General features: G+C 38.2%; 2 protein-coding genes and 1 long non-coding RNA gene across 7 annotated transcripts; 2 read left to right on the top strand and 1 right to left on the bottom strand.

Moving 5' to 3' along the window:
• Positions 1-80: 80 nt before the first annotated feature.
• Positions 81-9070, bottom strand: LOC128246009 (GATA zinc finger domain-containing protein 14-like). Its single transcript, XM_052964219.1, has 5 exons — positions 8950-9070; positions 7022-7193; positions 5447-5662; positions 4045-4242; positions 81-1753 (listed from the first exon to the last, which is right to left on the bottom strand). Exons 1-5 carry the CDS (start codon positions 9043-9045, stop codon positions 81-83), a joined length of 2355 nt encoding a protein of 784 aa, XP_052820179.1. The 5' UTR covers positions 9046-9070.
• A 14343-nt stretch (positions 9071-23413) lies between these two features.
• Positions 23414-25686, top strand: LOC128203761 (uncharacterized). The gene is made up of 3 exons (XR_008256038.1): positions 23414-23499; positions 24144-24214; positions 24867-25686. It is a non-coding gene; the product is annotated as an uncharacterized LOC128203761 (long non-coding RNA).
• A 2285-nt stretch (positions 25687-27971) lies between these two features.
• On the top strand, positions 27972-64389 carry LOC128246944 (uncharacterized). 5 transcript variants are annotated; one of them, XM_052965522.1, is made up of 5 exons: positions 27972-28000; positions 34633-35218; positions 54328-54486; positions 60778-60835; positions 61490-64389. In XM_052965522.1, exons 2-5 carry the CDS (start codon positions 34661-34663, stop codon positions 63796-63798), a joined length of 3084 nt encoding a protein of 1027 aa, XP_052821482.1. In that variant the 5' UTR covers positions 27972-28000; positions 34633-34660; the 3' UTR covers positions 63799-64389. The 5 variants fall into 5 exon arrangements, with proteins under 5 accessions (XP_052821482.1, XP_052821481.1, XP_052821480.1 ...); XM_052965521.1 differs by lacking the exon at positions 27972-28000 and adding an exon at positions 28004-28101; XM_052965520.1 differs by lacking the exon at positions 27972-28000 and adding an exon at positions 28147-28466.
• Positions 64390-72089: the final 7700 nt, after the last annotated feature.

Here is a 72089-nt window from a genome sequence, read left to right as displayed (position 1 = left end):
ATTTGCGTCAAAGTTGGGAATCCGAGGAATTCTCTTTCTGCCATCTCGTTGCCAACCTCCTGGACATCTTACTGCGGAAGTCACATACGCCCCATCAACATAGCGTACCAGTCATTCACTTGAGGACGTCGTTTCTGGCTAAACCGACGTCCCGTAAATGACTTCATCACCGTTGCCGTCCCTTCGACTGGTTGGCTTTCTTCACTGTTGAACCGGATAGCGAAATTTTCATCTCCATTTCCGTTCTTTGCCCGACCTTGAAAATTGGGTTGTTGACTACTGCCGCCAAGTTGTTGGAAACCACCCAAACCTCTTGATGTAGGATTTTGCGACATAGCAGGATTTGGTCTCATGGGTAGTTGAGTAGCTTGTCCTGTAAAATCGTTACCGTTTTGTTGAGCATTTCCCTGAGGAGTTTGCCAGTTTGTTTGCTGGAAATTACCTTGCATTTGACCTTGAACTTGACCTTGACCTACTTTCTGTGATCCGTATCCAGACTCGGTGTGACCATATCCGGTTTGCGCCACCTGGCGTTTCCACCTCCTAGAGAGAGGCTGGGCGGGATATTGGATGTTAGAGCTACCTCCCGTGTTTAGATTGACGCCATTGTTGTTCCAGACAACAGGATTCGAAACAAACTGATTATTTCCGACTGCGATTGAGTTAACAAAATCCTGCTGACCGGAAGCGATGATTTGGCCATCGATTAGTCCATTGTTATTCAAGCCATTGGTGTTGAAACCGTTGTTATTCCAGTTATTCGATAATTGTGTCTGAGAGTTCAGCGTTCCAGTGTTCCAGTTTCTTTCTGTATTCCAGTTAATGTTGTTATCAAATCCTGAACTCGCGACGCCAATCCCAGGATTGACGCCACCATTTTGCCAAGTCCCTGGATTTACGCCACCATTTTGCCAAGTCCCAGGATTTAAGCCACCATTTTGCCATGTGCCAGAAATTACGCCACCATTTTTCATGGTCCCAGGAATAACGCCACCATTTTGCCAAGTCCCTGTATTTAGGATGCCGTTTTGCAAGGTACCTGAATTAACACCATTGAGATTTCCACCATTGAAGTTATCGTTGATGACAAAACCCGTGTCTCCGCCCCATTTTCCGGCTCTCGCTACGTTGGAGCGTACAGCTTGAGGTATGGGTTCCCCTGGAATGGTTGGTAATGTGTTGTACTTTTTTTGCCCAATTCCGTACTTTCCGAGACCATAGGCCCCATGTGCACTTTTGCCTGCGTATGCTGGCAGCCCAGTTCCACCTACGAAGTTACCGAATCCGTAATTTGTACCAAGGTAGAGGTTCGGTAGCGGCATGTTTTGAACCGATAGTGGGGCCACGGGGGGTGGGACCGGAAACGCAGGCTGATTGTTGTTCCCCTTGAGAGCAACTGCTCCCAAAACCGGAAGAAGACCCAGCAATAACAGCAGCTGACGGCTGCCACCGCTCCCGCTGCCTCCACCGTTGAAGGTAGTCCCGGCCGCGTTTCCGTTCGCATCGAAGACAAGACGATCGTTGGACGGTGGGCTGCCGGTCGTGCCACTTGGAGGGCTTGCAGTTGGAACAGTATTAACATTGTTGTTACTATTAGCTGTTGTGACAACTGGCCTGGAAGTAGTTGTGGCGGCAGTCGTCGGAGCGTTGGTGGGGAAGATGTTAGGAATGGTGAAGATCATCCGCCTGGTGGTGGTTATGGGGGAAGCGGTTGTTGCGCCATTGAGGTTGGAGTTATCTGGGGTAGTGACTCCTGAAAAGTTGTTTTTAAAATTTAAGTTATTGTTGCTGTGAACATTTTAGACTATTTTAACGCCTACGAAAGGTCACGACATTAGGTGTCTGAAGATACGTCTTGGGCCGAATACTCGGAACTTAGATTAAGAAATGTCGTTTACTCTAATGTTACGTTGTTAACTCTACTGTAACATTGTAAACTCTACTTTTACGTTGTCAACTTTAATGTGACGTTGTTAACTCTACAGTAAAGTTGTTAACTATACTGTAACGTTGTTAACTCTACTGTAACATGTTTAACTCTACTGTAACATGTTTAACTCTACTGTAATGTTGCTAACTCTACTGTAGCATGTTTAACTCTACTGTAATGTTGTTAACTCTACTGTAACATGTTTAACTCTACTGTAACATGTTTAACTCTACTGTAACATGTTTAACTCTACTGTAATGTTGTTAACTCTACTGTAATGTTGTTAACTCTACTGTAATGTTGTTAACTCTACTGTAACAGGTTTAACTATACTGTAATGTTGTTAACTCTACTGTAATGTTGTTAACTCTACTGTAACATGTTTAACTCTACTGTAATGTTGTTAACTGTACTGTAATGTTGTTAACTATACTGTAACATGTTTAACTCTACTGTAATGTTGTTAACTCTACTGTAATGTTGTTAACTCTACTGTAACATGTTTAACTATACTGTAATGTTGTTAACTCTACTGTAATGTTGTTAACTCTACTGTAATGTTGTTAACTCTACTGTAATGTTGTTAACTCTACTGTAACATGTTTAACTATACTGTAATGTTGTTAACTCTACTGTAACATGTTTAACTCTACTGTAATGTTGTTAACTCTACTGTAATGTTGTTAACTCTACTGTAATGTTGTTAACTCTACTGTAACATGTTTAACGATACTGTAATGTTGTTAACTCTACTGTTATGTTGTTAACTCTACTGTTTCATTGTTAACTCTTATGTAACGTTGTTAACTTTAATGGAACGTTGTTAACTTTAAACTCGTTACTGCACTGGAAGTTGAATTGAAACACGTGTATTCTTGGTATTCTAATGGTACTGAATTAGAATAATTTTATAGGTTATTAAACACAAAACAATCTGAAGATTGACGAAAATTAGCCAATTATGTACACCATCTCCTTTTGAGAATTAATTGTTAAGAATAAGAGGAAGAAATCAGGATTTGTTATATACACTTTGCTTGTATCGATTAATTACCCTGACACAACTCATGCCTTTCTTGTATGTTATGTATTTTGGGCAAGTGGCCTTTAATTTCTGAATAAACTGTTCACTTGTGTTCACTGAAGTATTTCTAGCAAGACTTGAGACAACTGCTTACGATGTACTACAGGAACTCACAGGGACCGGCGAAAATACCTCAAGCTTCAGAAAGTTCGAGCCAAGCGGGAGTGATAACCTTCAGTATGAAGAAATCGGTTATTTACATCTAGATCGAGCCAACGAGGAATTCGAGCCAAGAGAGTTTGAGCCAATGGGGTTCGACTATAGTTATATGCAAATGTATGAGGATATCGTAAAATGTTTCACCTTTAAGAGTTATCAACGATGCCCTGAACAACGTTGTTACCTTCTACAATATTCTGAACAATCGGCCCAATGATTATTCATATAAAACCCCACTTGGCGTATACACAGAATTGTGTTGAAATGCTGGCGGATCCGTTGTGTACTGGTAACATACTTGATTGTCAATCCGAAACGCTATATCAATCAAAAGGCGCAAACGTTGAGTTAACCTTATTTGATTGCATATCAACAAGTTTGCATATAACACTTTTCGAACACGAATACTATTGCAGGATATATGCACAGGGGTTGGGCCACAAGTTTTGACAACGTTAGAAATTGGCTCTCCAAGTTTAGTCACATAATTATATCAATGGAAGTCTTCGAAAAGTTTTGTTTTTATTATATTATAATAGTTTAAACTCAGTTAAAAAATGACTGAGCTTTCGACGTGTTATCTAAACAAATATATGTTTAAAATTCTGTGAACAGCCTATGATTGTGATAGCAAAACACAATCATGTTTCAAAGCCATTTACAATCGAACCCCGTTGGCTCGAACTCCCAGGGACCGGCGGAAAAACTTCGAGCCTCGGAAAATTCGAGCCAAGCGGGAATGCTTATCCTCAGTGTAAAGGAATCGGTTCTTTACACAGAGTTCGAGCCAACGAGAAATTTCGAGCTTTGCTAGGTCGAGCCAACGGGATACGAGCCAACGGGGTTCGACTGTATATCATAAGCTACCTACCATTGATGTCATTCCTCGTCGTCGCTAGGTCGTAAGCGCTACCGTAGTCGGCGTCGGAGTATGTCGGGTCCTGGATGCTGTCGGGTTTCGGGGTGCCGACGGCGCCAATCATGACGTCGGCACAGTTGTAGAACTCGACCTGTGGGCCGCGGCCTACACCACACCAGTCGCTGTCATCGCAGCCTTCTGCACTGTTCTCTAAAAATGTAGCATTTCGTAAGCCATCCGTCATAAGGATGTAAACATGTGTTATTGCATTTAAGATATTAAAGCTGCACACTCACAGATTAAAAGTTTTGACATTTTTTTTTGTCTAAGAACGAGCCAATTTTTGCAAAAAATGCATGGAAACCAGTTATATAAGACTGCTGACAAAGAAATAGATCGCAGATTTTTATATTTTAATTCCAAAATTGATGGTTTATGCATTTTTCTTTAACAGTTAATAACGGTTTAGGCCATGAATTATTAATTTTCGAACGGAAATATGAAAAATCACCATCTGATTTTCTGTCAACAATCTATCGCAGATATTTACGCAAAAAAATGCTCTTTCAAAGACAAAAAATAAAAAAAAGTTGTCAAAACGATTAATCTGTGAGAGTGCAGCTTTAACATAGAAATTATTTCTATGGTTTATTTATATTGATGAGCTTTTATATTATCTTTGCATGGATTACATTTCTGATACACTATGGCGCTACTTTAATGATAAAATTATGTTATATTTAAATCTGCACTAACACAGAATTACCGTTTTAACAACTTTTTTTTATTTTTTGTCTGGAATGAGCCAATTTTTGTGTAAATATCTGCAACCTAGTGATACATGCATATGACTGCTGACAAAAGATAAGATCGCAGATTTTCATATTTCTGTTCGAAAATTAATGTGTTATGTCTGAAAACATCAATTTTTGAACGTAAATATGAAAATCTGCGATCTGAATTTTTATTAGCAGTCTTATTTCACTGGTTTCAATGCATTTTCGAATAAATTGGCTCGTTCCAAGACAAAAAATAAAAATAAAGTTGTCAAAACGTTAAATCTGTGAGAGTGCAGCTTTAAGGTTGGTATTAAAACAATTTTTTACAAGGATTATAAAACAATTTCATTCATTTGCTTCCAAAGTAACAAAATGACTTTTTTTAAAAAGCTCCCCCTAAAAACTTTAAAAATATTCAATCTTAACATTTTGTAACATGAAAAAAAATGAAACTTTGTTTGTGGCATTTTTTTGTAAAATGCAATTTAAAGAACATCAGTCTACATGTTGCGAATAGGCGGAAAATTGCTGCTAATTTTGAAATAGATAATTTCTTATATTATTTTCCGTAGATAAAAGGATGAAGAATACGCCAGACGACTAAACGTTGTGCTTGCGTTTTGGAAGAAATATACCTTGCCTAAAGCGCCATTGCAGCGTGCAATAATCACACGTGACACCAACCGGAAGTTGCACATGGAACACGTTGAGTCCCTGGGTGGTTGGAACATTGACGCTGGTGCTATCGGAGTCGCCCTCATGACCCACGATCGTGAGCAGGTGGCGGTCGAAGCACGCCTGAGATTCTTTCTGCTCTGCGCATAACCGGAACTCGTAGAAACCGGGACTTCCTGTAAACGAAGTTATAAATGATATTTGTGTAAGTCACGAATTTATTTCCGGTTTTCACAAATTAGTATATGCATTCCAAGTACTTTATGCATGCAACATTTTGAGAAATCTCCCATAACAACTAATTTTCGTACCAAGTACTATTTTTGTCCAAAATCTTGACAAAGTAGTTGGTCTTCCATGTTGTCTTGTCTTCCTTTACCATCTTAGTGAATCAGGGATAGCGCTGTTAAAAGAGAAGGAGGTTCTCTCGGTGCTCTCAGTGCTAAAGTATAAGCGAACAATCCCCGTGTGCGCGGAATACTCCTTAGACGCCCCAATATATACAACATCCAGTCGAGCCCCGTTTGCTCAAAGCCCAGGGACCGGTGAAAATACCTCGAGCCTCGAAAATATCGAGCCAAGCGAGAATTCTTACCTTCAGTTTAAACAAATGGGTCCTTAGAATCAAGTTCGAGCCAGAGAGGAGTTCGAGCCAAACGAGTTCGAGCCAACGGGGTTCGACTGTACATAAATGAGTGTTGGGAAGAGAGAGGCCAATCGGAACACCTCGGACATTTTCAGTCGAAAACAACATCGGAATATATGAGATGTCCAGAATCCTTTACATTTAACTACGTTGCAAGTAGATAGCGTAGTAACTTCAATTTAGCAGTTGAACTTTATGGCTATTCCCTTGGGAATCTTAATTATTACGCAATAAAACACTTCGCTACCAGTCAATTAAATCTTGATATTACGAAACTGTTTAAAGCTGCACTCTCACAGATTAAACGTTTTGACAACTTTTTAATTTTTTGTCTTGGAACGAGCAATATTTTTCGAAAATGCATGGAAACCACTTGTATAAGACTGCTGACAAAAGAATAGATCCCAGATTTTTATATTTAAGTTCAAAAATTGATGTTTTATGCATTTTTCTTTAACCGTTAGTAACGATTAAGCCATAAGACATAAATTTTGGAACGGAAATATGAAAAACTGCGATCTGATCTTTTGTCAGCAATTTTTTATCGTTGGTTTGCAGATATTTACGCGAAAATTTGCTCTTTCCAAGACAAAAATAAAAACAAATGTTAAAATGGTATGTCTGTGAGAGTACAGCTTTAAACACTGCAATAAATTAATACTATTATTTAAAAAAAAATACGAATTACTACTAATGTACAAACAAACATCCGAGGTTGTTTTCGATTGAAACTAACCGAGGTGTTCCGAATGGGGTTGGGGTTGGGAGGGATGGGGGTCGGCGGCCAACCGCAATTATGTCTTTCAGCTAGGATTTTCTTACATGTTGTGTATAGAAATTCCCTCCCGCGTACACACGGAAACTAGGACAAAGTAAATATTAGGCTTACCAGGAAGGTTGTTCCAGATGCTAATGTCTACCTCTTGGCCCGACTCATAGAACCGCGTCCGTATTCGGGGATTGGCGTACTTTCCTCCCACCTCGTTATCACGCGGAATGATGCTGTTATATGGGTCACCGCACAGTCCACAGTTCCGAGATCCGTCTGGGCTTATCACCACCTTGAGAACAAAAGGAATGAATGATATGGATCCGTTTCTGTATTCAATAATAAAATATATCACATCGTTTAAAATGGACTCACTCATACATTGGCACCCAAATCTATTATCCATAAAATCGGCATATAAACACTAACGGTTATTTTATTTAACTGGGTATTGTTTTTCAAGAAAAAATGTCAATATTGACCGAAATATATCAATATTTCAAAAAACCATCATCATCATCATCATCATCATCATCATCATCATCATCATCATCATCATCATCACCACCACAACCACCACCACCACCACCATCATCGTCGTCGTCGTTGTCGTCGTTGTCATCATCATCATCATCATCATCATCATCATCATCATCATCATCATCATCAACATTATCACCACCACCACCACCACTACCACCACCATCATCATCATCATCATCACCACCACCAAATAAGAACTATATGCGGTGTAAGCACGAAATAAAGCTGCACTACAAAGGCAATCGAAGTAAGGATTTCTAAGTACTTCCTTGTACAAACAAAAATATAACTTGGTATTCTTTACACCCATAAAACTTTCTAAATTTCTAATGAAAACAGTAAATAAAGATGTGTGTGTATGCAGAAAACCCCAAAATGTCGTCAATTTTAGCCGAAATGTGACTAAACATATCTTGTCTCAATGGTATAAACCGTTTTGGGTTTAATTCAGTGTTTTTGGAATTCGTAGAATTGTAAATGCAGCCTAAATTTTGAACAGTCAAACAATGACAAATAGAAAACTAAAGCGGGCAGAAATAAAAAAAGGCTTAAATTAACAACACATGTTTTTCATTTCTAGTGTTATAGCAATATTTCTTTTAATTGTCTCGAATATTAACAAAGTCGACGCATTCGCTGAAAATCCGAAAATTCTCACATTACCTGTTGTGAAATACCAAAATACATTGCTACTCCAAATTTCATTGAAAAAAATGAACATCCAGGCCCCAATTTCTCGAAATTTCTTAAGATTAACAGGCTTTAGAAGTTTTTCTCAAAAGGCCGAAATATATACTTTAATTTGATTTTGATTATTGAAAACTGATTAATTGTGATCATCAGAGAGAAAATAGTGAGCTTAACTTAATCCTGTTACAAGAGACTTAAGAAATTTCTAGAAATTTGGGCCACAAGAGCTTTGGAAAAAATGATCAGATTGGGAACTATAATCAAAGTACTGATGGCAATAAAGCTAGGATCAGTGCAGGCTGCCAGTGTTGGAATGTTTCAGAACTCAAGCGATATGCATATTATTATTCATTCATGTATATCAATTATCTAGGATAAAATAACATTGTTTCGTGCATGCATGTATATATACAAGCTCGTGGAAGTAGTAGTAGTAGTGGTAGTAGTAGTAGTAGTAATAGGAGAAGTAGTGGTAGTAGTAGTAGAAGTAGTGATAGTAGAAGTAGTAGTAGTAGTAGTAGAAGTAGTGATAGTAGAAGTAGTAGTAGTAGTAGTAGTAGTAGTAGTAGTAGTAGTAGTAGCGTAGACAGTGGTTGTATTGTAGCGCCAGCAGCATCAACTGCAGCAGCAGTAGTAACAAACAATGTAGTGATAGTAGTTGTTGATATGGTGTTGTTGTTGATGTTGTAGTAGTTGTTGTTGTTGATGTAGTTGTAGTTGCTATTGATGTAGTTGTTGTTGCTGCTGCTGCTGCTGTTGTTGAACAACTTTTGTTCTTGTTGTTTTTTCGTGGTGGTAACGTAAAAAATAATTACCGGACTTCCGCCGCAGTTCAGATTCCGAAAATCATAGTTTATAGGCGCTTTAATCTGGTAGTACCAAGCCGCTGAGCGAGACGGGGGATCTTGCATCCAAACACTTCCGATTACGCGTGGAATGAAAATACCTCCCAAAGTCACAAAAACTAACACTCCAACTCTTAAAATTCCCAACATTTTTGTGCGTTTGTTTTTTCAAGAAAGGTCCGTAAATCCAATTCACAAAAGAGAGTTCTAAAAATTTAATAAGGATTTTGTTGTGTCATCGTTCACGTCCAGTTCAAAATCTGCTGAGAAAATTTCCAAAAAGGCGACTGAAGTTTTTAAAAAAAGTCTTCCGGCTCAATAAAATGTTCAGTGCAGAATAAAAGTTTTCAATTAAAATTAGACAAGAATTCAAAATTCAAGATCAAACCTATCCATCAATACACAAAGTTTGACAGGCCAACAGTAAAATGGTCAAGAAAGTTCAACAACAAATAGTGTATTCGAGTGATTGGAGTCAGTATAAAATAACCGCGGGCAATGACTTGTATTTACGCCATTAAAATATTATTGACTTCCTCTGGTCAGTTATACTAAATTTCATACATATTTCATATAATCGTATACAAACTTAATGATTTATGAATTAATTATATTCAAATGATAACTTATTATGATTGTTTGGAAACTTGAGGGGCATTTGTATGTTTATCTGTACATTAATAATAATACTAATAATAATAATAATAATAATAATAATAATAATAATAATAATAATAATAATAATAAAAATAATAATATAAGAAGAAGAAGAAGAAGAAGAAGAAGAAGAAGAAGAAGAAGAACAAGAAGAAGAAGTAGAAGAAGAAGAAGAAGAAGAAGAAGAAGAAGAAGAAGAAGAAGAACAAGAAGAACAAGAAGAAGAACAAGAAGAAGAAGAAGATTTTTATTATTTTACTACTACTACTAAATATGCTGACCAGAACAGACAGTGCTGCTATAAAACGAATATGCTGACAATAACAGACAGTGCTGCTCTAAAACTAATATACTGACTATAACAGACAGTGCTGCTCTAAAACGAATATACTGACTATAACAGACAGTGCTGCTCTATAACGAATATACTGACTATAACAGACAGTGCTGCTTTAAAACGAATACACTGACTATAACAGACAGTGCTGCTCTAAAACGAATATACTGACTATAACAGACAGTGCTGCTCTAAAACGAATATACTGACTATAACAGACAGTGCTGCTCTATAACGAATATACTGACTATAACAGACAGTGCTGCTCTATAACGAATATACTGACTATAACAGACAGTGCTGCTCTATAACGAATATACTGACTATAACAGACAGTGCTGCTCTTAAACGAATATACTGACTATAACAGACAGTGCTGCTCTAAAACGAATATACTGACTATAACAGACAGTGCTGCTCTATAACGAATATACTGACTATAACAGACAGTGCTGCTTTAAAGCGAATATACTGACTATAACAGACAGTGCTGCCTTAAAGCGAATATACTAACTATAACAGACAGTGCTGCTCTAAAACGAATATACTGACTATAAAAGACAGTGCTGCTCTATAACGAATATACTGACTATAACAGACAGTGCTGCTCTATAACGAATATACTGACTATAACAGACAGTGCTGCTCTATAACGAATATACTGACTATAACAGACAGTGCTGCTCTAAAACGAATATACTGACTATAACAGACAGTGCTGCTCTAAAACGAATATACTGACTATAACAGACAGTGCTGCTCTATAACGAATACACTGACTATAACAGACAGTGCTGCTTTAAAACGAATACACTGACTATAACAGACAGTGCTGCTCTAAAACGAATACACTGACTATAATGGACAGTGCTGCTCTAAAACGAATATACTGACTATAACAGACAGTGCTGCTCTAAAACGAATATACTGACTATAAGAGACAGTGCAGCTCTAAAACGAATATACTGACTATAAGAGACAGTGCTGCTCTATAACGAATGTACTGACTATAACAGACAGTGCTGCTCTATAACGAATATACTGACTATAACATACAGTGCTGCTCTAAAACGAATATACTGACTATAACAGACAGTGCTGCTCTATAACGAATATACTGACTATAACAGACAGTGCTGCTCTATAACGAATATACTGACTATAACAGACAGTGCTGCTCTAAAACGAATATACTGACTATAACAGACAGTGCTGCTCTAAAACGAATATACTGACTATAACAGACAGTGCTGCTCTAAAACGAATATACTGACTATAACAGACAGTGCTGCTTTAAAGCGAATATACTAACTATAACAGACAGTGCTGCTCTATAACGAATATACTGACTATAAAAGACAGTGCTGCTCTATAACGAATATACTGACTATAAGAGACAGTGCTGCTCTATAACGAATATACTGACTATAACAGACAGTGCTGCTCTATAACGAATATACTGACTATAACAGACAGTGCTGCTCTAAAACGAATATATTGACTATAACAGACAGTGCTGCTCTAAAACGAATATACTGACTATAACTGACAGTGCTGCTCTAAAACGAATATACTGACTATAACAGACAGTGCTGCTCTAAAACGAATATACTGACTATAACAGACAGTGCTGCTCTAAAACGAATATACTGACTATAACAGACAGTGCTGCTCTATAACGAATATACTGACTATAACAGACAGTGCTGCTCTTAAACGAATATACTGACTATAACAGACAGTGCTGCTCTAAAACGAATATACTGACTATAACAGACAGTGCTGCTCTATAACGAATATACTGACTATAACAGACAGTGCTGCTTTAAAGCGAATATACTGACTATAACAGACAGTGCTGCTTTAAAGCGAATATACTAACTTTAACAGACAGTGCTGCTCTAAAACGAATATACTGACTATAAAAGACAGTGCTGCTCTATAACGAATTAACTGACGATAACAGACAGTGCTGCTTTAAAACGAATATACTGACTATAACAGACAGTGCTGCTCTATAACGAATATACTGACTATAACAGACAGTGCTGCTCTAAAACGAATTTACTGACTATAACATACAGTGCTGCTCTAAAACGAATATACTGACTATAACAGACAGTGCTGTTCTAAAACGAATATACTGACTATAACAGACAGTGCTGCTCTAAAACTACTGACTATAACAGACAGTGCTGCATTAAAACGAATATACTGACTATAACAGACAGTGCTGCTTAAAAACGAATATACTGACTATAACAGACAGTGCTGCTTTAAAGCGAATATACTGACTATAACAGACAGTGCTGCTTTAAAGCGAATATACTGACTATAACAGACAGTGTTGCTCTAAAACGAATATACTGACTATAAAAGACAGTGCTGCTCTAAAACTACTGACTATAACAGACAGTGCTGCTTTATAACGAATATACTGACCAGAACAGACAGTGCTGCTCTAAAACGAATATACTGACCAGAACAGACAGTGCTGCTCTAAAACGAATATACTGATTATAACAGACAGTGCTGCTCTAAAACGAATATACTGACTTTAACAGACAGTGCTGCTCTAAAAAGGAATATACTGACTATAACAGACAGTGCTGCTCTATAACGAATATACTGACTATAACAGACAGTGCTGCTCTAAAACGAATTTACTGACTATAACATACAGTGCTGCTCTAAAACGAATATACTGACTATAACAGACAGTGCTGTTCTAAAACGAATATACTGACTATAACAGACAGTGCTGCTCTAAAACTACTGACTATAACAGACAGTGCTGCTTTAAAACGAATATACTGACTATAACAGACAGTGCTGCTTAAAAACGAATATACTGACTATAACAGACAGTGCTGCTTTAAAACGAATATACTGACTATAACAGACAGTGCTGCTCTATAACGAATATACTGACTATAACAGACAGTGCTGCTCTATAACGAATATACTGACTATAACAGACAGTGCTGCTCTATAACGAATATACTGACCATAACAGACAGTGCTGCTTTAAAACGAATATACTGACTATAACAGACAGTGCTGCTCTTAAACGAATATACTGACTATAACAGACAGTGTTGCTCTAAAACGAATATACTGACTATAACAGACAGTGCTGCTCTAAAACGAATATACTGACAATAACAGACAGTGCTGCTCTAAAACGAATATACTGACTATAACAGACAGTGCTGCTCTAAAACGAATATACTGACTATAACAGACTGTGCTGCTCTAAAACGAATATACTGACTATAACATACAGTGCTGCTCTAAAACGAATATACTGACTATAACATACAGTGCTGCTCTATAACGAATATACTGACTTTAACATACAGTGCTGCTCTAAAACGAATATACTGACTATAACAGACAGTGCTGCTCTAAAACGAATATACTGACTATAACAGACAGTGCTGCTCTAAAACGAATATACTGACTATAACAGACAGTGCTGCTCTAAAACGAATATACTGACTATAACAGACAGTGCTGCTCTATAACGAATATACTGACTATAACAGACAGTGCTGCTTTAAAACGAATATACTGACTATAACAGACAGTGCTGCTCTATAACGAATATACTGACTATAACAGACAGTGCTGCTCTAAAACGAATATACTGACTATAACATACAGTGCTGCTCTAAAACGAATATACTGACTATAACAGACAGTGCTGCTCTAAAACGAATATACTGACTATAACAGACAGTGCTGCTTTAAAACGAATATACTGACAAGAACGGACAGTGCTGTTCTAAAACGAATAAACTGACCAGAACAGACAGTGCTGCTCTAAAACGAATATGCTTACCATAACAGACAGTGCTTCTTTAAAACAAATATACTGGCCAAAACAGACAGTGCTTCTTTAAAACAAATATACTGGCCAGAACAGACAGTGCTGCTCTTAAACAAATATACTGACCAGAACAGACAGTGCTGCTCTTAAACAAATATACTAACCAGAACAGACTGTGCTGCTCTTAAACAAATATACTGACCAGAACAGACAGTGCTGCTCTTAAACAAATATACTGACCAGAACAGACGGTGCTGCTCTAAACAAATATACTGACCAGAACAGACAGTGCTTCTTTAAAACAAATATACTGGCCAGAACAGACAGTGCTTTTTTAAAACAAATATACTGACTATAAAAGACAGTGCTGCTCTATAACGAATTAACTGACGATAACAGACAGTGCTGCTCTAAAACGAATATACTGACTATAACAGACAGTGCTGCTTTAAAACGAATATACTGACTATAACAGACAGTGCTGCTCTATAACGAATATACTGACTATAACAGACAGTGCTGCTCTAAAACGAATTTACTGACTATAACATACAGTGCTGCTCTAAAACGAATATACTGACTATAACAGACAGTGCTGTTCTAAAACGAATATACTGACTATAACAGACAGTGCTGCTCTATAACGAATTTACTGACCATAACAGACAGTGCTGCTCTAAAACGAATATACTGACTATAACAGACAGTGCTGCTTTAAAACGAATATACTGACAATAACAGACAGTGCTGCTTAAAACGAATATACTGACTATAACAGACAGTGCTGCTCTATAACGAATATACTGACTATAACAGACAGTGCTGCTCTAAAACGAATATACTGACTATAACAGACAGTGCTGCTCTATAACGAATATACTGACTATAACAGACAGTGCTGCTCTTAAACGAATATACTGACTATAACAGACAGTGCTGCTCTAAAACGAATATACTGACTATAACAGACAGTGCTGCTCTATAACGAATATACTGACTATAACAGACAGTGCTGCTTTAAAGCGAATATACTGACTATAACAGACAGTGCTGCTTTAAAGCGAATATACTAACTATAACAGACAGTGCTGCTCTAAAACGAATATACTGACTATAACAGACAGTGCTGCTCTATAACGAATATACTGACTATAACAGACAGTGCTGCTCTAAAACGAATATACTGACTATAACAGACAGTGCTGCTCTATAACGAATATACTGACTATAACAGACAGTGCTGCTCTAAAACGAATATATTGACTATAACAGACAGTGCTGCTCTAAAACGAATATACTGACTATAACTGACAGTGCTGCTCTAAAACGAATATACTGACTATAACAGACAGTGCTGCTCTAAAACGAATATACTGACTATAACAGACAGTGCTGCTCTAAAACGAATATACTGACTATAACAGACAGTGCTGCTCTATAACGAATATACTGACTATAACAGACAGTGCTGCTCTTAAACGAATATACTGACTATAACAGACAGTGCTGCTCTAAAACGAATATACTGACTATAACAGACAGTGCTGCTCTATAACGAATATACTGACTATAACAGACAGTGCTGCTTTAAAGCGAATATACTGACTATAACAGACAGTGCTGCTTTAAAGCGAATATACTAACTTTAACAGACAGTGCTGCTTAAAAACGAATATACTGACTATAACAGACAGTGCTGCTCTATAACGAATATACTGACTATAACAGACAGTGCTGCTCTAAAACGAATATACTGACTATAACAGACAGTGCTGCTCTATAACGAATTTACTGACTATAACAGACAGTGCTGCTCTAAAACGAATATATTGACCAGAACAGACGGTGCTGCTTTAAAACGAATATACTGACTATAACAGACAGTGCTGCTTTATAACGAATATACTGACCAGAACAGACAGTGCTGCTCTAAAAAGAATATACTGATTATAACAGACAGTGCTGCTCTAAAACGAATATACTGACTTTAACAGACAGTGCTGCTCTAAAAAGGAATATACTGACTATAACAGACAGTGCTGCTCTATAACGAATATACTGACTATAACAGACAGTGCTGCTCTAAAACGAATATACTGACTATAACATACAGTGCTGCTCTAAAACGAATATACTGACTATAACAGACAGTGCTGTTCTAAAACGAATATACTGACTATAACAGACAGTGCTGCTCTAAAACTACTGACTATAACAGACAGTGCTGCTTTAAAACGAATATACTGACTATAACAGACAGTGCTGCTTAAAAACGAATATACTGACTATAACAGACAGTGCTGCTCTAAAACGAATATACTGACTATAACAGACAGTGCTGCTCTATAACGAATATACTGACTATAACAGACAGTGCTGCTCTATAACGAATATACTGACTATAACAGACAGTGCTGCTCTATAACGAATATACTGACTATAACAGACAGTGCTGCTTTAAAACGAATATACTGACTATAACAGACAGTGCTGCTCTTAAACGAATATACTGACTATAACAGACAGTGTTGCTCTAAAACGAATATACTGACTATAACAGACAGTGCTGCTCTAAAACGAATATACTGACAATAACAGACAGTGCTGCTCTAAAACGAATATACTGACTATAAAAGACAGTGCTGCTCTAAAACGAATATACTGACTATAACAGACTGTGCTGCTCTAAAACGAATATACTGACTATAACATACAGTGCTGCTCTAAAACGAATATACTGACTATAACATACAGTGCTGCTCTATAACGAATATACTGACTTTAACATACAGTGCTGCTCTAAAACGAATATACTGACTATAACAGACAGTGCTGCTCTAAAACGAATATACTGACTATAACAGACAGTGCTGCTCTAAAACGAATTTACTGACCATAACAGACAGTGCTGCTCTAAAACGAATATACTGACTATAACAGACAGTGCTGCTTTAAAACGAATATACTGACTATAACAGACAGTGCTGCTTAAAAACGAATATACTGACTATAACAGACAGTGCTGCTCTATAACGAATATACTGACTTTAACAGACAGTGCTGCTCTAAAACGAATATACTGACTATAACAGACAGTGCTGCTCTATAACGAATTTACTGACTATAACAGACAGTGCTGCTCTAAAACGAATATATTGACCAGAACAGACGGTGCTGCTTTAAAACGAATATACTGACTATAACAGACAGTGCTGCTTTATAACGAATATACTGACCAGAACAGACAGTGCTGCTCTAAAACGAATAGGGATGGCAACGAGTATCCGAGTACTCGATCGAACGTCCGAGTACTCGAGTACCAAATCACTACTCGAGTACTCGGAAAAAAAATAAAAAAAATCTATAAAAATCACCAAATACACGATTTACAGACAAAATATCAGATCTGGTTAGTTGCCAAGAGGACAATTTACGGTCCCTCTAATCCCCGCTGTGTACACATTTGACCTCAATCAATTAGTTGACAGTTGTTGTGATAGTTGCAAACTGTCAACAAAGGACCCCTATTTCAAATAGCACAGATGTCAATTAGCGAAGTTTTGATAGCGATACTTTCACCTACAGAATTCTATTGTATACATATTAGAGACCTTTCACCAAACAATGGACGCTAACGAGCAAAAGTGTATCGAGAATTGATTTCTAAATGGATGTATTTTGATTTTTGACATTTTAAATCAAGAATTATGAATATTAATGAGGTAAACAACAATTACACGGTACGAAAAACTATCATTTAAAAAAAAATGTAGAGTAAACAACTGAACAACTGAACTTCGTATTGAATTTTGTTCACTATTTTTATGTATGCTATTAATTTTCGTTCATTGTAATTCTGATTGTTGTTCATTTCTGCAGTGCAAACTTGTATAAAATGAAACGAATAAGACAAATTAAAAGCCTGAAACAACATTTGTTTTCTTTTTATATCATATTTTGTTAAAATACGTAATGAAAGTTTACTTTAAAGGTGAAAATGACCAATAATACGACCAACGCACAATATACGTCATTAAAGATACATGTATACACAATCTTGTCTTTGCGAACACATAATCAATTTTTCCGAGTAATCGAGTACCCGAGTACTCGATCGAACGATTGTCCGAGTACTCGAGTGTTAGTTTTACTACTCGTTGCCATCCCTAAAAACGAATATACTGACCAGAACAGACAGTGCTGCTCTAAAACGAATATACTGATTATAACAGACAGTGCTGCTCTAAAACGAATATACTGACTTTAACAGACAGTGCTGCTCTAAAAAGGAATATACTGACTATAACAGACAGTGCTGCTCTATAACGAATATACTGACTATAACAGACAGTGCTGCTCTAAAACGAATATACTGACTACAACATACAGTGCTGCTCTAAAACGAATATACTGACTATAACAGACAGTGCTGTTCTAAAACGAATATACTGACTATAACATACAGTGCTGCTCTAAAACTACTGACTATAACAGACAGTGCTGCTTTAAAACGAATATACTGACTATAACAGACAGTGCTGCTTAAAAACGAATATACTGACTATAACAGACAGTGCTGCTCTAAAACGAATATACTGACTATAACAGACAGTGCTGCTCTATAACGAATATACTGACTATAACAGATAGTGCTGCTCTATAACGAATATACTGACTATAACAGACAGTGCTGCTCTATAACGAATATACTGAAGATAACAGACAGTGTTGCTTTAAAACGAATATACTGACTATAACAGACAGTGCTGCTCTAAAACGAATATACTGACTATAACAGACAGTGCTGCTCTAAAACGAATATACTGACTATAACAGACAGTGCTGCTCTAAAACGAATATACTGACAATAACAGACAGTGCTGCTCTAAAACGAATATACTGACTATAAAAGACAGTGCTGCTCTAAAACGAATATACTGACTATAACAGACTGTGCTGCTCTAAAACGAATATACTGACTATAACATACAGTGCTGCTCTAAAACGAATATACTGACTATAACATACAGTGCTGCTCTATAACGAATATACTGACTATAACATACAGTGCTGCTCTAAAACGAATATACTGACTATAACAGACAGTGCTGCTCTAAAACGAATATACTGACTATAACAGACAGTGCTGCTCTAAAACGAATATACTGACTATAACAGACAGTGCTGCTCTAAAACGAATATACTGACTATAACAGACAGTGCTGCTCTATAACGAATATACTGACTATAACAGACAGTGCTGCTTTAAAACGAATATACTGACTATAACAGACAGTGCTGCTCTATAACGAATATACTGACTATAACAGACAGTGCTGCTCTAAAACGAATATACTGACTATAACATACAGTGCTGCTCTAAAACGAATATACTGACTATAACAGACAGTGCTGCTCTAAAACGAATATACTGACTATAACAGACAGTGCTGCTTTAAAACGAATATACTGACAAGAACGGACAGTGCTGTTCTAAAACGAATAAACTGACCAGAACCGACAGAGCTGCTCTAAAACGAATATGCTTACCATAACAGACAGTGCTTCTTTAAAACAAATATACTGGCCAAAACAGACAGTGCTTCTTTAAAACAAATATACTGGCCAGAACAGACAGTGCTGCTCTTAAACAAATATACTGACCAGAACAGACAGTGCTGCTCTTAAACAAATATACTAACCAGAACAGACTGTGCTGCTCTTAAACAAATATACTGACCAGAACAGACAGTGCTGCTCTTAAACAAATATACTGACCAGAACAGACGGTGCTGCTCTAAACAAATATACTGACCAGAACAGACAGTGCTTCTTTAAAACAAATATACTGGCCAGAACAGACAGTGCTGTTTTAAAACAAATATACTGACTTTAACAGATGGTGCTGCTCTAAAACGAAAAAACTGACCTGAACAGACAGTGTTGCTTTAAAACGAATATACTGTCGAGAACAGACGGTGTTGCTTTAAAACAAATATACTGACCAGAACAGACAGTGCTGCTTTAAAACAAATTTACTGACTTTAACAGACGGTGCTGCTCTATAACGAATATACTGACTATAACAGACAGTGCTGCTCTTAAACGAATATACTGACTATAACAGACAGTGCTGCTCTAAAACGAATATACTGACTATAACAGACAGTGCTGCTCTATAACGAATATACTGACTATAACAGACAGTGCTGCTTTAAAGCGAATATACTGACTATAACAGACAGTGCTGCTTTAAAGCGAATATACTAACTATAACAGACAGTGCTGCTCTAAAACGAATATACTGACTATAAAAGACAGTGCTGCTCTATAACGAATTAACTGACGATAACAGACAGTGCTGCTCTAAAACGAATATACTGACTATAACAGACAGTGCTGCTTTAAAACGAATATACTGACTATAACAGACAGTGCTGCTCTATAACGAATATACTGACTATAACAGACAGTGCTGCTCTAAAACGAATTTACTGACTATAACATACAGTGCTTCTCTAAAACGAATATACTGACTATAACAGACAGTGCTGCTCTATAACGAATATACTGACTATAACAGACAGTGCTGCTTTAAAACGAATATACTGACTATAACAGACAGTGCTGCTTTAAAACGAATATACTGACAAGAACTGACAGTGCTGTTCTAAAACGAATAAACTGACCAGAACAGACAGAGCTGCTCTAAAACGAATATGCTTACCATAACAGACAGTGCTTCTTTAAAACAAATTTACTGGTCGTAACAGACAATGCTGCTTTTAAACAAATAAACTGTCAAGAACAGACGGTGCTTCAAATCAAATTTACTGGTCATAACAGACAGTGCTGGTTTAAAACAAATACATGTATACTGACCAGAACAGATAGCGCTGCCTTCATACAAATATACTTGCCGTAATAGTCAGTGCTGCTTTAAACCAAATTAACTGGCCATAACTGACAGTGCTGCTTTAAATCAAAATTGTTATTATGGCCTGAACAGACAATGCTGCTCTTAAACGAATATACTGACCAGAACAGTCAGTGCTGCTCTAAAACGAATATACTGACCAGAACAGACAGTGCTGCTTTAAATCAAAATTGTTATTATGGCCTGAACAGACAGTGCTGCTTTAAATCAAAATTGTTATTATGGCCTGAACAGACAGTGTTGCTTAAAAACGAATATACTGACCAGAACAGCCAGTGCTGCTCTAAAACGAATATACTGACCAGAACAGACAATGCTGCTTTAAATCAAAATTGTTATTATGGCCTGAACAGACAGTGCTGCTTAAAAACGAATATACTGACCTGAACAGCCAGTGCTGCTCTAAAACGAATATACTGACCAGAACTGACAGTGCTGCTCTAAAACAAATATACTGGCCAGAACAGACAGTGCTGCTCTTAAACGAATATACTGACCTGTTATATATATATTGCCTTTCACAAAACATGAGCGTATAAATATATATATATGTACGAGGGCTGTTCGTAAAGTGCGTGGACCAGTGGTATCATGTTATTAAATCATCAACGATGAGCAGAAAAAAATCAGTGCCTTTTGGACCGTTTTCTACGCCAGGGTGACGCTTCCCTGAAACGTATAGCGACAATGGACGAGACCTGGCTTTATTTATATAAACCCGAATCTAAACAGCAATCCATGGTATGGCAACACCCGACTTCACCAGTGCGGAATTAAATGTATTTTTTACTTTATCATTTTATTTTCTCTACCAAAACACATGACCATATTTAAATGTTGTCCACAAACATACCTCGTATATATATATATATCAAAAGGATATCAAATGACTTTTTTTTCGCGCAACATTGTACGCAAACTTTACGTCCGGGAATGACGTCGTTGAAACTGTGTCCCAGCCCTGTGCGCGCTGACGTTTGATTTGAAATTGAAAGCAGGCTAAAATTTCAAAACAGTAAAAAATATCAAAATGTTATTTCACTGTTTGAAACAATGAATAACATTTTTATTTCACCGATAAATTTGAATAAATCACCGAAAAGTATATAATAAATACTTGTATGTGTTTCTCAGAAAATATACAATGTAATTCAAGACTTAGCTCATAAAAAGGCATGAAAGGCCATCAACTGATAGCTTGCTGGGCGGCTATTCTCCCCCCCCCCATCCGCAACATTGAAACAAAGGCATGAAAGGCAATCAACTGATAGCTTGCTGGGCGGCTATTCTCCCCCCCCCCCCCCCCCTCCACAACATTGAAACAAAGGCATGAAAGGCAATCAACTGATAGCTTGCTGGGCGGCTATTCGCCCCCCCCCTCCACAACATTGAAACAAAGGCATGAAAGGCAATCTACGGATAGCTAACTTGGCGCCGGTGGCTAGCCTCCCCCTCAACAACGTTGAAACAAAGGCATGAAAGGCAATCAGCTGATAGCTAACTGGATGGTTCGCTTGCTGGGCGGCTATTCTCCTCCCCCCTCCACAACATTGAAACAAAGGCATGAAAGGCAATCAGCTGATAGCTAACTGGATGGTTCGCCCCCTCCTCCTCCACAACCTTGATAAAAAGGCATGAAAGGAAATCAACGGATAGCTAACTTGGCGCCGGTGGCTAGCCTCCCCCTCAACAACGTTGACATAGAGGCATGAAAGGCAATCATCTGATAGCTAACTGGGCGGCTTGCTCAACAGCACCATCGTCCCACGCCACAATTCACACAGTTCTACACAGTGCAAGCAATGGTTTTTACAGATTGAATAGTTTTGTTGTTTAAATGGGAAAAAGGCTGAAATAAATAAGAAAAGTATAACATAAAACTCACATTCCGTAGGGTAATCTTACTTGGATGGAGAAAATGCTGATCAATATCTAGTCCATAATGAATACATGCATTAAATCAAATGTATTATTTTATGCATGAACTATATATTCATTTTGATTATGCACCAGTCAATTGTAACCACGCCCCCCCCCCCACCCCCAGGTCCGGTGGTATACCGCGGATAGTCGGGGAAATGGGCCGTGTTTTAACCTTTCACGTGGCCCCGCCGGGTGAATGCGGTGGCTTTGTCTTCCAGCCAAATATAGCGGGGAATGGGCCTTACCTAGAGTCCCTTGGGTGCGGGAGCATTTGGCGGGGATGTTACCAGCAGGCCGTCTCCGCAGGGCAAAACTTTACCCGGGCTTGGCTAGGTCGAGAGTCAAAGTCCCCGCTATTCCTCGGACCTGAGGGGGGGGGGGCGTGGTTACAACTGACTGGTGCATTAAGTACTAGTGTACTGTCGTATCCATTTACTGAGTGCTCCTGATATAGAAGTTCAAGGACATCTAAACATTTAAATGCGGAAATACTTCGATATCTAAATAAATATCTTTTCTGAAAAAAAGAACATGCAATGTAACAACACGAATCCATTTCTTGTTGTTTTGACAGTACTGCGCGCCTTCTTTACGCGGATTAAAAATGGTGTTAATTGCCGGCGACCTCATCACATTTCGTATGTATACAGTATCCTTGCTACTATTTAGGATGTCAATCGGAACTCCTCGGCTAGTATCAAGATATGGCCTCGGATATAATACGGGTCGTAAGAAAATAGTCCATCATGGCCGACCAAGAAGATGTTCAAACAACCAAGAGATATGTTAGTCCAAAGACAGAATGAGGAGCGAACTTTTACCACTTATTTGTGTGTAAGTGTTATTTTTATACTTATTGTATTTTAATAAAATATATAAATAGTTTTAAAAGAGCCCTAATGAGAAACTAATTGGAAATGTCATTAATTCTTAGTGGGTGGGGTAAAGTCTTATTTCATTTGACAGATTCTAATATAGTAAATAACAATTTTGAAGCTCCAGTGATCAGTGGCAAAAATTAAGAAAACAAATACTCTATTTGATTCTTTTTTAATAACAAATAAGTCTGAATCTGACTTTACTTAGATCGATAATAGGTTAGACTTTCTTTCTCAGTGTATTTATCTCATACATTTCATATCATTAACTTGAATTTTTTATAATTAAAATTTACATTCTTTTAACCAAGGATGTATGGTTTATATGTCCGTGAGTGTTGGTATCGAACAACTTAATGTAATGGCACAATTGAATGCCTCGGCCCTGTTCACTTATATAGTTCTCTAAATAAATTAGATCTTCATTCTAGTGGTTTAACAAAATGAGTTTGAACGCATAAACCAGCACACATATCTTTCAAGACTAAATTATATGATATCCATCAGTGGTGGTGATGCAGAAACATTGAAAAATGCTAACATTTTTACTGTGCCAATGAAATGCAGACATTTAAATTTTAATCTTATTGTCTTTTTCAGAGAAGAGTATGGTACCAGGGGTGCAGCTGACTCTGATTCCCGGCTTGTTCTAATGAAAAAAGGCATATGAGGTAATGGTTGTGCTATTTTCAAAATTCAGACAATAATTTAACAGTCAAGTATCCTATTGGTTTAAGCCCAAAAGTACCTGCATGTTTGTACAATTTATCAACAAGGATTGACAGTATCAAAATATGAATTTAAACATGATAACAATTTCATTTCATATTTTTCAATTTACCAGTAGTCCAGAGCTAAATGCTGCTCTCTCACAGATTGACAGTTCAACTTGGTCATTCTTTAAAAGCCCAAAGGAGTAACTAAATTAAATTTACACATATAATTAATTATATGGCTTAAAGCAATAGCAAAAAAATATTTTCCAAACAATTGAAATCTGTTCTATTATGTGTGACCTTATATGACTAGATAGAAGGAATTTTTACCAAATTTTCAAACTTGTATATGAAAGACTGTGATCTGATATTATGTCAGCAGTCTAATATCACTGGTTTCCATACATTTGCACAATAATTGCCAATTGGCTCGTTTAAAGACAAAAATAAAAAAGGTTTCAGAACAGTAAAACTGTGAGGATGCAGCTTTAAATTAGTGTGGGACTTAATGTTGTGGAATAATTTTCTGTTGTTGTACAGGCTTTTAAAATAATTGATCTGAAAATATAATTCCTATTATTGTTGTATTTTCTGTTTTCTATTTCAGGCACTGGAATCCGAATGTAATCAAAAATGCCATTGTATGAGGATTGACCTGCAATGCATGGAAATCATCTAACACAACTGCAACGCCTTCCTTGGAAAAATGAGTGCAAGATGGAAACAAAGCGTTCAGTGGAACATCTTGTCATCTTAAATATTTGATGACTTACATACTGATGTGAAGTTGAAGATAAAAGTCATGTGTTGGTCCGTAATTATTAAATAAATCCGAACATATATTTTAAAAGGGTTATATGGTAAAGGATTTATCTACACTTAAAGTGGTTTTCCTATATTATGGAGGGAAGATAACTACAAAAACAGAAACAGATGGCATCGGCAGACCAAATAAAGGAGAACTATGTTGTTCAGTTCAATTTTTAAGACTTCAGAAAATCCGTTAATAGGGCACATCCTTGCAAATGCCATATTGTAAACTGGGCTCTTTAAAATGTGAAAAGGTGAAAGTGGTCTAGAGAATAAGCGTCAAATTCAAGGTTGTGAGTTCAAGACCTCCAAGATACTTTCTCTTGACCTCAGGTAAAGGATGTCCATACTTGTTTCTACTTAGGCAACAGACTTAAGAGTGATTCTGTAACCTTCCAGCTTGCATAGCAATCTGATAAGGCACAAAATAAGATACTAGCTGACTTGCAAACAGTTTTTCCATTTGTGTTGATTTATTTTTCAGTCTGTTGGAATGTTTATTAGAAGTGATGCGCATTGCTTACTGCAACCAATATTTATTTTCTTTATTAAGTTAAATTTAACGAACACATAACATGACTTGTGATTTTACAGATGCATGTTTATTTCGTTGATTGTATGTGTTTATTTCTCAAATGATGTAATAAAAGTTATTCCGAATGACTGTCCTTTTTTGTTTGAAGAAAATGTGTTGAGGCTTTGGCATAGCATAGTGTCATCATCATCATCATTGTTGTTTGCAAATAAAACATTCAAAACAATGTATTAAAAACCAAACCGTCAAGCCAAGTAAAAGAGGCACAAGGATATTGCTAAAGAGACTGGTAATACATTTAGACAAATAAAATGCAAAGAAAGACCTATAATTCTGACACATGGTAATGCTTTAGTCCTCTCATTGTGTGTTTATGGTCAAAGTGGAGACATACAGTATTTTTTGTAATGAAGGCTTAACTTTGTATGGCAACTTAAAGCCATATATGGGGATTAAACGCCAGAAATATTGTGAAGTCTCCCAAAAGACTCAATGCACTTAAAAGGGCTTGGCACAGAAATGAAAGTAAAAATGGGAGCAAAACCTAATTTATCATTAATTTTACATTGGATTGCATACAGATGGCTCTGTTATTACTTGACTAATATTAAAAATAAAATTAAGAGACATGTTGATCCAAACTGTAATTATTCTTGTTTGCATTTTGTGGAGTTGGACATCAAAGAGTCATTTGGTGAAGAGTGATCTAAAGGCTAATTATTCAAAATAGATTAAGTAAAAAAGTCTGGTATACATTGCTGAAAAGCCTAGTAAGTAGTAACCTGGCTAAATATTTGTTTAAGGCTTTTATTTACAAAAAAAATAAATCAGTTGAGTATCTTATCAGTTACTCTTTTGGTGTTGTTGTTTTTAATAAAAAATGACCATTTACTCAAAGAAATTGAGACTAATAATTATAGATTAAGACAAATATAATGTGTAAGGAAACTTCTAATGAGTGGGTTTTATCCACTGCCTAGGAGGTAAAGTGAAGCATGATCTGCCTTGAACAAATACTATTTGAAGACAAGTTCTGTCAACTTAGTGCACTAGTCAACTGTAACCCCCCCCCCCCCCCCAGGTCCAGGGGAATACTGGGGTTAACCCGGGGAAATGGGCCGTGTTTTTACCTATCAGGTGGCCCTGCAGTGCTGGGAAAATGCGGTGGTTTTGTCTTCGCTTAAAATATAGAGGGGAATGGGCCTTACCTAGAGTCCCTGGGGTGTGGGGGCATTTGGCAGGGATTTTGCCATTGGATCGTCCGCGCAGGGTGGGGATTTTAGCCGGGGTTGGCTGTACTGAAAGTCAAAGTCCCCACTATTCCCCAGACCTGGAGGGGGGGGGGGGCGTGGTTACAATTGTCTGGTGCATATCCACATGAACGTTGTATGGTACTGGTACTCTAACAATTGAGCTTACTGCGTGGATAGTCACAGCCCCACCCCAACCCCACAGAACTGTTTACAAAAAAAAAATCTGCAGCCCAAACCCAATAATGCTGAAGTAAAGGCATGCATAGATTTCAGCTGGTAAAGCTGACTGGGTACCAAGCTCACATCCATCCTACCACAACCCACAAAACTCTGCACAATGCAATCAATGATTTTACAGAATAGTAATGTTGTTTTAATGGCAATTAAGGCATGATGTGAAAAATAACACAAGCAAAGTATGACTTAAAACTTACATTTCATAGGGTTATCGTATGGCTGTTGAGAAAATGCTGGTATTTAGTCAATGCATGCATTTAATCCGATGTAATGATTCATGCATGCCATGAACCGTATGATCATTTCAATTACTGTCAAGTACAGTTTCTGTGTGCTCATGATTTTTCTAGAGGAAACAGAGTGCTTCGTGTATAAGGAAACATCTAAATATTCATAAAACGAACATTGTTTGAGGTTACAATAAATATTTTTTCTTAAACAAGCACATTTAATTTAACACAATCCATTTCCTTGTTGTTACAATGGGCCTTCTTTACGCGGATTGAAAACGGTGTTAATCGCCGGTAGCCGCATCGCACTTTCGTATATCCTTACTACTATTTACGAGGTCTATCTCGAAGCTTGCCGGAGATGGCCGAGTTGTTACGATTGTTTAGGATGTATATCTCGTAGCTTGCCGGAGAAGGCCGAGTTGTTACGACTTGGCCGAAGTGTTCGGAATGTTTTCAATAAGTTTCGAGAAGCCAGGCAGAAACGATGTAAACCCTACGGCTCACCCAGCCACCCAATGAGAGCGACCGACGGCCAGTTATGAGTGTTTATGTGGTCTATTTTGAATCTTTCCGGAGAAGGCCGGGTTGTTAGGGTTGACGCCCACGTGTATTCGCGCATGCGCTTTGTTTAATATTCGTCACGTATTCGGTTACTAGGATAGCGGCCGTGAATGTGTGAGTTTTCATTTTTTTAAACACAATTCAACAACTTTTCAGATCAGCATCACATTATATGTGTAATCAGAGACATCAAGAAATGAAAAACCATATTTAGTGAGTTTAATATTTGAAAATCATGTTTCATTTTACCTATTTTTCATGATCCTGCTTCGACCTGTTTAATACAATGTTAACTGCTTTCGTTTTACGTGTATGTATACTGCTCAAACCTTTAAAGTCAGAAGTGTTCGGAATGTTTTCAATAAGTTTCGAGAAGCCAGGCAGAAACGACGTAAACCCTACGGCTCACCCAGCCACCCAATGAGAGCGACCGACGGCCAGTTATGAGTGTTTATGTGGTCTATTTTGAATCTTGCCGGAGAAGGCCGGGTTGTTAGGGTTGGCACCCACGTGTATTCGCGCATGCGCTTTGTTTGATATTCGTCACGTATTCGGTTACTATGATAGCGGCCGTGAATGTGAGTTTTCATTTTTTTTAAACACAATTCAACAACTTTTCAGATCTGCATCACATTATATGTGTAATCAGAGACATTAAGAAATGAAAAACCATATTTAGTGAGTTTAATATTTGAAAATCATGTTTCATTTTACCTATTTTTCATGATCCTGTTTCGACCTGTTTTATACGCTGTTAACTGCTTTCGTTTTACGTGTATGTATACTGCTCAAACCTTGAAAGTCATTTCCCCATTAAGACCTCAAAATAAACAATTTGGTATAGATAATTATACATACTGGTTAAAGAGGAGGAAAATAATAGATAAGTAATTTATAAAGGGAATACGGCTTAGAGTTAACAAAATACTTCATGATTATATCGCACACAATTATGGATTCTACTGGTTTTAATACTGTACTCATTCATCCATAACGGTTGCACAAATGTGATGAATATATTAAATAAGGCTTGATTATCATACATGTAGTTACATTGTACATATATTATACGAATTGTCATTCTATATGACAAAAGTATTGCATTTCGGTTTAATTTATGTTTAATGTTATGTTTTTTGTGTTGTTTTTTTTTATATTAGGAAACCATTTCTTTCATTCACCTTTGTGATAAACCATCTTAATTGGTATCCCAGTGCAAACCTATTTATAGGCTGTGAATCATAGAAACACATAATCATCAATTTGATGTATGATTATTTAGATATTAACACTGACTGTGAGAGTTCAAAGGCTGTAGGCATGAAAAGGGTGATTTGACTTTTTTTAGATCACCTGAGTACAAAAAATGCCTTCAAATTCACATTTACATTATGATTTTATGAACGTTTTTAAATAAAACAGTCTTTTAATTTGCAGAAATAAAACTTCATACCATTAACACGCTACGTCCTTAATATTGTAACACATTTTGTCTTCGTCAGGATGGCTTCTATTCTAATTGACCGTTGGAACAATTTCGTCAAAAACAACAACAAAGTCTTTCATTTCCGAAGACGTCTAATTTATGGCTCCCTTATTTAAATATACATGAAACACATGCATATTATATTAAATTAACAGGTTCATAGCGGCGCAACGCAGTGTCTCTTTGGAAGCAAAACAATTATTATTTTCATGTCTGCGTAATTATAATCAGCGTTTTATCTTCTCAGTAAATAAATAATATTAGCTTTTAAATAGCAATGTAACTGTAGAATATATTTAGTTTGTGTTTAAATAGTGCCTACCAGTTTTGGAATTACGTATGGCGTTGCCATCTTAGGATTTCTAAGATCTTGTCGTGTAAGAATGTAAATGGTTGAGTGATCAAAAATATAAGATATCCACTGGTGGTGGTGTTAGTAGTTTATACTCCGGGTCCCGGCGTGAGCACATTGAAGGGTCCCAGAGTGACAGTTCAACCACCGCACACCTATCCTGGGCGGTGAACCAATACCATAAATAAATCCTATTTATTTGATTTCTGTTAATCTTTTTGACACTTTTTGAGCTCTTAGAATGCTGCATTTATAGCAATTACAAATTGCGACAAAACCGAAAGCAAGTCTATTTTTAGCGCGTAAACGTCATTACGAAATTTGCATGCCATATCACGTGACTTTCCGACAACATAAAATTCTACGATTTGCATATTTAAAACTAACGCGATAATTACGCAACAACAAGGCTGTTGAGCTAGATATTAAAATTGTTTGCTAATAAGAGACATAACAGTTAAAGGATGTCATTGTTTATCCGTGAAAGCAATAAAATTCTGCAATAATTAGCGAGGTGTTGACTGGGCCGTGACTGCTTGCCCTAATTATCGGATTAATTTTTGTTGTCGCACCAGCAGATGCGCTTGATTTATGACAGTGACAGAATCGATTATCATGCAGGCCACATGGTCACCACTTACGTCATTTTAAGAAAATATTTTAGAAAAAAATCGTTGTCGCCATAAATTCGCCAAATTTGAAAAGTTGTCGCCACTTTTGCGATTTTGTCGCAAATGGCGATCGCCAGCGGGAACCCTCTCACCTAAGAGGTTGTGGGTTCGATCCCTACCAGGGGTACTTTCTCATAGCTTCTCAAAAAAAGGACACAGTACTGGTGTCTGCCCAGGAAACGGACTCGAGAGTGATTCTATAAGCTATCAGCTTTCGTCACAATCGAGCTAAAAAAAAAATAGTATAAACCAATGCCCATAAGAAACAGGCCACTTTAATTACAGGCCATTTTATACAAATGGATCAAAGAAAACAAGTGGATAAAAACGAAGAATTGAGAAAATTAAAACAGTCATTTTACTTATAAAAGTTTTTATTTTCTGATTTTACTGATGTTTTTTTATACTGTCCATGTGTATGTAATGCACTAGTCAATTGTAACCACGCCCCAAGGTCCGGGGAATAGCGGGGACTTTGATTTTCAGTCCAGCCAACCCCGGGTATATCCACTGCATTCACCCGGCACTGTGGGGCCACCTGGAAGGTAAATCTTGGCCCATTTCCCCGACTATCCAGGTATACCCCAGGACCTGGGGGTGGGGAAGGGGGCGTGGATTGACTGGTTCATAAATTCAATGTACAGGCTGTTTCTAAAACATTTACAAGTCCTACTATTTTTATCTGTTTATAACGATTATGATTATATGAAAACTGAGAAATGCATTTTAGAAAATTTAAAAAATAACTCACCAAAACATGTTCAATTGTGTTAAGTCGTGTGTCCGTGTATTTTAATATAAGTTTTGCACTCAAAATCCGATTTAGTTATTATTTAACACAAAATTTTGAGTACAAAACAATGAATTACTTAAAACACACATAGATAATTATTGACTTCGACGCTGTGAAACTGTTGTTGTTTACTGAAGACTGTAATCCATTGACTTTGACACTGATTTTCATTTAAAACGTGTATTTTACATTACGAAAACTGAAAGTAACCCGAAAATTAATACCGGAAATAAATAACAACGGTGCGTCCTGCAAAATATTCCCGACAAAAAAGACTGTCAACAAATATCGGCTGTTTTGCGGTTACCCGGACCTGATTTTGTCCTGACACGAGGAAATTTTGCTCGCGAAGAATGTAAAGCATGGAAATACCTTCAAAAAAGGCGAAGTTGACGTTGAAGGATTAAATTCTTAGTAAAATAACTTCAGAAAATAGAGGAAATTCAGAAGTAAACAAAAAAAATAATATGCGCGGCCAAATAGTAAGTGCGGGCGCAAAAAAAAAGTTTTTTTTATTTTTTTTTCGTTTTTCGAATTTTAGGTGCGGCAAATCCGACGAACAAATGATCAATTTGTTGTGGCCTTATTTTAATTAATAATTTAATTTTTCACGTTTTGAGTGGATTTCACGTGAAATCCACTGGATTCCTGTATCACCCCGCACCGCTTTGTGACATTGGTTCATTTGCAAAAGTCACAATCAAAATAATTTTCATAACCTTGGACTTCGGTTAGAGGAACGCGCGGATGTTACAAAATAGTTCAAATACATATCAGTTCAGAGTAATGCATCATGTGATGCATCTGTTGAATTACGATTTGCTATTAACAAATAACATTGTAAGACAGTTTAAAATTACATTAAAAGTTATAAATAACATTCATGTTCTGAAAATGAACCGATGTATCATACCGCACTTGCAATTTCCCAGGTCTCAAAATGGCGGAAATGACAGTTCCATGACAACTTTAGGAATTCCTAAAATCGGTAACTACTTCGAATAAACGTTATTTCACAAGATAAACTATGAATGATTACTTGCATACACTTGCATTGTATTATATTATTTGTAGATTAACATGTATACATAGTGTTTATGAGAATGAAACAGCAATTAAAGATGCACTTTTGCAGAGTCAAAATGTCAATGCAGTAATTTATTACAATATTTTTTAACATGATCGCATTTACCATTAATTATTCTAACATGTCATCAAATGTCATGTCAAAAAGTAGGGAGGGAGATTCTTTATTTCCTCCAATATGAAGTGACACATGATAATCAGAACATATACAAAGAAACATACATATGGCAAATCCTTCACGTACAAATTGTTTAGTATCAAAAGTGGGATAAGTTCAGGATTCCGGGTTAAAGCATATAGCGTCTATAAAATATCATAAAAACAAGAAATATTACCAGATAATGTTATATTATATTTAGTTCCGTACACAAAAAATAAATATCCAACTTCTAATTATGAGTTTGACGGCTTTTCTTCATTTCATTCTGTCAAAACATAACGATATATACATGAAGGGCACCTGCAAGGCTTCAGGGCACAGTTTTAAATCGCTCGGAACATTTCGGCCATGGCCGAGTTGTTACGATTGTATAACGAGGTCCATCTCGAAGCTTTGTCGGAGGAGGCCGAGTTATTACGATTGTATCGAGTTGTTCCCCTTCGCATAATTGTTGTTTGTGTCAGTCAACTTTCGTTTTATTGGAAAGGTAAACAACTTGTTTTTATGCATTAAATGCTTGTTTAGTGCAAAATAACATTTCACTTACATGGTAAAATATGAATATTACTCTTTATGATCAATTTCAACAATAAAATACTTCACTTAAAACAATTTTAATATTTTTAAAACACCCCCGTTTTTTGCACATTCCCGTTTAGACGTTAGGGATTGGAAGAATCCCGTATAACACGTTTATTATTTTAGACTACAGTATAGGGTATTTTTGAACTTTGTCAAATCTCGTTTTATGTTTATGGCAATGTATTATTTTGGTGATATAATTGTTCTAGTATGTATAAAATATAATTTTGGCTAGTTGAAATTATATATTGTGACTTTAATGAGCCTTTGTCATCAAGCCACTGTGCATACAGTACAGTCTTATAGAACAAAAATTTACATAAATGTTATTCGATAAACATATAAATCAGGTAAGAAGGATAACTTTAAATAATACAATGAATAATACTGTATTATAACAATGCATCTACACATGTACTGAAATATAGTGAATGAAACATAGTTTTATCATTTCATTTACCTTTTTTGGTGATTACCTGATACTATAGGCTCGGTAGGCCAGCATGGGAGTCAAGCCTGCGACCCCTTGAGAGTGGTCTAGTGGTATAGGTGTCCGTCTCTCACTCAAGAGGTTGTGGGTTCGATCCCCATCAGGGGTTCTTTCTCATGACCTCTCAGAAAGGACATAGTAATTGTTTCTGCCCAGGAAACAGACTCGGGAGTGATTCTATAAGTTAATCTTTCGTCACATTATCGAGTTAAAATAAATTTATATATATTCATCGAATCTGCGATTGGTGGTTGAAATTATATTTTTGCCCAATGGGATGACAGTATTTTTAAAATCTGCAGTACATTTATTAAGGAAATTATCAGTCAGCGGTTATAGGGGCTGGACCAGTAGACAAAATATAGTCTCGAATACTAAGCTGGTTTAAGGGTTGTTAGTATGGATTTACCAAACCAAAGAGCTCTGCGACTGCATCTCATTAAATTGTTTATTTTGGTAAACAATATAATAACGGTGAACCATTACAAAGGTTATAACTTCAATAATTTTATGCTGTATATTAAGGCATAATTATAATCCCCTACCGATTTCACCGTAGGAGATGTCTGTCCGAATGTCATGCACATCATTTTATTCATTGTTCGACAAAATTGTGGTTACCATGGCGACATAAATAGTGTAAATGTTACTTAAACTTGATCTGTAAAAAACTAAAAAGTGTTTAGAAACTTGATATGTCGAAATCGCCAGACGAAATGTGGTTGATCTAACAACAAAAAGAATCCATTTACATCACTTGAATAGGATTCTTTTATAACAGCAAAATTATATCCAAAGATTATCAAAGCTGCTTTGTATTGCATCTATGATACAATTGGCTGCTACAGTAGTGCATATGCCATTCTCTTTAACTGGATCTTTGCCTATTAATGAAGTATTAAAACTTCATGTAATGCTGTATGCGGATAGAGGGCAATAGGGATATTATGCAGGCCAACAATATTTTAAGTTTGTGTTGTACAAAAATGTGGCTGCTGTTTAAACATTGTGTGTTTTTAAATTTATGCTAGTAATTTCAAATTGTCCTCATTGTATTAAGAACACTAAGGGGACTTTTGTATTATTTAATTAGCAATACTCAAGTGACTTGTTTCTTTTACCAGGTGATGAATACAATCTCATGGCAAAACAATGACAACTTATGACCAATTATTGAAGGATAAGAAAGCACAGAACTGGGTCAAGGCTGCCTTCGCCCTCAATATAACCAAGGAGGGTCTACAGCCTCTGGTAGAGGATGTGCTGACATGCGTTCACCAGGACATCTATAACAACGTCAGAACATCTAATGGTCTTCCAGGCGGGGCAACATGTGCACAATGTTTCACCGAGAACGTGTTGAATTGCCCTACTCGTGGGATATGCACCAGTACTAGAAACTGTAAATTTCATAACTCCCCTCAAAAGCTGTATTCTCCGTGTCCAAACGGGATTTGTAAAGGCGTCCATGATGAAATAGTCAAACATCACAGGTTTTCGGGACCATCATGGAAGAACACAAATGCCGACAAATGGTGTACGAGCCACTGGGAGATCGGCAAGTGTTTCCTGCCTCCTGATGGCTATAAGACCGTGTCCTCCATCAAAGACAGTGACTTTAACGGTGTGATCAGCGTCATGATGAATTGTAAGGATTTCCAGAACAAGCTGTCATTTAACGTTGCGACACAGCCAAATTTGTTAACAGAGGTAAACATATGAATCATACTATAATCATATTATGCGATTTAGATGACTTAAAAGCTGCACTCTCACATATTGACAGTTTTGACCTTTATTTCATTTTGTATCCCAGAATCAGCTGATTTCTAAAGGCATTAATACATTGCTGATCATTCAATCATATAAGATTACTCACTAAAGAACTGCCGAAAAACTCATTTTTCTTAAAGCGTTACTAACTCTTTTAGCCATTAAACTTCAATTTTCGAGAATTTGAATAAAACGTGTCTGATCTTGTCAGCTGTCTTATATTACTGGTTTACAGATATTAACGCAAACATTGGCTCATTCCCATACAAATTATAAAAAAATGTTGTCTAAACAATCTGTGAGAGTTCAGCTTTAATGAATGTTCATAATTAATGCAGAATGTTTTAGTATTCGCTTGAAGTTCCTCTTTGTACTTATTAAATACAATGAGGCCTAAAAATATATGTCCGTTTCCTGTAACATGCTGAAAAAAAGATGGGTCGGTAGGTAGGGATTTTTTTAGCTCACCTGTCACTTTGTGACAAGGTGAGCTTTTGTGATCGCCTTTTGTCCGTCGTGCGTCGTCCGTCAACAATTTACTTAAAAGACATCTCCTCCTTAACCGCTGGGCCAATATTAATAAAACTTCATAGGGATGTCCCTTGGGTGGTCTTCTATCAAAGTTGTTCAAAGAATTCAATTCCATGCAGAACTCTGGTTGCCATGGCAACCAAAAGGAAAAACTTTAAAATTCTTCTTCTCCCAAACCACAAGGCTTAGGCCGTTGATATTTGGTAGGTAGGATCACCAAATGGTCCTCTACAAAGATTGTTCAAATTATGGCCCTTGGGTCAAAATTGGCCCCGCCCCGGGGGGTCATGGGTTTTCTCTATATGTTTATAGTGAAAACTTCAAAAATCTTCTCCTCTGAACTTACTTGGCCTAGAGCTTAGATATTTGGCATGATTCATTGTCTAGTGGACCTCTACAAAGTTTGTTCAAATTATGGCCCTGGGGTCAAAATTGGCCCCGCCCCGGGGGGTCATGGGTATTCTCTATATGTTTATAGTTAAAACTTCAAAAATCTTCTCCTCTGAACTTACTTAGACTAGTGCTTAGAAATTTGGCATGATTCATCGTCTAGTGGACCTTTACAAAGATTGTTCAAATTATGGCCTTGGGGTCAAAATTGGCCCCGCCCCGGGGGGTTAGGGTATTCTCTATATGTTTATAGTTAAAACTTCAAAAATCTTCTCTTCTGAACTTACTTGGCCTAGAGCTTAGATATTTGGAATGATTCATCGTCTAGTGGACCTCTACAAAGATTGTTCAAATTATGGCCTTGGGGTCAAAATTGGCCCCGCCCCCTGGGGGGTCATGGGTTTTCTCTATATGTTTATAATGAAAACTTCAAAAATCATCTCCTCTGAACTTAGTGGCTTAGAGCTTAGATATTTGGCATGATTCATCGTCTAGTGGACCTCTACAAAGTTTGTTCAAATTATGGCCCTGGGGTCAAAATTGGCCACACCCCGGGGCTGATGGGTTTTCTCTATATATATGTGTTATAGTGAAAACTTAAAAAATCTTCTCCGAACTCACAAAGACAAGTAACGTCTTAATTTAAACTGGATAACATATTTAGTACACATACCAATTTTCAAAATGGGCCACATACAACAATTAATAACAAATAGATACACACGTAAAATCAAATAGTGACAAGAGCTTAGATATTTGGCATGATATATCATCTAGTTGACCTGTACCAATATTGTTCAATCTTTGGCCCTGGGGTCAAAAAATGGCCCCACCCGGGCGGTCATGGGTTTCCTTATATACACTACAGTACATTGCTTCTGTTAAAACAGTATTAAATAATTAGATAATTAATTTTTCAAAGTACAGTAGGTTCCTTTTTTAAAAACAATTATCGAAAATTTCCATATCAATATTCATCAGCATCGTCTAACAACTGTTGTTTTTCACATTATGTAATTAAAAGATAGCGTTCGTTTGTGTTTGTTATTGTTATCTTTCTCTTACTATATATTAAGGTGTTGAGAACTTAAATTAGATTGGAGTAATGAAGGTGTTGAGAACTTTGTAAGTGTGATAATTTTTCGGTCTTTTTTTCCTAATTTGCATTTTACCTGACTTATTAATTTATCCGTACTTATCAATGATTCTAAACTTATTTATTACGCATATAAGTGTAAATCCTTTATCAAGTTAATTAAAATCCCATTAAACACCATTTTATACATGCATTAAAATGAATAACACATTCTATCGGCTTCAGATCAAACAGTCACACTGTGTGACGTCACATAACTCACAGTTTTACCCACGAGGATCTCATGGAGAGCATGTATATTGTTATGCAGGATTAATGTGTCTGAGTGGTGTTTTCGAATGTAACTGGAGTATTGCATTTCCAACTTTAATTCATCACATTAATTAGTTACCTATATCATTGAATGTGTTGACTTTTATTGATGATTCAATAAGTATACCTGTACATAATTGCTTCTTACAGTCTATAAGTGTGGTATAAGTTTGTTTTACAAAAATGTCATGTCTTTGTTTTCTTAATCCCTTGATTGCCCTTGTTATTTATTTAATCCTCCAATAAATATTTCACACTTTCTCTTTCTACATGCAATACATCATTTAAGATGGGTATTCACTAATTAACTTGTCACAGTGGTGTACTATACGGTTAGGTAATCTAGCCAGGATAAAAGATGAAAATCAATAATCTTCGTCTGTGAAACTTGGTAAGTGTGAAAGTTACGATTGATGTTCTTTGGGTGTCCGAAAATTAGGTACGCGAAATAAATTATTTTTATAAACAATTAGGGGTGTAGCAAAAATTATCAAATAAATTAAACAAAATTAGATACAGTGGGAGATTCTTATCGGTTTTCCTCCGAGTTTCGCGGTGTTTTTACCTCCGAGTAACGCGGCGATTGTAATTATACGGTCCACTGATCAGCCTCGGTGGGTGAACGAGTAAAAACGCCGAGGAAAGAGGATTATGATCAATTGGATGTCGTGTCCGCGATGACCGAAATCCGCCGAGGAAAACGGAAAGTGGTAGTTCCGCGTGGAGTGTACTGTATGTATATGATGAAAACTTAAAAAATCTTCTTCTCCGAAACCAAAAGGCGAAGGCCTTAGATATTTGGTATGAAGCATCGTTTATCGGACCACTATTAAGATTGTTCAAACTTTAGCCCTGGGGTCAAAATTGGCCACGCCCCGTGTTCATAGGCTTAGGTTTTCAATATTTGTATATAATGGAAGCATTAAAAAAAATTCTCTCCGAATTCACAAGGACTAGAGCTATTTGGCATAATACATCATTAAGTGGACCTCTACCTTTATTGTCCAAACTTTGGCATTGGGGTACAAAATGACCCCGCCCCGGGGGGTCATTGGTTTTCCTTATATGTATATAGTAAAACCTTAAAAACAATTCTTCTCCAAAACCACAAGGCTTAGGTCTTAGATATTTGGCGTGAAGCATTGTTTAGTAGACCTCTACCAACATTGTTCAAACTTAAGCTTCAAAATTATCCACGTTCCAGGGGTCATGGGTTTCTAGCTCCCCAGTCACTTTGTGACAAGGTGAGCTTTTGTGACCGCCTTTTGTCTGTCGTCCATCATGGGTCGTCCCTCATGCGTTGTTAGTCAACAATATACTTAAACAACGTAGCAACCAGTGATTTTTTTAGCATCCAGTGACTTCCTTCATCAACCAATGACCTTTTAACAACCTGTGATTTCCCTTGTAACTAGTGATAAACCATTTCAGGAATTATTTTCGTCCCTTTTAAGTCGGGCTTGTATATAGAGAATTTACACTAATCCGAGAGAAAAAAATACTAGTTTTTTGCTGTCGGGCTAGTACTAGTTTCGACCACTGCTCATGACCAACATTGGACCTACTTTTTTGAGCGTAGGACTATAGAAAATAGTTACTGAGTAGATCGGTTTCCCGCAAACGTTTTGCTATCAAAACAATGGCGCAAACAAACAAGAAACCAGAGAGTTGTCCTGACGTTGTTGGTTATATTCACAAAGTGTCACCTCTTAAAACGAGCAGAAATGGAAGTCAGTTCTTTGGAGCGACAGTACAAACAGAAACAGGTTACGAAACCCTTGTTTCTTGGAGAGCAGAAAGTCACCATGCTTTCAGAGACATGGAAAATGCGAAGTAAGTCTTAAATGTTCTTAATTTTATAGCATTACGTTCTTAATCAATGTATCCTATAAGTTCGTGCAAATTTTGACCCACTACTAGTCTCATCACGTGACCAAGCATTGACCCACATGTATATTCAGTAGAGGCCCTCAGAAGGGTATTTAGATTACATACAACCATATTCATCAAAATCCAATTAGACAAGTTCCTGTTGATGATTTAGGTACACTGAGTTGACTGGCATTGTGTTGAGAGTAAACACCAAGGTTTTTTTTTCTAACATATCATTATGTTTTTTCCCTCCTAATTCTAATAAAGGGCATACATCAGTTATAAATACTAGGTAAACCTGTTTGGTGCCAGTTGTTTTCTTGAATATTTGCACTGAATTTTAGTGGCTTAAAATATCAAGTTTTGCAAAATTTTACATGTTCTCTGGAATAATGCAACTTGCTACAAATGTGCATATTGTATTTTGCAAGAGGCATTTGCAGTTCCATTGGAAGTGTTTTGAATTGTTTTTGCATTATAACTAAAATGTTATCTTGGATGATTCCGCGAGTGACGATGAAAACACCAGTGCCAAAGATGACTCAATTTCTTCCTTAAACAACTTGTGGGCAAACTTGTAAATTATTCACAAATATGCATTGCTATGAAAACTTAAATGACATCAGTTATTATTCTTATAATGATAACTGTATTAATAAGCTCAGTTTAAGTATTTTTAATGTCGATCAAACAAACTGAGTCATCAATGCAAGAATCTAAGAATTTGCTGATTGCGAGAAGCAGACCATTGATTACAAATGCATTGACTAAGAAACCCAGCCGTTTACACAGTAAACCTATTGTATGCTTGTCAAACTAGTCAATTATTTTACATTTTGGTTGGTTGAATACGATAAAATGCATGTAAAGAGACTATTTATGATCACAAAAAACGATTCACATGGGGGCAGCCATCTTGCTTCTGGATACATTCGGTTGACCGATGTACAACTAATCGAATTAAGGTTGCAAAGCACTAACATTGTAACAAATATAGGCGATAGTTGTTCGATATGGCGAAAAAAATGCCAGCTCCAAAAAATATATTGTGACATCTTCTTAATGATGCGGGCGGAGGCAAATTTCAAATAAAAATTATTATTTTTTACTTTGAAAAAAACTCATGCGGGAAATCCGATGAACTAGAAATTAATTTGGTGTGGCCTAAGTGGAAAGAGTAAATTCGGGTAAACACTTTAACGCAAAAAATCGTTTTACACCAAACTTCACTTCATCAATACAATATATTAATGGGTGTCGGCATTAGCCGCATCAATATATCGCCGAAACAGTCTGAGATATCTGCACTCTGTATTAATCAGTAATAAGTAGGGAAAAAAGAATAAAATTTGCGAGTTATTTCGTCCAACCCCGACACCATTTGGCTAAGCCAGACACTCTTTTGAAACTTAAAAATATATGATTTTGAAGAATAAAAATGATCATTCAACTAGTAACACTATTATTATAATGTCAGCATATAGTAAAGCTATTTTTCATTTAGAACAAGCATTATCAGGGTATACTATAATGTTGCAGCAGCACAGGGCATATACTCTCGCTTTTGAATTGAGGAGTGGGAACCATGTTTCTCAGGCCACTTGTCGAAATTACGTTTTGTCCATGCGCAGTCGATGCTGGCGTCATCCAAGTGTATGTGGTAATGGAAATCATACGAAGTACTAAATAATCGTTACCCCAAGAGTACATGACATAAACACTTCATCTTTAATGTAATCGAGCTTGAAAAAAGCTTTAAAGGTGGTGATTTAAGTACACTTTCTCAATTTAGTTCAGTGTGCCAAACACGGTGGACTGTGTGTTGTTACGCTTCATTCAATGTATCGGAATGACACGTGTCTTTACATTGATGTTATTATACCCCCCAAAACAAAGTTTAGGGGGGGTATACTGGAATCGGGTTGTCCGTCTGTCCGTCTGTCTGTCCGTCTGTCCGTCCGTTTTTTTTTGTCCGGGATTCATCTTTGTCGTTATTGAACAAATTTTTTTCAAACTTTCAGATATTAATGGCCATGATGTAAACTTGCGCCTCTGTGAAATTGGTACGGGTCACATGACCCTGACCAGAGTTATCTCCCCTTGATGTGTTAAAGTAGGCAAAATAAGCCCGGTCCGGGATTCATCTTTGTTATTAATCAACAAATCTTTATCAAACTTTCAGAAATTAATGGCCATGTTGTAAACTTTCGCCTCTGTGAATTTGGTACAGGTCACATGACCCTGACTGGAGTTATCTCCCCTTGATGTGTTAAAGTAGACAAAATAAGCCCTGTCCGGGATTCATCTTTGTTATTATTCAACAAATCTTTATCAAACTTTCAGAAATTAATGGCCATGTTGTAAACTTTTGCCTCTGTGAATTTGGTACAGGTCACATGACCCTGACTGGAGTTATCTCCCCTTGTAGGCAAAATTAGCTTTGTCCGGCCTAACTCCAGGGCAAACAACCTAGACATGGAGGGGTGGGGGGTATTCGTTAGCCTATGGCTTACAGTTCTAGTTCAAAGATGGTTATAACAATTTACATGTATGTTTATTTAATCTACTGCTAATTGTATTGTTAGCATTCAAAGGACTTTATTTTTATTAGTAATTTTATCAATCAATAAATTTTGTGACTTTGAAAAGTGGGGGTTACATCGAATAAAATACAAATCTTCAAAATATGGAAACGTTTGTAGTTTGTCTTCTACCAACCACTGTCTAATATATTTCTTTAACTGTTCTGAAAATTTCACACAATTATCACAAGTAGTTTTAAAGTTATTGCAAAAATGCTACTGGTAGCGTTAGAAAAGTTGTTAAGTGTAAGTATGAAATGTCAGTCAACATACAAAATAACAGGTGTCTTTATATTTCCTCAGCGTTTAAATGAATACTGAAGTAGAAGCAGTTTCCAACAAATCGTTTTTCAGCGGATTTGACAAATTATATATTAATTAACTTTAAAATTCCCCACCGATGAAACACTTGGATGTTATGGTATAAAGAATAAAAAAATATTTTGAAATAAAACAGCATGACATAATTACCCGAACACAAACATTCACCAACAACCAGTTTAGGAGTCAATACATTTTGGGCAAAAACACCTGTTGCTACTAATAAATTTGTCAATATGGTTATCGCACTTGCAGATATCGCACATGAGAGGAACAAAACAGAAATTGTCAAAAACTTGTAGACATGTATTTAGGTAAACTAATGTTTTGGTATTAAAGTATATTGTTGGTTAGTTGCTCAGTAACTACCGATTTAACCTGCAGTAACTTCTTTGTGAATATCAAAAGAAAAAACGAAAAATGCACATTGTCAGAAACTGCATTCTGTCAAAAATTTACATCCAAACACATGCTCTAATCCTTTTCCTTTTTTTGTAGAACACAAGTGTGCCTCCAGCAAATGGCTACAATGCTATCATACAAGAAACCTGGAAACTTTGACTTGAAATACACTTATCAGTCCAAAATTACAAAACCAAGTCGAAAGCTGAACTTCACTGCACAACCCCCTGAAGATGTTGGAAAAAAGATGACACTGAATGTTGTCAAAGAAGCACCAGTGTGGGAAAAGGTAAATTTTATGTTATAAACATTTCAAGTTCAGCACTGTAACCCGACATACAGGGTTCCCAGAACGCCTCATATGGGGGAAAATTACTCTTAAGATTTCACCATTTATCACAGTGTTTCCTTTATTTCCATATATGAGGTACAAAATTTCCAAAGTAGGGTTTATGAATCCCCCATGTGTAACAGACAACGGGAACCCTGACTTATTGCCTAACCATGTCTGTTCCATTTCTCTTAATCCCTTTGTCATTTAAAAGCATTTTCGAATCATATTACTTTAAAATGGCTCAAAACTGTTATCAAAGTGATCAGTGATTCACCAATTCAATGTTTCATTGTTCTTGTCATTTTTATGCCCCCGAATTGAAAATCAATGGTCCGATTTTAAAATAACTTGCCACATGTGTTTGACATATATAATAAAGACGATGTGTCACGCACTAGACCCATGTCCCTATTTCCAAGGTCAATGTCACACTTATCATATGATTGCTATGTAATGCTGCATATAAAAAAATTAAGTGTATGTGGTTGTGTCCGGACTGTAACCTTTTCATATACTGACCTTATTAATAGGTCAATGTCACATTCTGGGGCATTCGTCACTTACTGTGACATTTCTTGTTTAATTACTATTTCAGTTGAATTTCATCTCAAACAAATCATTGCATAACTACCAGTTGCATTCATGAATTAAATTATTTAAACAACATGGTATTGACTATACTTCTGGAAAATAGACTGCTTATGATATGATGTAACACTGTAAAACATACTAATAACACAGAAAACACACTACCTTCTTTGCTGTAAGAAAATCTCTTCTTATACCGTACATATAAATGTTATAAAAAAATTACCCAAACAGTCAGACATATATCCAACCCAACACCACTCTATGCATGTATACAAATACAAAAATAGAAATTTAATACATCAAGCAATACTTCCATTTCAGGTCCATGTTGTTGCCAAGGTTGTTCAGGTATCAACTCCAGTGAAAGTGTCCGAAAAGTTGACAAAAATGACAATCAGAATCGCGGATTGAAACCGATTCAATACATCTAGCAATCTGGAATGAGGACATTGAAAAAGTAGCAATAGGCCGAACGAATAGGTGGGAAGACGTCACAGTAATAGAATTCATGGGAGAGAAAACACTGTCCACTAGCACAGACTCTCACATTACCCTCCATGACGATCTAGAAAATGTAACACAAAATGCCGGCGAGGAAATACTGGAGGAAAAGAAAGAAATTGAAAGTGTACAAGCCTCCAGTACATCTACATGTTTTGGATGCCTTCAAGAGGTGACGTACAATGAAGACTTGCCAACATTCACATGTTCCCACTGCAAAAGGAAGTTCAGAACTTCAAGTGTCAAAAATCAACTGAAGGCCATCATCACCTGTGACAACAGGGAATATGTTGTAAACAAGCAAGTCCTTCAGGACACTTTCAGTGATCTTGAACAATTATCAATTCACCAACTGGAAGATGAAATCCTACTAAACACAGACGCAATTGTCTCGGGAAAGTTCATTGTTAAACTAATAAAAAAATGATTCATCATTGAATGAAAGATTAAGTGTAAAGATGGGTCAATGATATAAAAAATCTTCTTTGCATTTTTAGCTTGACTATTCTATAAAGTGTTAAGGGGCTTTACCACTTAACCCGGCCTCTGCATCCTGTTAAAGATTAACTTAGAGCTAATTGGAAATTCCAATCACAACTTTTGAATTCCATATCGGTCATCACAATAGTCAAAAGGTCAACATCAGCACGAAAACTTAACATTACCCATAACATTGACATTTCTTTATACTTCTCCTTCAATCAGTTAACAGAAACCCGTCTGAACACAGCTGTTGTTCATGGAAAATTATTATGGTCAAGGTCAATAGGGGGATAGAAGGTCAAACATTGGGTCTTTTTGATGGCCATAATAGTTGCTACTTCTTTGTACTTTCCCTTCTAAATATCAACATACAATGATCATGGCAACAGCTTTATACTCCTGCAAATAAATTCTGTTCAAGTCATACAAAAGATTACTTAAAGAGTTAAATATTCAAAATTATCTAAGAAAATGTAACATTACTTTGCCATTTCTTCATAGTTTCTTCTTGAAAATTAAAACATACATTGACAAATTTTCTCGCCCATGAAAAATAAGGTCAATATCACTGGTGGGTCAAAAAGGGTTACACTTTTATGGCAAGTACAAAAAATACCATTAATTTTTTTAACTGTATCAGTTAATTGACTTTGGCATAAATGAATTTATATATTTATTAACAATTTCAATTCGGTACAGGAAAACTTTAAATATTAAAATTTTAAACATATTGCATAACTAATGTTTCACACTAAACAAGTTTAAAACGATCAGGGGTGTCCACGAACTACCATACCTTAATATATATTCACCACTGTCAACTCACCAGTTACACATACATAAACCAAAGTATGCTGTTGAAATAGTTATTGTGATTTTTATAGTTTCTGTACATTCGATACACAACTCTTCTAAACTTTGGGGAGTTTAACATTTCTTAATACATAGTTTATAGCCATTTATGTTTACATGTATTACCAGGGCTAAATAAATGATGATCTTTTGAAAGATTAGCAAGTATAACCATCTGACTTCAAAAACCCTTAGGTATCATCTTTCATACATTTAACATGGTTTCTAAAAAAGTTTTGATGGCCTGCGACTTCAAAACTTAAGATTATAATATACAAGATAAATAGCCCTGTATAGTTACATACATAGTGCCAAATGCTTGCACATTTTGATTTATAGTTACATAGTGCCAAATGCTTGTATATTTTAAATTATTGTTCTAGTTACCGTTACAATTTTAGCGATGTCAAATGTTTGTATTTCTAAACCTATTTAGCTCAGCCACATTCAAAGACTTAACAGAACAAGTGTACACGCCCTGTCTTCTGTGCCAACTTTGTCATTTCAACTTTTAAAACTCTAGTGTTTAATTCTTGATTCATATAAATGATTTCTATATATAAGTTTTGATGTCTGTTGTCATACTAATTATGTCTCCCCCTCTCTGGGGGAGACATATTGTTTTTGCCCTGTCCGTCAGTCCGGTAGTCCGGTAGTCCGTCAATCCGTCAGTCCGTCCGTACGTCACACTTCGTTTCCGATCGATAACTGGAAAACCGCATGACCTAGGATCACCAAACTTGGTAGGGAGGTTGGTCGTGAGGTGTAGAGGATCCCTATTGTTTTTGGGGTCACTAGGTCAAAGGTCAAGGTCGCGGCGACCCCCAATATAAAAAACATTTCTGCTCAAAATCTTGAGAACGGTTTGACCTAGGTTCACCAAACTTGGTAGGGAGGTTGGTCATGAGGTGTAGAAGATCCCTATTGTTTTTGGGGTCACTAGGTCAAGGTCGCGGCGACCCCCAATGTAAAAAACATTTCCGCTCAATATCTTGAGAATGGTTTGACCTAGGTTCACCAAACTTGGTAGGGAGGTTGATCATGAGGTTTAGAAAACTCCTATATTTTGGGGGGTCACAAGGTCAAAGGTCAACGTCGCTGTGACCTCTAATGTAAAAAAATATTTCCGTGCAATATCAGGAGAATGCTTTGTTCGTTTCCGATCGATAACTGGAAAACCGCATGACCTAGGATCACCAAACTTGGTAGGGAGGTTGGTCGTGAGGTGTAGAGGATCCCTATTGTTTTTGGGGTCACTAGGTCAAAGGTCAAGGTCGCGGCGACCCCCAATATAAAAAACATTTCTGCTCAAAATCTTGAGAACGGTTTGACCTAGGTTCACCAAACTTGGTAGGGAGGTAGGTCGTGAGGTGTAGAGGATCCCTATTGTTTTTGGGGTCACTAGGTCAAAGGTCAAGGTCGCGGCGACCCCCAATATAAAAAACATTTCTGCTCAAAATCTTGAGAACGGTTTGACCTAGGTTCACCAAACTTGGTAGGGAGGTAGGTCGTGAGGTGTAGAGGATCCCTATTGTTTTTGGGGTCACTAGGTCAAAGGTCAAGGTCGCGGCGACCCCCAATATAAAAAACATTTCTGCTCAAAATCTTGAGAACGGTTTGACCTAGGTTCACCAAACTTGGTAGGGAGGTTGGTCATGAGGTGTAGAGGATCCCTATTGTTTTTTGGGTCACTAGGTCAAAGGTCAAGGTCGCGGCGACCCCCAATATAAAAAACATTTCTGCTCAAAATCTTGAGAACGGTTTGACCTAGGTTCACCAAACTTGGTAGGGAGGTTGGTCATGAGGTGTAGAAGATCTCTATTGTTTTTTGGGTCACTAGGTCAAAGGTCAAGGTCGCGGCGACCCCCAATGTAAAAAACATTTCCGCTCAATATCTTGAGAATGGTTTGACCTAGGTTCACCAAACTTGGTAGGGAGGAAGTACAAATTTCATGTCCATCATTGATTATTTCTCAACCACGACCACACAATGGGGGAGACATGCGCTTTTTCAAAAAAGCAATCTCTAGTTAAAAATTTATCTCTTATAATACTGGCAAAAGTTTGTATATTTTAAATCATATTTTCATTGAACAAAATACTTGTACCTTTTGATTTTTAGTTACAAAGTGCCAAATGCTTGTATATTTTGATTCATTTTTGTCGAGCCCGCTTGCGGAAGCTCGATATAGTTGTCACAAAGGCGGTCCGGTGTCCGTTCGTTAGTAAGTAAGTCAGTCAGTCAGTAAATCCGTCAATTTTGTGTCTGGGCTATATCACTCTCATTGACCAACCAATTTTAAAATAACTTTGCACAAATGATCAACGTGAAAGTGATGTGTCGCGTGCAAGAACCATGTCCGTCACTTCAAGGTCAAGGACATACTTCAAGGTAAAATGCCAAAATTTCTTGTGTCCCGGCTATTTCTTCCTCATTTACCAACATTTTTTTTAAATACCTTTGCACAAATGATCAACATGAGAAGACAATGTGTCACCTGAAAGAAACATGTCCGTCAGTTCAAGGTCAAGGTCAAACTTCAAGGTCAAATGCCAAAATTTCTCATGTCCAGGCTATATCTTCCTCATTTATCAACATATTTTGAAATAACTTTGCACAAATGATCAACATGAAAAGGCGGTATGTCGGATGCAAGAACCATGTCCGTTAGTTAAAAATCAAGGTTCTGCTTCACGGTCAAATGCCAAAATTTCTCATGTCCCAGCTATATCTCCCTCATTTACCAATATATTTTGAAATAACTTTGCACAAATGATCAACACAAGAAGGCAATGTTTCACGTGCAAGAACCATGTCCCTCAGTTCAAGGTCAAATGCCAAAATTTCTCATGTCCAGGCTAAAATTTCCTCATTTACAGATTTTAAAATAAATTTGCACAACTGATCAACATGAGAAGACGGTGTGTTGGGTGCAAGAACCCTGTTTATTAGTTAAACTCAAGGTCAAATGCCAAAATTTCTGGTGTCCTGGCTATATCTTCCTTATTTACCAACATATTTTGAAATACTTTGCACAAATGATCAACATGAGAATGTGGTGTTTCGGGTGCAAGAACCATGACCATCAGTAGATCAAGGCCATGCTTCAAGGTCAAATGCCAAAATGTCTATCAAAAACAGGTCAAGGTCATACTTCAAAGTCAATAAGACTTCCCTACTTAACCTTACTGTTAGAAGAAACAACGGGCTCGACATTGTTGGCGTTCCGCCGACATCCATCTAGTTCTTATTACAATTTTAATCATGCTATTTTATGTCTAAATCCATTCAGCTTGACAATACAAAACTAAGCAAAACTATCATACTTGCCCTTGCTTCAATGTCAACATTGTCATTTCATTCAAATAAATTTACTTTCAATGCCAACAAACCGTTCAGTAAGGCTTATATGTCAAATCCAAACTTCTTTGCGTCATAAAATTAAAACAATGGTGGCTACTTTCATTCAGCAATGCAATATTTACATTATGTTCTTTTTGGTAACAGGCATAGGTAAAACCATATATAAAACTTTGCAATAAGTGGTCCAGTAAATCTATCTGATATGTAATGACTGTTATAAACTCCTCATTATGCTTTTTTATGCCCCCGAAGGTGGGCATATTAAAATCGCACCGTCCATCCGGCTCTGTAACTTTCCCTTGTATGGACAGATTTTGAAATAACTTGCCACATGTGTTCCACATACCAAGACGACGTGTGGCGTGCAAGACTCATGTCCCTACCTCAAAGGTCAAGGTCACACTTAGTGTTTATTCACAATGGAGTGCTGCATATAAGGACATAGAGTATAGGTTGTCGTGTCCGGGCTGTAACTTTCTCTTGTATGGACAGATTTTAAAGCAACTTGCCACATGTGTACCACATACCAAGACGACGTGTCGCGTGCAAGACCCGTGTCCCTTCCTCAAAGGTCAAGGTCACACTTAGTGTTTATTCACAATGGAGTGCTGTATATAAGGACATAGAGTATAGGTTGTCGTGTCCGGGCTGTAACTTTCCCTTGTATGGACAGATTTTAAAATAACTTGCCAAATGTGTTCCACATACCAAGACGACGTGTCGCGTGCAAGACTCGTGTCCCTACTTCAAAGGTCAAGGTCACACTTAGTGTTTATTCACAATGGAGTGCTGCATATAAGGACATAGAGTATAGGTTGTTGTGTCCGGGCTGTAACTTTCTCTTGTATGGACAGATTTTAAAATAACTTGCCACATGTGTTCCACATACCAAGACGACGTGTCGCGTGCAACACCCGTGTCCCTACCTCAAAGGTCAAGGTCACACTTAGTGTTTATTTACAATGGAGTGCTGCATATAAGGACATAGAGTATAGGTTGCCGTGTCTGGGCTGTAACTTTCCCTTGTATGGACAGATTTTAAAATAACTTGCCACATATGTTCCACATACCAAGACGACGTGTCGCGTGCAAGACCCTTGTCCCTACCTCAAAGGTCAAGGTCACACTTAGTGTTTATTCACAATGGAGTGCTGCATATAAGGACATAGAGTATAAGTTGTCGTGTCCGGGCTGTAACTTTCCCTTGTATGGACAGATTCTTAAATAACTTGCCACATGTGTTCCACATACCAAGACGACATGTCGCCTGCAAGACCCGTATCCCTACCTCAAAGGTCAAGGTCACACTTAGTGTTTATTCACAATGGAGTGCTGCATACAAGGACATAGGGTATAGGTTGTCGTGTCCGGGCTGTAACTTTCTCTTGTATGGACAGATTTTAAAATAACTTGCTACATGTGTTCCACATACGAAGACGACGTGTCGTGTCCAAGACCCATGTCCCTACCTCTAAGGTGAAAGATACACTAAGTGTTTATTCACAAGGGAATTCTGAATATAAGGACATAACAGTGTAGGTTGTCAAGTATGGGTGGTATTTTTATGTTCAGAGGCAATTTAAAATAACTTGCCATATGTATTTGACACGTAAAGGCAAGATCAACTTTTCATGTACTGACCTTGTTCGTAGGTCAATGTCACATTCGGGGGCATTCGTCACATACTGTGACAGCTCTTGTTAATACTTACAACATTCAATATTTCATACAAATAGGGCATTTGAAGAAATAATGTCTTTTTTATTATTTTGTTGCAGAAAGCTACTCGTTGATTCAAGAATTAAACATATGTGTTACATGTATCATATTTCTGATGTAAAACATCATATTTCTATAACTGCATAAAAATACCAAAATGTGTGCAACTTACTCTACCGTTTTTTTTGCGTTTTGTTACGCTACAATAATTAACACATTTTTAAAAGATATGTTACTGCCAACACTTGTTATAATACTGAGTTCATTAATAAAAGCAATTAAACTAATTCTTGTTGTTCATTCACCAGACTCCATGTTATCATCACTGTTCAACATATCATTCTCTTACTTGATATACTCCATAAGGCCTAGCTTATTCCAGACTTCTAAAAAACCTTAACTACTTTGAACCATCCAGATTTCTTATCAAACCAATGTGCAATATATGACAGCTGAGCGATTCAGGGCCATTTGGCCCTCTTGTTTTTAAATGTCAGAATGATCCAATATTCATGTTTATTTCAGGTGAATTATTTTAAAACGAATTCAGTGTGATATATAGATTCAAGCTTTCTGCCTTAAATAAGTTTAAACTGCTAGCTTAACAGCCATTGTACATGTATTTCAGTTGAAGAATGCATCCTTTTGAAGGGCAAGACCTGGGTTTGAGCATTCTCAGTATGTTCACCAGGGAAGCAGTTCATCTTTACACTTTGCAAATATAACCCAGTGAAAAAGCTAATAACATTTAGACAATTTATTTTTGGCAAATGTTTTAAACAAAACTTTCAAAATGCATACATTTTGTAGTAATAAAACATGATATTATTGCACAAACTATTTTAAAATAGACTGTGTAATAATATCAAGTTGTATTACAATTAAATGTACATGGCAATTACTATTATAATATAAACAGTTGGCTAGACATGGTAAGAATCATAACTAGACTATAAAATCTGACTAGTATCAAACTGCTGTTACAACATGAACCGGCGAGAATCTCCACAAAACATATATATATATATAAATCTATACTTCGATTGATAAATGACTATAATCAATAACTAAACCATTTAACTCTTAGAGCGCTGTCAGAAATGTACAGGTCTTTGGGACCAGTGTAGACCCATGGTATATGCTGTTCACTGCTTGGACACTTAAGGTTACACACCACCATTGTTATTCCCTATATAATTCGATGTAAAATTATAATTTTTAGACTGTTTAGAACATTTAAAGGCATTTCGAGCGAATGCAGGCTATGATAACCACATATATTCTTAAAGTACAAGCTTTAAATTAACTTTTAAGCCAATAAAAAAGGGGGGTCAAGTATTCCTAAGAAAAATCACTTCACTTGAAAAACAAACTCTAAAATTTGCACCGTCCGCCATGACAGTTCTTCCAAAATGACCTTTCAACTATAGGGCAGCGGTTTATGCTTTAATCTCTACTTTAAATGATAAATCAAGCAAGAATAGATACTTAAGGTATAAAAGTTTGAGGAATAATAATATTTTTGATTTACAGTGTATTGAGCATGTGAAAACATGTCTATCAATCATAAGAACATTTTTTTTTGAGAATTTTCACACAACGGAAGTACATATGACGTACACAACGGAAGTACATATGACGTAATGGTGACGTCATTCCTTAAACCTTACCTACTGACTCGGCAGCGAACAGTGTAGACCCTGATTGGTCTACACTGGTCAAAATACCTGACATAGTGGTGCTTAACGCGTTAAGGGTAATATTAAAAATCAATACTTTATAAAATGATTGGACTGGAATAGGTTTAAATAGACTAGAATCAGTGTCAAAAAAGCTTAGACTGACCGATCAAAAATTAATACCATTTTCTTTTTTAAACAGTTAAACAGCAAAACTAGTACACATACAGTACCTTCATTAAATAGTTTACACAAGTTAAAAACAAACAATTTCCATATTAGATCCACTGTTCATTCTGTAAAAATCTCAAGCACAATGAAAAAAATCAATTTAACTTTTAATAGAATATCTTGTCTTATTTCCTTTTCTGGACTGGTGGTTAAAAAATTCCCAGAGTCAAAATTTGGAAAAATATGTTCTGACTCTGACGAACGTATTATTTAGTTAATGCATGTTTGTTATGTAACCCAATGCATCCTTGTCAAATTCCAATATGCACCAGCGATTGTTTAGTTGCAACGACATCATTCTTACTTTAACTTTCAGTTTCACTTTCACGTTTATCTTTTTTTCCGGAAGTAAACAAAAACATTCAACGTTCTTATTGCAACATTGTATTTTTCATAAATGGCATAACCATAACTATTATGCACCAGTCAATTGTAACCACGGCCCCCCAGGTCCGGGGAATAGCCGGGACTTAGACTTTTGGTCCAGCCAACCACGGGTAAAATCCCCGCCCTGTGGGGACGAACTAATGGTTAAACCCCGGCCAAATGCCCCCGCACCCAGAGACTCTATATAAGACCCAAACTCCGCTAAATTTGGCGCTATGACAAAACCACCGCGGTCACCCGGCCCTGCGGGGGCACCTGGAAAGTAAAACACGGCCCTTTCCCCCGGCTATCCCCGGTATACCCCCGGACCTGGGGGGGGGGGGGCGTGGTTACAATTGACTGGTGCATTATGCAATACTGTTTTGTTATAGAACTTAACTGTAACACTGACAACGATCTACGCAGTTCTCCTTTCACTTTCATTAAAATGAAGTTAGCCTGCACCAGTTTCCCGCGCTTTTTAGACCATGTGCTACGAAAAATGTTTATCTTTCTAATAACTCATTAAAAACTTATTATGAATATTTTTTCAATATATTAAAAAAGACTTTAAATAAATGAACAAAATATATCTTTGCATTGTTGTTTTTCAAAACCATTGCGAAAACGCGGAAGGTATCCGGTAATTTGCATAATAGGTGGAGTTAATATTACGTCATTGAGTTTGAGTGCTGCTAATTGACACAGTTACCGATCAAATTTCAGATCGATAATCGCTTGTCACTTCGGGTGTTAATTGCTCTTGCGGGTTAAACAAACATTCAGATCATGCATTGAGGCTCCTTTCAGATGATATCTACTCTCACACCGAAATATCCCGGGTCAAAACTGACGCATACTACAAATGTATGATGCATCAATTTCGGGTCATTTACGATTTCTGTGCGTCAAAGCCCGGGAGCTCGGGTCAATTTAAAGCCCTGCAGTTTAATGCCAGAGCCAATAAGCGTTTTGCCATTGTTTCAACTTATCAAACCGGAAACGTTTGTAATTATGCGACGAGTTCGGACAGGACTAAATTATTTAAATTATCGTTGTCATCACAGGCCAGAGATTGCTAAAAATCTGAATTGAAAATTCTAAAAAAGTTGCGGTCGGCGGTAAACAATTACGGTCGGTCGGGTTACAGGAAACAGACATATTTTGTTTAGGCCTGACATTACCATTGCAAATACTCTATCTTATTGATTATTTTGTACATTCGTTACTCTTATCCAAACAACCAAGAAGTCTTACAGGGCATATATGTATATATATTCTATCATGCATACTATCATACAATATGTAGTAACAAATCTATCTATCTATCCCTCTCCCTCTCTATATATATATATGTAGATACGTTACTACATATTATATGATTTGTTTGTCAATACATATTTGAAACATTTCATTTAAGGTTCGGGACATTGGTCGACGAGTACGCCACTCCAATGACCAGAAGGTCAAGGACACGGAACTAGTGGACTTCCTGTTCAAGCTCCGCACCCTGCTGGAGGATAAGACTGAACTAGCAAACCGACCCGAGGCAAAAAACGCTGTGGAACAGCTTAAGAAGGTACAAACTTACATGCTTTAAGACTAAACTGAGGTAGCACACCGACCCGAAGCACAACACGCCGTGAAACAGCTTAAGAAGGTGCGAACTTACATGCTTTATGACTCAACTGAACTAGCAAACCAACCTGAGGCACAACACGCCGTGGAACAGCTTAAGAAGGTACGAACTTACATGCTTTATGACTCAACTGAACTAGCAAACCCACCTGAGGCACAACACGCCGTGGAACAGCTTAAGAAGGTACGAACTTACATGCTTTATGACTCAACTGAACTAGCAAACCCACCTGAGGCACAACACGCCGTGGAACAGCTTAAGAAGGTACGAACTTACATGCTTTATGACTCAACTGAACTAGCAAACCCACCTGAGGCACAACACGCCGTGGAACAGCTTAAGAAGGTGCGAACTTACATGCTTTATGACTCAACTGAACTAGCAAACCTACCTGAGGCACATCACGCCGTGGAACAGCTTAAGAAGGTGCGAACTTACATGCTTTATGACTCAACTGAACTTGCAAACCGACCCGAGGCACAACGCGCCGTGGAACAGCTTAAGAAGGTACGCACTTACATGCTTTATTACTAAACTGGGGAAGCACACCGACCCGAGGCACAACACGCCGTGGAACAGCTTAAGAAGGTGCGAACTTACATGCTGTATGACTCAACTGAACTAGCAAACCGACACGAGGCACAACACGCCGTGGAACAGCTTAAGAAGGTGCGAACTTACATGCTTTATGACTAAACTGAACTAGCAAACCGACACGAGGCACAACACGCCGTGGAACAGCTTAAGAAGGTACGCACTTACATGCTTTAATACTAAACTGAACTAGCAAACCGACACGAGGCACAACACGCCGTGGAACAGCTTAAGAAGGTACGCACTTACATGCTTTATTACTAAACTGAATTAGCAAACCGACACGAGGCACAACACGCCGTGGAACAGCTTAAGAAGGTACAAACTTACATACTTTATTACTAAACTGAGGTAGCAAACCGACCCGAGGCACCACACGACGTGGAACAGCTTAAGAAGGTACGCACAACACGCCGTAGAACAACCTAAGAAGGTAAGAACTTATATGCGGTATGACCAAATTGAGGGAGCAAACCGACACAAGGCACAACACGCCGTGGAAAAACTTAAGAAGGTACGAACTTACATGCTTTAAGACTAAACTGAGGTAGCACACCGACCCGAGGCACAACACGCCGTGAAACAGCTTAAGAAGGTACAACCTTACATGTTTTAAGACTAAACTGAGGTAGCAAACCAACCCGAGGCACAACACGCCATGGAGCAGATTGAACAGGTATGATTTTACATAGTAGTGGGCATTACTGAATGAGCATACACCGACAACAGGCACAACACGCCGTGGAACAGATTAAACAGGTGTGACATTACATGATGGTCGTCACAACTCAACTAGCATACACCGACCTGAGGCACCACACTCCGTGTAACAGATTAAACAGGTGTGACATTACATGATGGCCGTCACAACTCAACTAGCATACACCGACCTGAGGCACCACACTCCGTGGAACAGATTAAACAGGTGTGACATTACATGATGACCGCCACAACTCAACTAGCATACACCGACCTGAGGCACCACACTCCGTGGAACAGATTAAACAGGTGTGACATTACATGATGGCCGTCACAACTGAACTAGCCTACACCGACCTGAGGCACCACACTTTGTGGAATAGAATAAACAGGTGTGACATTGCATGATTGCCGACACAACTGAACTAGCATACACCGACCTGAGACACCACAATCCGTGGAACAGATTAAACAGGTGTGACATTACATGATGGCCGTCACAACTGAACTAGCATACACCGACCTGAGGCACCACACTCCGTGGAATAAATTAAACAGGTGTGACATCACATGATAGATGGCACAGCTGAATTAGCATACACCGACCTGAGGCACCACACTCCGTGGAACAGATTTAACAGGTATGACATTACATGATAGATGGCACAGCTGAATTAGCATACACCGACCTGAGGCACCACACTCCTTGGAACAAATTAAACAGGTGGGACATCACATGATAGATGACACAGCTGAATTAGCATACACCGACCTGAGGCACCACACTCCGTGGAACAGATTTAACAGGTATGACATTACATGATAGATGGCACAGCTGAATTAGCATACACCGACCTGAGGCACCACACTCCTTGGAACAGATTAAACAGGTGTGACATTACATGATTGATGACACAACTGAACTGGCATACCGACCCGAGGCATAACAAGCCGTTGAACACATTAAATAGGTATTTCTTAACTTAATAGCGGACACAACTGAACTAGCGTACCGACAACAGGTACAGCCCGCCGTGAAACATACTAGACAGGTATGACTTTACATGATAGCGGACACAACAGAACTAGAATACCGGCCCATAGCACCACATTCCGTGGAACATATTAGACAGGTATGACTTTACATGATAGCGGACACAACAGAACTAGAATACCGGCCCATAGCACCACATTCCGTGGAACATATTAGACAGGTATGACTTTACATGATAGCGGACACAACAGAACTAGAATACCGGCCCATAGCACCACATTCCGTGGAACATATTAGACAGGTATGACTTTACATGATAGCGGACACAACAGAACTAGAATACCGGCCCATAGCACCACATTCCGTGGAACATACTAGACAGGTATGACTTTACATGATAGCGGACACAACAGAACTAGAATACCGGCCCATAGCACCACATTCCGTGGAACATACTAGACAGGTATGACTTTACATGATAGCGGACACAACAGAACTAGAATACCAACCCATAGCACCACATTCCGTGGAACATACTAGACAGGTATGACTTTACATGATAGCGAACACAACAGAACTAGAATACCGGCCCATAGCACCACATTCCGTGGAACATACTAGACAGGTATGACTTTACATGATAGCGGACACAACAGAACTAGAATACCGGCCCATAGCACCACATTCCGTGGAACATACTAGACAGGTATGACTTTACATGATAGCGGACACAACAGAACTAGAATACCGGCCCATAGCACCACATTCCGTGGAACATATTAGACAGGTATGACTTTACATGATAGCGAACACAACAGAACTAGAATACCGGCCAATAGCACCACATTCCGTGGAACATACTAGACAGGTATGACTTTACATGATAGCGGACACAACAGAACTAGAATACCGGCCCATAGCACCACATTCCGTGGAACATACTAGACAGGTATGACTTTACGTGATAGCGGACACAACAGAACTAGAATACCGGCCCATAGCACCACATTCCGTGGAACATATTAGACAGGTATGACTTTACGTGATAGCGGACACAACAGAACTAGAATACCGGCCCATAGCACCACATTCCGTGGAACATATTAGACAGGTATGACTTTACGTGATAGCGGACACAACAGAACTAGAATACCGGCCCATAGCACCACATTCCGTGGAACATATTAGACAGGTATGACTTTACATGATAGCGGACACAACAGAACTAGAATACCGGCCCATAGCACCACATTCCGTGGAACATACTAGACAGGTATGACTTTACATGATAGCGGACACAACTGAACTAGAATACCGGCCCATAGCACCACATTCCGTGGAACATACTAGACAGGTATGACTTTACATGATAGCGGACACAACTGAACTAGAATACCGGCCCATAGCACCACATTCCGTGGAACATACTAGACAGGTATGACTTTACATGATAGCGAACACAACAGAACTAGAATACCGGCCCATAGCACCACATTCCGTGGAACATACTTGACAGGTATGACTTTACATGATAGCGGACACAACAGAACTAGAATACCGGCCCATAGCACCACATTCCGTGGAACATATTAGACAGGTATGACTTTACATGATAGTGAACACAACAGAACTAGAATACCGGCCCATAGCACCACATTCCGTGGAACATACTAGACAGGTATGACTTTACATGATAGCGGACACAACAGAACTAGAATACCGGCCCATAGCACCACATTCCGTGAAACATACTAGACAGGTATGACTTTACATGATAGCGGACACAACAGAACTAGAATACCGGCCCATAGCACCACATTCCGTGGAACATATTAGACAGGTATGACTTTACATGATAGTGAACACAACAGAACTAGAATACCGGCCCATAGCACCACATTCCGTGGAACATACTAGACAGGTATGACTTTACATGATAGTGAACACAACAGAACTAGAATACCGGCCCATAGCACCACATTCCGTGGAACATATTACAGGTATGACTTTACATGATAGCGGACACAACAGAACTAGAATACCGGCCCATAGCACCACATTCCGTGGAACATACTAGACAGGTATGACTTTACATGATAGTGAACACAACAGAACTAGAATACCGGCCCATAGCACCACATTCCGTGGAACATACTAGACAGGTATGACTTTACATGATAGCGGACACAACAGAACTAGAATACCGGCCCATAGCACCACATTCCGTGGAACATATTAGACAGGTATGACTTTACATGATAGCGGACACAACAGAACTAGAATACCGGCCCATAGCACCACATTCCGTGGAACATACTAGACAGGTATGACTTTACATGATAGCGGACACAACAGAACTAGAATACCGGCCCATAGCACCACATTCCGTGGAACATACTAGACAGGTATGACTTTACATGATAGTGAACACAACAGAACTAGAATACCGGCCCATAGCACCACATTCCGTGGAACATACTAGACAGGTATGACTTTACATGATAGCGGACACAACAGAACTAGAATACCGACCCATAGCACCACATTCCGTGGAACATATTAGACAGGTATGACTTTACATGATAGTGAACACAACTGAACCAGCTTACCGACACAAGGCACAACATGGTACGCAACCTTGGTTAAACATCTCGTCATATAAAATCACCGGATTTTGGTGTAGGTGGGGGTCCCTATATGGGTATATGCAGGGATTTTGGGGTGCATATTTCTGCGTGGTGACCTTATTCGATGTAAGGCCAAACCAAGGTTGCGTACCATTGGGACTCCACCCATGACACAAACTGAACCGATCTGAGCTCTCCCGCGTCTATTGCATACGAAGTGGTGGCCTCGAGTTTATTAAAGTGACTCGCTCATGTTTTGAACCAAACATTAGTTTTCCCGGTAATGCATCTAAAACACTTATTTTATCATTAGTTTACTCTATGATGTCGAAATTGCAGAAATTATAGCATAACAAAGTATTTTGGTTTTAGTGGGGTTCGAACCCACGCCGGTAAAGTCAAGATAAAAAAAGTTGGAAACAGCCGACTAATCCTCACGGCCACCGGGACTTAAAAAACAGTGATGGATATGTTGCCCTGTTTTGGATACATTGATAACATCACGTGATAATGTCAATCAATGAATCACGCAACACCACAGCCGTAATTAATTTTCAATTGCGTTACAAAAATGTGGTCTTCAAAGAAACTAGTTGAGCAACATCATCTGCTAAAAGTGACATTCTCATTCAAAATCAATACATACACATGTATAGCAAACATCAATTTTGAGCGATAAACCTTTAACTACTTACTAAATAGTGCATTTATGGAAACCATTTATAACTGATAATAGGATTGTAACCGTCGATTTAATAGCAAAAATATTAAATGATTGGCAAGTGCTAAAAGATTTACGGTGATCTACTATAGTCGCATAAGGTAGAAATACCGTGTTTCTACACCTTTCTTTCAAATTAAACTCTGTTTTATTCATAAGAACAACTGTTTTCAACATTTATCCATTCTTTTCATTATATTTAAACAATACTATTACTTGCGGTAAATCTTATATTGGAGTAAGAGTGCATCTTTAAGGGTTCCAGCTTTTGTTTTTTGTTTTTGTTTTAACACTCCTTATGATTTCCACACTTTATTTCATAATTAAAAAAAAATGCATGTTACAAACCATGAACGAGTTACTTTAAGTCGTGGCCACAACATGTGAGTCGTTGGAACGTCAGTAAGTAAGTCGTGAGCACGAGATAAAAACAGATATTTACGCCTGTCACCTCAATGACAGCGTACATAAAAAAAAAACACTAATGTAGTTATATTGTTTTTCGTTACAATATTGTCTTTATTAGTTTACATTATTTTTGTAAAATAGCCTTTGATTTATGGGTTGCTTAATGTCTTGATCTGTTTTGTTGACAGATGCAAACAGACGATTTCAAGATAAGCGCTGAGAACGAAGGAGAGATGTTGAAGGAAGGTAAGAGACGCTTTTCATCAATGACGTATCGAGCACTAAAACTCGTTGCCATCCCTAATTTTTATGGCCAAGAGTCTTGTGTAAATACTGCTGCCTATCTTCTATGCCAAGAGTCTTGTGATAATACTGCTGCCTATCGTCTATGCCAAGAGTCTTGTGTAAATACTGCTGCCTATCTTCTATGCCAAGAGTCTTGTGTAAATACTGCTGCCTATCTTCTATGCCAAGAGTCTTGTGATAATACTGCTGCCTATCGTCTATGCCAAGAGTCTTGTGATAATACTGCTGCCTATCTTCTATGCCAAGAGTCTTGTGATAATACTGCTGCCTATCTTATATCTGTATCACAAGAGTCTTGTGATAATACTTATCTTCTGAAACAAGTGTCTTGTGATATTCCTGCTCCTTACCTTCTATACTAAGCGTCTTTTGACATTGCTGCTACTTATCTTCTACAACAAGCGTCTTGTGATATTGCTGCTCATTGTCGTCTGAAACAAGCGTCTTGTGACAATGCTGTTACTTATCTTCCACAAAAAGCCTCTTGTGATAATGCTGCTACTTATCTCCTGTATTGCGTCTTGTGATAATGCATACGTATCTGATCTTAACTTTTATGTTTTTTAATGTGATATTTTTTTACATTTACTTCAGGATTACGACTACGTTTGGCAAACCATTACCGAACCACGTTGGCCGACATGCCGATATCTCCCATTCTTGGAGAAAAGAACGCCACACTCAGGAAATTCTATGTGGCACTGAAAATTGTGGAGAAAGATCATAGAAAAATCGGCGAAATTGGCAAGGGAGAAAGTGGTCAAAAAGTTGCAAATTTTTCAGATGTTTTCTTAAAAAACGGTCAGTTGCTCAGTAATGCTTTCCTCGTTGGCGAACCGGGCAAAGGCAAATCCACATTCTCCGTAATGTGTGCCCTGGAATGGACTCACCAGTATTTACCAGCGGAGGAAAACGTCGGTATTAAAACAAGCTATGCCGACCCAGAATTCTTCAAAGAGTTTGCATTTTTGTTCCATGTCACCCTACGAGATTCAGGTAAAACGTGTGATCTAGCACAAATGATCAAGGATCAACTTATACGTAAATTCTACCACGAGAAGGATGCCGATGATGGCTACCGGCTCTTACAGACGGTGCTGGAAAGTGAAACATGTTTAATCATAGCTGACGGCCTCGACGAATGGACCCATCCAGAAAACGTAAACTGTACCTGCAAAACTGAGGAAAAAGTCACCCCTTTCCGAAATTCGGCCAACAAGGCCACACTCCTCACGACAACGCGTCCATGGCGACTGTCACAGTTTAGAGTGCAGGATTCAAAGATCGACAAATATCTTGAAATAGAAGGAGCTGCAGACACAAGGCAACTCGTGGAAAATATCATCAACATTCTTAATGGGGGAAATGAGGATGAACGGACACAAGAGGCTTTCATGGAAATGGTGTCAGCGAAAGGTCTTAAAGGATTATTGTCAGCACCTATCAGTATCACCCAGCTCGTGTGCCTGTGGTTCGAGGGCAAATCGTTAACCGATTCAAAGTGTGACATTTATGCTGGCATGATAAACATGCTATCATGTAGACTTAGTTATGTGCAACGGAAGCATAAAATTCCGAAAATTGAACTGCCATCTGTATTAAAGGAACACGAATGCTTCGTGCAAAATCCCATGGTTTACCTTGCGCTGGCAAAGTTAGCATACACAACTTTGTATTCAGAGTGCAGAGATTCGTCTGTTGTTTTCAGCAACAAAACAGTCAACGCTTTGTTAAGCAGGAAGCAGGTTGAATTTGCATTGAAGTCAGGCTTACTCACGGAGAAGAAATCCAACTCATTGATCAAGAGATCATCTCACTTTTCATTCTTTCATAAAACACTTCAAGAGTTTTTAGCGGCTCTTCATTTATGTTTAAATGAAAACGACTTCAGTCAGCTATCAAACAAGTACGAGCAAGATAATAAGGAAAATATCTTGGGAGATGTTTCTCAGACATTTATTTTCATATGTGGAATGAAGCCCGAGCTCGGTGTACAAATGTCTTCATGGATCAATAGTTCTATACCAGACGTGTCTTCATGGATCAATAGTTCTAGACCACCATACCAACCACCAATCTACAATAGAGAGGCTAGACTACTTCAGGACCTGATTCTCTCCGGACACCGTGAAGCCAAGGCGAACAACTATGGTGACATACCGCTCTATCTCGCACACTTCTGGATTCATAGTGGCGCGGATGTCGTAGTGTTAAAAAAGCTGATGATGATAAACAAGGAACGTATTCAGTTACTAGACATCCGTGTACGCAATGATCAAATTAATGGGGAAGAGCTGCAGGAGGTGATCACATCCTCCTCCGACTCCCTCAAAGCAGTGATACTGGATTACCGTGATGGGCAGTATGACCTGTCCCAGTGTCACAGGCTGGAATATCTGTGTATACACGGAGACAATACAACACGTGTGCAGGTTGATCCAACAAATATTACAGCATGTCGCTTAGTTAGTGTATCATCGAATGTTGAAATGTACATATTTAGATTATTGAAACACGATCAAAGGTGGAGTAAACTACAACGTGTTGAGTTACTTAGCGTTAAGAATGTCCAGTTACTTGTGGATACACTACCAAGTCTCCCTCAGTTACAACACCTTGAGATAGGGCTTACAAATCTAGGTGAGCTCCACCTCCTCCCTCCAGCCTCCATCACCTATATTACACTTGAGTGGGTGGCAATGACAGCGGAGGCGGTGCGGAGTCTGATAGAGACGATGAAGAACATACCACACACCATTACATGCTACATACGGGACTGCAAGGTGAAACCTGCCAGTGAGATGAAAGACATCCGAGAACATATAAACAGTTCGCCGTCATTCAAGGTTCTCAAGTTTGTCGATACGAGTGAAGAGCGTCATTTCATCTTCACCAACGAGTGAAGAGCGTCATTTCATCTTCACCAAAATGTGAACAATAAGTTAAATGTTAGCATCGATTATGGGAATTCATGTTTGATGAAAAACAGTGAAACAATCAATGGGGAAGTGTCATTCTATTTATAGAAATATATGTCACTTTTCCAGGAACTAATTATTATCAACAACTTTCTATGTGTATTCAAAGTTAATTTGATTTATGTTGTGTATTTACATGCATCCTAAAATTGATTTAACTGTACACAGCAATGTCGTTGGGGCTGGTGTTATTAAACATATCGAACTTGGATGAAAACTGTTTAGTACTTACTTCGCTTAGGGATAATTGATTGATGGGGATGATAATCCGTATTTAATAGACAAATATACCAATAACACGTTGACCTTTTTAATTTGAATTATCTATTACATAAATTTCACGTAAATATAATATCTTCAAAATAGTAATATCATATATGGACAATTGCTACAAAAGAAATACCAAACAATAAACACATTTAGTTACCTAAATAATAGAATATACAATGGCCTATTATTTAATATGTCACACAATTTGATTATAATTGAAGAAGATATCATTAAACGTTGAAAATATTGTTTAATTTTTATTTAATACGATAAGGATGAAAATGTGTTATAATGATGATAAGTATAATGATGATGATGATGGTGGTGTTGTTGGTAATGATGATGATGATGATGGTGGTGTTGTTGGTGATAATAATGATGATGATGGTGATGATAATGATGATGATGGTGGTGGTGGTGGTGATGATGATGGTGGTGGCGATGTCGACTACAACCACCACGACGTCGATGATGGCGACGACGATTACAACAACGACGACGACGTCGATGATGATGATGGTGGTGGTGGTGGTGGTGGTGGTGGTGGTGGTGATGATGATGATGATGATGATGATGATGATGATGGTGGTGGTGGTGGTGGTGGTGGTGATGATGATGATGATGATGATGATGATGATGATGATGATAATTATGCCCTAGAAATCAAATTTAAGGCTGGACAATAAATGTTAACTTGCTCTTGAAGCAAGGTACGTAGAAAAAATACAACACACCGTCATGATGTGGGCATTAGAAGTACATGTACGTTATATCAAAATAATCACGCAAGGCGAAGTATTTCTAATTTAAGCAAAACTCATAAAAAAAATGGTTTTGTATACAAATACACACATTGCGGGAGTCGATTCTAGCAGGCTCAGAAATGCACCTGATAGCGTTTATATGAATGAATCCTTTGGGGACTGACGGACACGTCAACTACCAGACCATTTTACTACCAGAAGGCGGGCACATCTATCACCTTACTACTATTTACGATGTATATCTCGTAGCTTGCCGGAGATGGCCGAGTTGTTACGATTGACCTGGCGTCAAACCAAACAAATTGCAGACACAGCCAACGGTATTCAAGAACCTTATACAAAATTCCATCTCAATTATTATCATTTAATATAAAATAGTTTAGTCTTATCATTTAATTCTTTAAATTTGACCATTTTATAAATAAGAAACATCAACATAACACTAATAAACTATACTTATAGCAATTCACCGATTTTTTTTATTGAAAACAAATTTAAAGTGACACTCGTATTTAATATTAATACTTACACATGTATAAAAAAAAAAACATTAATCTTGAGTGATACACCTTTAACGACTTCTTAGATAATGCATATATGGATAAAATTAATTACTGGTAACAAGATTGCGTCATCGGTGAAGTATCGTCATTCGTGAGGCGTCGCCCATAGCGTCATCGTCGAGGTGTTGTTATCAGTGAGGCGTCGCCCATTGTGTCATCGTCGAGGTGTCGTCGTCCGTGAGGCGTCGCCCATAGCGTCATCGTCAAGGTGTCGTCATCAGTGAGGCGTCGCCCATAGCGTCATCGTGAGTGGTCGTTATCAGTTAGGCGTCGCCCATAGCGTCATCGTCGAGGTGTCGTCATCAGTGAGGCGTCGCACATAGAGTCATCGTCGAGGTGTCGTTATCAGAGAGGCGTCGTCAATAGCGTCATCGTCGATGTGTCGTCATCGGTGAGGCGTCGCCCATAGCGTCATCGTCGAGGTGTCGTCATCGGTGAGGCGTCGCCCAAAAACGCCATCGTCGAGGTGTCGTCATCAGTAAAGCGTCGCCCAAAGCGTCATTGTTGAGGTGTCGTCATCGGTGATGGGTCGCCCAAAGCGTCATCGGTGAGGTGTTGTCATCGTCGAGGTGTCGTTATCAGTGAAGCGTAGCCCATTGCGTATTCAGTGAGGTGTCGTCATCAGTGAGGCGTCGCCCATTGTGTCATCGTCGAGGTGTCGTCATCGGTGAGGCGTCACCCATTGCGTCATCGTCGAGGTGTCGTCATCGGTGAGGCGTCGCCCATTGCATCTTCGGTGAGGTGACGTCATCGGTGAGGCGTCGCCCATAGCGACATCGTCGAGGGGTCGTCATCGGTGAGGCGTCGCCCAAAGCGTCATCGTCGAGGTGTTGTCATCAGTGAGGCGTTGCCCATAGCGTAGTCGTCGAGGGGTCGTCATCAGTGAGGCTTCGCCCATAGCGTTATCGTCGAGGTGTCGTCATTAGTGAGGCATCGCCCATAGCGTCATCGTCGAGGTGTCGCCATCGGTGGGGCGTCGCCCATAGCGTCATCGTCAAGGTGTCGTCATCAGTGAGGCGTCGCCCATAGCGTCATCGTCGAGGTGTCGTCATCGGAGAGGCGTCGCCCATTGCGTCATCGTCGGGGTGTCGTCATCCTTGAGGCGTCGCCCATTGCGTCATGAATGGCTTACCTTAATGCACTAACACATCTTTGCATCCTTATGGTGAATGGCGTACCTTAATGCACTAACACATCTTTGCATCCTTATGATGGATGGCTTACCTTAATGCACTCACACATCTTTGCACCCTTATGGTGGATGGCGTACCTTAATGCACTAACATTTTTTTTTGCCTCCTTATGATGGATGGCGTACCTTAATGCACTAACACATCTTTGCATCCTTATGATGGATGGCGTACCTTAATGCACTTACACATCTTTGCATCCTTATTATGGATGGCTTGCCTTAATGCACTAACACATCTTTGCATCCTTATGATGAATGGCATACCTTTATGCACTAACACGTCTTTGCATCCTTATGATGGATGGCAAACCTTAATGCACTAACACATCTTTGCATCCTTATGATGGATGGCATACCTTAATGCACTAACACATCTTTGCATCCTTATGATGGATGACTTACCTTAATGCACTAACATATCTTTGCATCCTTATGATGGATGGCATACCTTAATGCACTAACATATCTTTGCATCCTTATGATGGATGGCTTGCCTTACCTGGTTCTTGTGGGGTACAAACCAACGCCGGTACAGTCGGGAAAAAGTAGAGGACTGACATCAAAACCGCTCGCCCACAAGTACTCATACAGCAACTGAGAGTTAACCTTTAAGAGATTTACGTTATGTAAAATATTGGCGTTCAAAGAAAGTTTTTGAGCGAATATCAACTTTTGTTGACTTGTTGTTAGTTGAACACTCCTAATGTTTTGCCACACGTTATTTCGTCATAAAAGGGTGCATTTTACAAAACATGAGCGTGTCCCTTTAATATTGTCGATGCTACTAATGTGCGTTTGCTGCCACGAACATAATAAGTCCTAGGATATACAAACACATTTAACAGAACTTAAACTTTGTTTGGGCTGACCATTAAAAGTCAAATCTTGATACCACTGGTATTTTTGTTGGCCTAAATGTTTAGCTTAATATATAAAGTCAATACTTGATTCAACGGGACATTCTTATGTTTGGCTTCACCAAACCTACAATAAATGTCAGTTTACCTGTGAAATACTTTTTTTAAACAGTTTCTCCAAACATGCTGCGGAGAATTGAATGACTCGTCTCGGGTTTAACCTTAAGATGTTTATTTGCGTCCAATGCAAATTTTGGAAAGTACCTCAATATTTGCCAAACTCCTTGCGTGTTCCTACAAGCAGTTATAGATGGCGGTGACGGATCCAGGAATTCACAACCGTCAACCCCCCCCCCCTCTCCCCCAAACCAGGAATTTATAACCTTCACTCCACCCCATCTCTCCCTCTCCCCCAACGAGGAACTCACAACCGTCCCCCCCTCTCCTCCCAACCAGGAATTTATAACCTTCACCCCACCCACTCTCCCCCTCACCACCCAACCAGGAATTCACTACCGTCAACCCCCCTCTCCCCCAGCCAGGCATGTATAACCTTCACCCCACCCCCTCTCTCTCCCCAACCAGGAATTTATTACCTTCACCCCACCCCCTCTCCCCCTCTCCCCCCAACCAGGAATTCACAACCGTCATACCTCCCTCTCCTCCCAACCAGGAATTTATAACCTTCACCCCACCCCCTCTCCCCCAACCAGGAATTCACAACCGCCAACCCCCCTCTCCCCCCAACCAGAATTTATAACCTTCACCCCACCCCCTCTCCCCCCTCTCTCCCCAAGCAGGAATTTATAACCTTCAACCCACCCCCTCTCCCCCAACCAGGAATTTATAACCTTCACCCCACCCCCTCTACCCCCTCTCCCCCAACCAGGAATTTATAACCTTCACCCCACCCCCTCAACTCCCAACCAGGAATTTATAACCTTCACCTCACCCCCTCTACCCCCTCTCCCCAACCCTTTAAAACTTTTATCTTACTGAGCTCATGAATTGAAATAAAAGGTGTAAATTTAGCTTAAAGCTGCACTCTCGCAGATTGAACGTTTTGACAACTTTTTTATTTTTTGTCTTGGAACGAGCAGTTTTTTGTGTAAATATCTGAAAACCAGTGATAAAAGACTGCTGACAAAAGATCAGGTCACAGAGTTTCATATTTCCTCTCCAAAATTGATGTTTTGTGCATTTTTTCTTTAACCGTTAATAACGGTTTAAGTCATAAAACATTTAACTTGGAATGGAAACATGAAAATCTGTGATCTGATCTTTTGTCAACAACCTTTCATCACTGGTTTGCAGATATTTACGCAAAATTTTGGTATTTCCAAGACAAAAAATAAAAAAGTTGGAAAAACGGTAAATCTGTGAGAATGCAGCTTTAAACATATAGTTATCGAATACATATATGTTTGTATGTCGATTTTATTCTCTCTTTTTCTGTTCTTTTTTTCTTTTCCTTTTGTGGCCTTTGAGAAATTTGATGCTAATTTTAGCCAAAAGCATGTATTTTCTAATATTGCCAATAAAATGAATCTATCAAAGATTAAATGCATTTCCAGTGGACATATTAATGAATAAAAAATGTATATGTTTTTGTTCATACATGTAAGCATGTCAACTTTAGTATATACTTATTTATTTAGCTCGATTGTGGCGCTAGCTGAGCTTATAGAATCACTCTCTTGTCCGTTTCCTGGGCAGAAACCAGCACTGATGTCCATTTTGAGAGGCGGTGAGAAAGTGCCCCTAGTAGAATCGCACCCACAACCTCTTGGGTGAGAGGCGGACATCTAGTCAACTTCAGAAGGTGTATGTCAGCGTTTAAATTAGTAAAGCAGTTAAAGCATCAATATTAGGTTAAAATTATATGTTTTTAGGGTTTATTGGCCCGCCAAGTGGGATGGGGGGCATTGGCCGTTGTGCCCCCCCCCCGCTAGATCCTGCACTGATTGATATTGTTAATGAAATAAATCTACTGTATACTTATTTATCCTATAATTTAAATATTTACTAAGTCGAATCCATTAAGACGTATTGTTCTGATGTTTGGAGAAGCCAGGATACTTTGAGAAATACATGTACAACGTTTTTTTTTTAAGTTTGGTTAATAACTTCAGACGAAATTGATCTAAGTTACTGTATTAATTTTGTTGTAACTAATAATTTTCTGCAAATAAGGTGTATTATTTTCTTCTATTTTCGGCCTTTTGATATTGAAAGTATTACTATAAACAAGTTAAAAGCGATTTACCAGTAAAGTGAAAATTTCCGTATTTCACTGATTCCAACAATAAAATTTGTGTTGTGTTATTTTTTACAGTTATGAAATTTTACCCCGTGGGACTTAATCGCGCACAGGAATTGGACACCATTTTGCAAACGATTTGGCATGTATTTCTACATACATTTTTTTATTTTTACATACAACAATTTGTAGCTATTTTCTTCTGAGCACTTTGGGGTTGATTATTTAGCGACGGCAGTGCCTCAGAAACTAAACACTTTTGTTTGCCTAAACCCTACAACATAATTTTCTGCAAGTCTCGAAAATTGGCAAATTTTGTCCGGGTGACTTAGTGGATTTCGAGAATGTCAAACTATTTGAGCAAGTGTCTTTGATATGCAGCAACAGTAGCAGCAGTAGTTGTGTCTTGATGGCCTAACGCATTGGAAAGTGGTTCGGGGAGGCTAAAAATAAAAATGTTTAAAAGCTTCATTTTTTACTTAGTATATATTTTAAATGAAAAACATAAATCCTTTTCAAAATGAAAAAAATGCTGCTGATGGACAGCGTAATGAAAAAGCGTGATGCGCATGGACAGCGTAATAAAAAAACTTGCTGTGTATGGATAGCATAATGAAAAAGCGTGCTGTGTATGGACAGCATAATGAAAAAGCGTGCTGCGTATGGACAGCATAATGAAAAAGCGTGCTGCGTATGGACAGCATAATGAAAAAGCGTGCTGCTTATGGACAGCGTAATGAAAAAGCGTGCTGCGTATGGACAGCGTTATGAAAAAGCGTGCTGCGTATGGACAGCGTAATGAAACAACTTGCTGTGTATGGACAGTGTAATGAAAAAGTGTGCTGCGTATGCTCAGCGTAATGAAAAGCGAGTTGCGTATGCTCAGCGTAATGAAAAAGCGTGCTGCGTATGCTCAGCGTAATGAAAAAGCATGCTGCGTATGCTCAGCGTAATGAAAAAGTGAACTGCGTATGGACAGTGTAAATAAAAGCGTGCTGCGTATGGACAGTGTAAATAAAAGCGTGCTGCGTATGGACATTGTAAATAAAAGCGTGCTGCGTATGGACATCATTATGAAAAGGCGTGCTGCGTATGGACAGTGTAATGAAAAAGAGAGCTGCGGATGAACATCGTAATGAAAAAGCGTGCTGCGAATGGATAGCGTTATGAAAAAGCGTGCTGTGGATGGACAGCGAAATGAAATATCTTGCTGCGTATGGGCAGCGTGCTGCGTATTGATATCGTAATGAAAAGCGAGGTTCTTCTAGACAAAGCGATGAAAAAAGGGTGATGCAGTTGGACTGCGCAATAAAAAAACAATTGCTACGGATGGACAGCGCAATGAAAAGGCGAAATAAGGAGGGACAACGTATTAATAAGCTCTGATTCGGATGAATGGCCATATTGTAAATGCGTAATGCGGAGGGACAACGTATTAATAACCTCTGACACGGATGAATGGCCATATTGTAAAGGCGTAATGCGGAGGGACAGCGCAAGAATAAGCTCTGACACGGATGAATGGCTATATTGTAAAGGCGTAATGCGGAGGGACAGCGCAAGGAATAAGCTCTGACAAGGATGAATGGCCATATTGTAATGGAGTAATGCGGAGAGACAGCGTATTAATAAGCTCTGACACGGATGAATGGCCATATTGTAAAGGCGTAATGCGGAGGGACAGCGTAAGGAATAAGCTCTGACACGGATGAATGGCCATATTGTAAAGGCGTAATGCGGAGGGAGAGCGCAAGGAATAAGCTCTGACACGGATGAATGGCCATATTGTAAAGGCGTAATGCGGAGGGACAGCGTAAGGAATAAGCTCTGACACGGATGAATGGCCATATTGTAAAGGCGTAATGCGGAGGGACAGCGCAAGGAATAAGCTCTGACACGGATGAATGGCCATATTGTAAAGGCGTAATGCGGAGGGACAGCGCAAGGAATAAGCTCTGACACGGATGAATGGCCATATTGTAAAGGCGTAATGCGGAGGGACAGCGCAAGGAATAAGCTCTGACACGGATGAATGGCCATATTGTAAAGGCGTAATGCGGAGGGACAGCGCAAGGAATAAGCTCTGACACGGATGAATGGCCATTTTGTAATGGAGTAATGCGGAGAGACAGCGTATTAATAAGCTCTGACACGGATGAATGGCCATATTGTAAAGGCAAAATGCGGAGGGACAGCGCAAGGAATAAGCTCTGACACGGATGAATGGCCATATTATAAAAGCTAATGCGGAGGGGCAGCGCAAGGAATAAGCTCTGACAAGGATGAATGGCCATATTGTAATGGAGTAAT

This window comes from Mya arenaria, chromosome 9 (assembly GCF_026914265.1).
Source record: "Mya arenaria isolate MELC-2E11 chromosome 9, ASM2691426v1".
NCBI lineage: Eukaryota > Metazoa > Mollusca > Bivalvia > Myida > Myidae > Mya > Mya arenaria.
This window is presented reverse-complemented; position numbering and strand designations above follow the sequence as displayed.

Coding starts and splice junctions, on each gene's coding strand:
- LOC128246009 (XM_052964219.1), bottom strand. CDS start 9,045: ATGCAAGATCCCCCGTCTCGCTCAGCGGCTTGGTACTACCAGATTAAA. Junction 4,243..5,446: donor GCAATGGCGCTTTAGGCAAG/GTATATTTCTTC, acceptor CTACATTTTTAG/AGAACAGTGCAGAAGGCTGC. Junction 1,754..4,044: donor GACGAGGAATGACATCAATG/GTAGGTAGCTTA, acceptor ACAACTTTTCAG/GAGTCACTACCCCAGATAAC.
- LOC128246944 (XM_052965522.1), top strand. CDS start 34,661: ATGACAACTTATGACCAATTATTGAAGGATAAGAAAGCACAGAACTGG. Junction 35,219..54,327: donor AGCCAAATTTGTTAACAGAG/GTAAACATATGA, acceptor ATTTCATTTAAG/GTTCGGGACATTGGTCGACG. Junction 54,487..60,777: donor CTGTGGAACAGCTTAAGAAG/GTACAAACTTAC, acceptor TTTTGTTGACAG/ATGCAAACAGACGATTTCAA.